This window comes from Cetorhinus maximus, unplaced genomic scaffold, assembly GCF_964194155.1.
Source record: "Cetorhinus maximus unplaced genomic scaffold, sCetMax3.hap1.1 HAP1_SCAFFOLD_2065, whole genome shotgun sequence".
Taxonomy (NCBI): Eukaryota; Metazoa; Chordata; class Chondrichthyes; order Lamniformes; family Cetorhinidae; genus Cetorhinus; species Cetorhinus maximus.
Window position 1 is genome coordinate 1 of NW_027598005.1, and position 57,290 is coordinate 57,290.

General features: G+C 54.4%; 2 protein-coding genes and 1 long non-coding RNA gene across 3 annotated transcripts; 2 read left to right on the forward strand and 1 right to left on the reverse strand.

Moving 5' to 3' along the window:
* Nucleotides 1-1,071: 1,071 nt before the first annotated feature.
* Nucleotides 1,072-12,370, reverse strand: LOC144676905 (ubiquitin-like protein NEDD8). The gene is made up of 4 exons (XM_078537220.1): nucleotides 12,133-12,370; nucleotides 3,820-3,867; nucleotides 3,149-3,231; nucleotides 1,072-1,601 (listed from the first exon to the last, which is right to left on the reverse strand). Exons 1-4 carry the CDS (start codon nucleotides 12,148-12,150, stop codon nucleotides 1,514-1,516), a joined length of 237 nt encoding a protein of 78 aa, XP_078393346.1. The 5' UTR covers nucleotides 12,151-12,370; the 3' UTR covers nucleotides 1,072-1,513.
* Nucleotides 12,371-13,008: 638 nt separating this feature from the next.
* On the forward strand, nucleotides 13,009-40,227 carry LOC144676903 (GMP reductase 2). Its single transcript, XM_078537219.1, has 9 exons — nucleotides 13,009-13,192; nucleotides 15,987-16,106; nucleotides 20,227-20,310; nucleotides 22,891-23,064; nucleotides 24,911-24,992; nucleotides 28,444-28,550; nucleotides 30,058-30,100; nucleotides 33,549-33,708; nucleotides 39,834-40,227. The coding sequence occupies exons 1-9, from the start codon at nucleotides 13,106-13,108 to the stop codon at nucleotides 40,012-40,014; spliced, it is 1,038 nt and encodes a 345-aa protein (XP_078393345.1). The 5' UTR covers nucleotides 13,009-13,105; the 3' UTR covers nucleotides 40,015-40,227.
* A 214-nt stretch (nucleotides 40,228-40,441) lies between these two features.
* LOC144676902 (uncharacterized) lies at nucleotides 40,442-41,701 on the forward strand. Its single transcript, XR_013575447.1, has 2 exons — nucleotides 40,442-40,677; nucleotides 40,745-41,701. It is a non-coding gene; the product is annotated as an uncharacterized LOC144676902 (long non-coding RNA).
* The last annotated feature ends 15,589 nt before the right edge of the window (nucleotides 41,702-57,290 follow it).

The following is a 57,290-nucleotide window of genomic DNA, read 5'->3' on the forward strand; positions in this document are numbered from 1 at the left end:
GACAGAGTGGGAAAGGAGAAAGAGACAGAGTGGGGATGGAGAGATACAGACAGACAGAGTGGGGATGGAGAGAGATACAGACAGACAGAGTGGGGGAAGGAGGAGAGACAGACAGAGTGGGAAAGGCGAAAGAGACAGAGTGGGGAAGGAGAGAGAGAGAGACAGACAGAGTGGGAAAGGCGAAAGAGACAGAGTGGGGATGGAGAGAGATACAGACAGACAGAGTGGGGAAGGAGAGAGAGAGAGACAGACAGAGTGGGAAAGGCGAAAGAGACAGAGTGGGGAAGGAGAGAGAGGAAAGTAGCAGAGTTCAGCTGAGTTTCCGGAGTGCTGTGGGTGAGGCACAGAAGCTACTTGTTTGGCTGATTTAATGTTATCTCATTTAAATTTATGTGGTTAGCCTGTAATATTCAGTTATTTATTGCATTTTGCAAGTTATCCCAGCTAGGAATTCACACCGCTGCACACGTATGGTACAGTATTTCAACTTGTACATTGCTTTTCCAGACAGGAAAGGTCCAAAGAAACTTAACTCGGTCTATAACATTGAGTGAATCATGGAATCCCTTAGGAATCAAAGATGTTTCACTTAAAGTCGCGATTTAAAGGTATAGATCAGCCATAATCTCGTTGAATGGCAGAACAGGCTCGAGGGGCTGACTGTCCTCCTCCTCTTCCTGTGTAACAGGCTCAAAGGGGGCTGAATGGCCTCCTCCTCTTCCTGTGTATCAGGTTCAAGGGGCTGAATGGCCTCCTGTGCAACAGTCCCGAGGGGCTGAATGGCCTGTTCCTGTGCAACAGTCCCGAGGGGGCTGAATGGCCTCCTCCTGTTCCTGTGCAACAGTCCCGAGGGGGCCGAATGGCCTCCTCCTGTTCCTATGGAAACGGCTCGAGGGGGGCCGAATGGCCTCCTCCTGTTCCTAAATTCGTGCCACGACTCCGCGCCCTTTCCCTCCCGAAAAAAATAAACGGAAGGGCGGGTTGTTGGGCGGGGGGGGAGAGAATGGGGGTAAAAAACATTTTTAAAAACCGAATCGCCGAGAGACAAGATGCCACGGATAAGCCAGAATCAGTCGGTTTAACAGAGTTTTATTTCTCAGTCTTCATCCTGCCTCCAAACAGGCCGGATGGTTTAACTCAGCCAAGCCAGAACCGACCGACCGAACACGAAAGACCAGAGGCGCCCCCCCCCATTCTCGGGGGGTTCCAGGGTGGGGTATTTGGGGGGGGGGGGGGGGGGAATGGCAAGTGAATTTAAGCATCGATACACCTGTAACCTAAAAAAAAAACAAACAAGAAACAGATGCAAAAAGCAAACAGCCGAATCCGATGGATGCCAATTGTTGGCGGGGGTGGGCGGTAACGGTGAGGGTTTGGCATCTGCTGGGAAAGAGGGGTAGAAGGATGGGCGAGTGGGGTGTAGAGATTCCGGAGAGTTCCGCGCGCTAGAGGGGGAAAATCCACCCCCCCGCCACCGCCCCTCTCTTCGTCCGACGCGAGGTCCCGTCTTCCATCACCGTGACCCGCCCCTCAGAGCCAATACCAGATGTAACACGGAGCCTCCCTGAATCTTGTAATCCGCTGCCGTTTTCTCATCGTTCCTGTGGTGGGGGGCGGGGGGTTGGGTAAGAGAGTATAGAAGTGACACAACTTGAAAGCTGCCCCATCTCCCACCTTTCCCCACCCCCGCCGCACCTCCCTCCACTGCCCCCCACCACCACCCTCCAAAATGAGGAGTTGGTGGGTCTCGATTGCACCTTCCAGTCCTCCCCCAACTCCAGAGAGCTGCGCCTCCAGGTCGACACTCCCTGGCGCCAGCACTGAGGAAGCGCCGCACCGTCAGAGGTGCCCAGTCTTTCAGATAGAAGCGAGGGGCCCCCCGTCAGCCCTCTCGGATGGGGCGTAGAAGATCCCAGATCCCTGCTGTGGGGCAGAGGAGTGGGGGTAGGAGGGTGGGCAGAGAGCTCTCCCCCGGCGCTGGTGAGGCTTATATTTATCCCTCGACCAAACATCACTTTTAAATAAAAAAACACAGACGATCTGGTCACTAATCACATTGCCGTTCGCGGGATCTTGCTATGCCCAAATTGGCAGCCGCGCCTCCTACATCACAACACGGACCTGTTTGGGAAAATCTAGTTCATGGTTTATACGTTTTAGAATATAACTCTTAGTTTGAGGAATTAAAGTCTTAACTGTAGGTGAATGGGAACATCGGGTTGAGAAACTGATGAACAACTCTGATGTAAAAGCAACTCAAACAAGCCTGGGTTTATTACACTTAAAATCTAATCTACGTTTGTCCTGCAAGGTCAAGAATTGATGGTAGAAATCTTGAATAATGATTGACCAGTTTCTAAGCTTGAAATGGAACCATGGAGTCTGAAGAAAGATCCATATAACTCCGCTGACATTATAAATTATTCATATGGAATCAAAGAATTGTGTTGAAGGTAAAATAATTTGTTTGCATTTCTGTTCAAATCAGTCCAGAGCATGCCATAGAGATAGTGGTTCAGGGTAGATCCTTGGTTAGAAGGTTCTTTTCTTTTAACCTATTGGTGTGCGTTTGCTAACAGAAGGAAGGTGGTCATTTTGGGTTTTGTGAGGGAAAGAGCTGCTGGAAGATTGCACTAGCTTGCAGCGAGTGGAAGGAGTCTACAGTGGTCCTCATAGAGCCTTGTTGCAGAAAGCAGTCAGCTTGAACGGTGAGCTTGGGAAGAGCTGTACAGAAGCTTTGTGAGCAAACTTGTGGGGGGGGGGGGGAGGTGGTGGAATAGTCTACGTATGTCCAAAGCCAGGAGAAGAAGCTGAAGAATCCACAGTCGTGAATTTTTAAAAGAAAATCGGAGGAGGATCGCTCAGCCAAAAGCTAATTTGTAGCTCAGGAATAGCTGGAAGACTAAAAAGAATTAAAGTAAATTCCAGAGGGCAGTGGCATAATGTTTGGGCTGGTTCCAGGCAAAGTGAATGAAGGTTTCATAAGATATGGGAACTTTTTTTTAGGTGAACTCAGTTCGTAGAATAAGTGTCTCTGGGCTACAGTGTTGAGTTAGAGGGGTTCTCAAAGGGTTGCGGTGCGCATTGCGGCCTTCGTGGGCGGCTATGTGTATAAACGCGAGGGACTCTCTCGCTGCCCGGTACTCACATCTGCTTCCCGCTGTAGATGAGGCGCTGCTGCTGCGGGGGAATCCCCTCCTTTTCCTCCACTCGCTCCTTTATTCGCTCCACCTGCAACGCAGAACGACAGCAGACGATGTGTCGGACGGTTCACGGGAGCCACTCAGTGGGACCGGCGCGTTTACCACAACTCCAGCCCCACCGCCAGCTCCTGCCTGACAGACCTGCCGGCTGTTGCTGGGTTAAATCCCACCTTCTTTCCCACCCCCCGCCCCCAACTGCCACTCCCCCAACCCCAAACCCCCCACCCAGCACCAGCCACTGCTAAGCGAGCTTGTGGGATGTGAGTGTCACTGGCTAGGCCGGCATTTTAATTGCCCATCCCTAATTGCTCCTTTAGGTGTGCAATTTAGTGGGTGATGGGAGGGGGGGCGAGGGGGAGGGCAGAGGGGGCATGCCGAGGGGGCGGGCAGAGGGGTCGAGCCGAGGGGACCGGGAGAGGGGGCGGGAGAGGGGGCGGGGAGAGGAGGATGGGACAGGGAGCCGGGAGAGGGGGCCGGGAGAGGGGGCCAGGAGAGGGCGTGTGAAGGGAGACACACACAGAGAAGGGAGACAGGGTAACCATGCAGCGCCCACACGGACAATCGCACAGCGAGACGGGGATCGAGACGGACCCGGCCGGATACACAGGCAGCTCACCTTATCAGTGGGTTCGATATCAATTTCAATCTCCTTCCCGGTGAGTGTCTGAAAGAGAAGGCGGGGAGGCGGGTGGGGGAAAGAGAGAAAACACACGGACGTCAGATCGACAGGTTGCAACCCTTCAGGACCGCTCCCGCTCCCCCCGGAATCCATTCAGGAAAACGGGACGGGAGTCACCTCAGAACAGCCGTTCGTCCCCTCGAGGCTGCTCCAGTGTTGCTTAACGCGGCTGAACTCTGACCTCCACACACTCCCGCCCTGTCCCCGTGTCCCCAAATTCCCCGAAACGCCCAAAAATCTATCGACCTCCCTGTCTTGAACAAACCCAACGACAGATCCACACCACCCCTCACTCCCTCCCTCCCTACCCCGTGTTTCAGATTCCCTGACCAGTGGGAACGATCTCTCTTCAGAATCTTCCAGGTCTCCGCGAGGTCGCCTCTTATTCCAAGCTCCACAGGACATTGAATAAATTGGGTCTCTCTCTCTCTCTTTCACACGGGTCAACCCCCTGGTCCCAGTAATCACGGGCATCCTTCAGGGAAGGGAAATGTGCCGTCCTTACCCGGCCTGGACCCCCCCCACACGTGACTCCAGACCCACGGCGAACGCCGCTTGGCTCTCGGCTGTTCTTTGGAATGGCCACACAAGGCAACCGAGCGGTTGCATCGAATCGCCGGGGGATCAAGGCTCTTGAAGACAAAACCAGCGGAACAACCCAGGCGCCGGGAATGACAATGGCAAACCCAACCCTGCATAGTACTCCTTACGAACACCTAGGGTCTTGCGCCAACATCGCGGTCCCACAGGCTAGTCAGGCAACAGCCCGGCATAGTCATCCTCACGGAATCGTACCTTACAGACAAAGTCCCAGGCTCCACCATCACCATCTCTGGATGTATCCTGTCCCACCGGCAGGACAGGCCCAACAGAGGTGGAGGCACCGCGGTATACTGTCCAGAGGGAGTTGCTCTGGAAGTCCTCAACATCCGGACCCCATGAAGTCTCGTGGCATCAGGTCAAACATGGGCGAGGAAACCTCCTGCTGATCACCACGTACCGCCCTCCCTCAGCTGATGAATCAGTGCTCGTCCATGTTGAACACCACTTGGAGGAAGCACTGAGGGAGGAAAGGGCGCAGCATGTACTCTGGGTGGGGGACTTCAATGTCCAGCACCAAGAGTGGCTCGGTAGCACCACTACTGACCGAGCTGGCTGAGTCCTAAAGGACATAGCTGCTAGACTGGGTCTGTGGCAGGTGGTGAGGGAACCAACAAGAGGGAGAAACATACTTGACCTCGTCCTCACCAACCTGCCTGCCGCAGATGCATCTGTCCATGACAGTATCGGTAGGAGTGACCACCGCACAGTCGTTGTGGAGACGAAGTCTCGTCTTCACATTGAGGATACCCTCCAGCGTGTTGTGTGGCACTACGTTGGATAGATTCAGAACAGATCTATCAGCTCAAGACTGGGCATCCATGAGGCGCTGTGGGCCATCAGCAGCAGCAGCAGAGTTTTACTCAGCCACAATCTGTAACCTCATGGCCCGGCATATCCTCCATTCTACCATTACCATCAAGCCAGGGGAATCAACCCTGGTTCAATGAAGAGTGCAGGATGGCATGCCAGCAGCAGCACCAGGCATACCTAAAAATGAGGTGTCAACCTGGTGAAGCTATAACACAGGACTACTTGCATGCCAAACAGCATAAGCAGCATATGATAGACTGAGCTAAGCGATCCCACAACCAACGGATCAGATCTAAGCTCTGCAGCCCTGCCAATTCCAGTCATGAATGGTGGTGGACAATTAAACAGCTCACTGGAGGAGGAGGCGGCGGCTCCACAGATATACCCATCCTCAACAGACCATAAGACGTCGGAGCAGAAGTAGGCCATTCGGCCCATCGAACCTGCTCCACCATTCAGTGAGATCGTGGCTGATCTGATAATCCTCAACTCCACTTTCCTGCCTTTTCCCCATAACCTTTGATTCCCTCACTGATTAAAAATCTGTCTATCTCAGCTTTGAATATACTTAATGGCCCAGCCTCTACAGCCCTCTGTGGTAAAGAATTCCACAGATTCACTACCCTCTGAGAGAAGAAATTCCTCCTCATCTCTGTTTTAAATGGGTGACCCCTTACTCTGAGATTATGCCCTCTGGTCCTAGACTCTCCCACAAGGGGAAACAGCCTCTCAGCATCTACCCTGTCAAGCCTCCTAAGAATCTTATATGTTTCAATAAGGTCGCCTCTCATTCCCCTGAGCTCCAATGAGTACAGGCCCAACCGACTCAACCTCTCCTCATAAGAAAATCCCTCTAACCCCAGGATCAACCTAGTGAACCTTCTCTGGGCTGCCTCCAATGCCAGTATATCTTTCCTTAGATAAGGGGACCAAAACTATTCACAGTATTCTAGGTGTGGTCTAACTAGTGCCTTGTATAGTTTTAGCAAGACTTCCCTATTTTTATACTCCATTCCCTTTGAAATAAAGGCCAACGTTCCATTTACCTTCCCTATTACCTGCTGAACTTGGTATGTTAGCTTTTTGGGATTCATGCACGAGGACCCCCAAATCCCTCTGTGCTGCAGCTTTCTGCAGCCTTTCTCCATTTCAATAATATTCAGCTCCTCTATCCTTTCTGCCAAAGTGCATAACCTCACACTTTCCCACGTTATATTCCATCTGCCAAGTTTTTCCCCCACTCACTTAACCCGTCTATATCCCTCAGTAGACTGTGTCATCCGCAAACTTGACGATAGTACATTCACTTCCCTCACCCAAGTCATTAATATATCTTGTAAATAATTGTGGCCCCCAGCATTGACCCCTACGGCACTCCACTAGTTACAGCGCAGATGGAGGCCATTCGGCCCATCGTGTCCACGCCAGCTCTCTGCATGAGCAATTTACCCAGTGCCATTCCCTCGCCCTCTCCCCACAACGCTGTTCTCCCCCCCCACTCCCCAAACAACAGTCCAGTTCCCCTCGAATGCCTCAATTGGACCTGCTTTGACTACCTTGCATCGGTCTCTTTATGATGGGGGAAGCCCAGCACCGCAGCGCAGAAGATAAGGCTGAAGCATTCGCAACTATCCCCAGGCAGAAGCGCCGAGTGGGTGATCCCCATCTCGGCCTCCTGCGGGGGTCCCCAGCATCACAGACGTGGATGGAAGGCCTGTTTAATAATTAGCTTGTCGTTTAGTTACTTGTCATTGATCCCAGTAATCAAAGAGTGTCAGTCAGCCTAATGTGATATGCTGCTTAAATGTGGACAACGTCAGATAAAAACAGAAAATGCTGGCAAAAGCCCAGCAGGGGGTCCGGCAGCGTCTCCGGGGAGAGGAACGAGAGTTGGACGAGTTCCGAGTCCGTGTGACCCTTCTTCAGAGCCCTGGAGAGGAGTCATGGACTCGAAACGCTAACGCTGTTTCTCTCGCCGCAGACGCTGCTGGACCCCCTGCTGGGTTTTTTCCAGCATTTTCTGTTTTTATTTCGGATTTCCAGCATCTGCGGCGTTCTGCATTTATTTCAGTCAATGCGAGGTACCAGCGTTGAACCCCGTGACCCGTTGGGGCAAATGCTGCCAACGAGCGGATTAGGAGTGGTCGGCAGTCGCCAGGAAGTCACATGTAGGCGTTCGAACTCTCCAGAAGTGTTGGGCATCGTTGAGATGAGGGGCCCGAAAGCATCAAACATTAGGGAGCGACAAGGGCAAAATGTTAGTAGGCGGGTACAGCAAGTCGTGAGGAAAGCTATCGTGCAAGGGGGAATTGATTACAAAAGTAGGGAGGTTATGCTCCAGTTACTTGCCAAGGCTCCCTCAACAGCACCTTCCAAACCCACGACTGCTACCGTCTAGAAGGACTATGGGCAGCGGACGCACGGGGAACATCACCACCTGGAAGTTCCCCTCCGAGCCGCTCACCGTCCCGACTTGGGAATATATCGGCCGTTCCTTCACTGTCGCCGGGTCAAAATCCTGGGAACTCCCTCCCTAACAGCATGGTGGGTGTGCCTACACCACATGAACTGCAGCGGCTCAAGAAGGCGGCTCACCCGCCACCTTCTCAAGGGGGCAATTAGGGATGGGCAACAAATACTGGCCGGGCCAGCGACACCCACATCCCGTGAATGAATAAAAAGGGCTTTGGAACAGGACGAGGCCATTGGGCCCCTCGAGACTGTCGCGCTGTTTAATGAGATCATGGTGGATCTTTACCCATGCACCTTGGCTCCTGCAACCCATAATAAATTGGCCAGAGGAAAATCTATTGATTGCAGATTTAGAAGTAATTAAAGTCATTAACCATCTACAAGATGCACCGTAAGAATTCACCAAGGCTCCTTCAGCAGCACCTTCCAAACCCACGGCCGCTACCATCTAGAAGGACAAGGGCAGCAGACGCTGGGGGAACACCCCCACCTGGAAGTTCCCCTCCGAGCTGCACTCGCCGTCCCGACTTGGAAATGTATCGGCCGTTCCTTCACTGTCGCCGGGTCAAAATCCTGGGGAACTCCCTCCCTTACAGCGCGGTGGGTGTACCTACGCCACAGGGACCGCAGCGGCTCAAGAAAGCGACTCACCCATCACCTTCTCCAGGGGCAACTAGGGATGGGTAATAGCAGCGCCGCCTTCATCCCATGAATGAATTAAAATAAAATCAGTCTAGAGAATCTTCGTTGCATCCCCCCGAAGGCAAGGAGGCATCCCTCTTTGGGTATGGAGACCAATACCATGCCCCATTTTCAAAATAAGGTCACAACAACTGCAGCAAAACCTTCTTACTCATGTATAGTTATACAGGGCATTGGTGAGACCACATCTGGAGCGCTGTGTACAGCACTGGTCTCCTTATTTAAGGAAGGATGTGAATGCGTTGGAAGCAGTTCAGAGAAGGTTTACCAGACCAACACCAGGGATGGGCAGCCTGTCTTATGAGGGAAGGTTGGACAGGCCGGGCTTGTATCCGCTGGAGTTTAGGAGAGTGAGAGGCCACTCGATTGAAACCTTTAAGATCCCGAGGGGGTCTTGACAGGGTGGATGTGGAGAGGATGTTTCCTCTTGTGGGAGAATCTAGAACTGGGGGTGGGGGTCACTGTTTAAAAATAAGGGGGCCGCCATTTAGGACGGAGACGAGGAGAACATTTTTCTCTCCGAGGGGGTTGAGTCTTTGGAACGCTCTTCCTCGAAAGGCGGTGGGAACAGAGTCTTGGGACATTTTTAAGGTGGAGCGAGATAGGTTCCTGATTAACAAGGGGGTGGTGGTTGGCGGGAATGTGGGGTGGGTTGAGGTTACAATCAGATCAGCCAACCATGGTCTTAGTGAATGGCGGAGCAAGCTGGAGAGGTTGAGTGGCCTATTCCTGCTCCTAGTTTGTATGATCATGTGTATTCCAAATCCATCGTAATGAGGGCCAACACACCATCTGCCTTCCAAATTGTTTGTCATACCAGCATTTTACCTTTGTTCCTCAAACACGGGCACCCAAATCCCTCCGAACACCAACATTTAAGACTTTCCCACTGTTCAAAAAAACTGTCCGGTTTCTCCACTCTCCTCATCAAATGAGCGACCTCCGATTATCCTCGATGCTGTGCCTACCACCAAAGATCCCCAAGATCACAAGAAACAGGAGGAGTGGGCCATTCGGCCCCTCGAGCCTGCTCCACCATCCGACAAGGTCAAGGCTGATCTGACTGTCACCTCAACTTCACTTTCCTGCCCGTCTTCCCCTCCCTCCCCCATAACCCTCGACCCCCTCGTCAATCAAAACTCTGTCTAACTCGGCCTCGGATATATTCAGTGACCCGGCCTCCGCCGCTCTCTGTGGGGGGAGAGAATCCCACAGACTGACCACCCTCTCTGAGAGAAAAAATTCTGTCCAGACACTTAACTTATCTCTATCCCCATTCAGACTCTTTGTATCCTCCTCACAGCTTGCTTTCCTTCCTATCTTCATATCAGCAGCACATTTGGCTACAATACAGTCATTAATATAGATCGTATATTGTTGAGGCCCCAGCACTGATCCCTGCAGCACTCCAGTTACAGCTTGCCAAGCCGTAAATGATCCATTTACCCTGACTTTGTTTCCCGTTCCTTAGCCTGTCCTCTATTCACGCCACCATATCACCCCCAACACCATGTGTTCATTTTTTAAAATTCGTTCATCGGATGTAGGCGTTGGCAGACGAGACCAGCATTTATGGCCCATCCCCAATTGCCCCTTGAGAAGGTGGCGGTGGGTGAGCCGCCTTCTTGAACCGCTGCAGTCATGTGTGGTGTAGGTACACCCACTGTGCTGTTAGGGAGGGAGTTCCCAGGATTTTGACCCGGCGACAGTGAAGGGACGGCCAATATATTCCCAAGTTGGGATGGCGAGTGTGGCTCGGAGGGGAACTTCCAGGTGGTGGTGTTCCCTGTGCGTCTGCTCCCCTTGTCCTTCTAGATGGTAGCGGTCGTGGGTTTGGAAAGTGCTGTCAAAGGAGCCTCGGTGAGTTGCTGCGGTGCATCTTGTAGATGGTACACATACTGCTGCCACTGTGCATCGGTGGTGGAGGGAGTGAATGTTTGTGGATGGGGTGCCGATTGAGTGGGGGCTGCTTTGTCCTGGATGGTGTTGAGCTCGAGTGTTGTGGGAGCTGCACTCATCCAGGCAAGTGGGGAGTATCCCATCACACTTCTGACTTGTGCCTTGTAGGTGGTGGACAGGCTTTGAGTCAGGAAGTGAGTTACTCGTTAGGATTCCTAGTGTCTGACCTGCTGTTGTAGCCACAGTATTTATATGGCTAGTCTATTTTCTGGTCAATTGCCTTGTGCAGTAACCTTTTTATGTGGCACCTTATCAAATGTCTTTTGGAAACCTGGATGCATATCATCTACTGGTTCCCCTTTATCCAGCCAGCTGGTTACATTCGCAAAGAACTCTAATAAATTTGTCAAACACGATTTCCCTTTCGCAAAACCATGAATGCGGGTGGTGGGTAGGGGAGATATGAATGGGGTGGGGGAGGGGCAGGGGGAGAAATGAACGGGTTGGGGAGTGGGGGAGATAAACAGGGTGGGGGAGATAAACAGGGTGGGGGAGAGGGGGCAACAGGGCTGAATGGGCAGGCCAACGGGGCGGTCAATGGCAGGAAAAGGGGGGTGAGAATGGAGGGGGGTAAATGGGGATGAGAATGGAGGGGGGGTAAATGGGGATGTGAATGGAGGGGGGGTAAATGGGGATGTGAATGGAGGGGGGGGGGTAAATGGGGATGTGAATGGAGGGGGGGGGTAAATGGGGATGTGAATGGAGGGGGGGGGTAAATGGGGATGTGAATGGAGGGGGGGGGGTAAATGGGGATGTGAATGGAGGGGGGGGGTAAATGGGGATGTGAATGGAGGGGGGGGTAAATGGGGATGTGAATGGAGGGGGGGGTAAATGGGGATGTGAATGGAGGGGGGGGTAAATGGGGATGTGAATGGAGGGGGGGGTAAATGGGGATGTGAATGGAGGGGGGGGTAAATGGGGATGTGAATGGAGGGGGGGTAAATGGGGATGTGAATGGAGGAGGGGGGGGGGGGAGGATGTGAATGGAGGAAGAGGGGATGTGAATGGGGGAGGGGGGGAGGATGTGAATGGGGGAGGGGGATGATGTGAAGGGAGGAGGGGGGGGAGGATGTGAATGGAGGAGGGGGGGAGGATGTGAATGGAGGAGGGGGGAGGATGTGAATGGGGGAGGATGTGAATGGGGGAGGGGGGGAGGATGTGAATGGGGGAGGATGTGAATGGGGGAGGGGGGGAGGATGTGAATGGGGGAGGGGGGGAGGATGTGAATGGGGGAGGGGGGGAGGATGTGAATGGGGGAGGGGGGGAGGATGTGAATGGAGGAGGGGGGGAGGATGTGAATGGAGGAGGGGGGGATGATGTGAATGGAGGAGGGGGGGAGGATGTGAATGGGGGAGGATGTGAATGGAGGAGTGGGGGGGGATGTGAATGGAGGAGGGGGGGATGTGAATGGAGGAGTGGGGGGGGGATGTGAATGGAGGAGTGGGGGGGGATGTGAGTGGAGGAGGGGGGGAGAATGTGAATGGAGGAGGGGGGGGGATGTGAATGGAGGAGTGGGGGGGGGATGTGAATGGAGGAGTGGGGGGGGATGTGAATGGAGGAGGGGGGGATGATGTGAATGGAGGAGTGGGGGGGGGATGTGAATGGAGGAGTGGGGGGGGATGTGAATGGAGGGGGGGTTAAATGTTGTACATTCCTGTCCCATTTCCTCCCCCCCTCAGCCCAGGCCGCCATCCCCAGCCTCACCTTGACTTTAATCAACATGTTGCTGCTGCTGCTATTTCTGCTGTCTCCTTTCCTCCGCTTTGACCCGCTCGACTCAATCGCATCCGGGGTGGCGCGGTCGGAAAGCCAGCCAATCAGCGCGCACCTCCGCCATTCCCTGGTCCAATCGGCCACCACTTCCGGCGGACCCTCCAGCCAATCGGCGCGCGCCTCCGGCTTGCCCTGGTCCAACCCGCCGCCACCACCTCCGGCGGAGGCCCCAGCCAATCAGCGCGCACCTGCCCCTCGCCCTGGCCCAATCCACCAGCACCGTCACTTCCCGTCGACCCTCCAGCCAATCAGGGGGCGGCGCGCCCGTCACGCTTCTTTCTAGCCCCCCCCCCTCCTCCCAACAAAAAAACAAAACTAAATATCCTCCAGATCCATTCCTCTCACCGCGCCATTAAATGACATGTTGGGGGATTATAAGTTTCAAAACCCGTCGAGAGGAAAGAGAATGTGGTTGGTGGTTTTGGGAGGGGTGGGTGGTGTTGTGTGCGTGTGTTTACGGCAACTGGCGCTGCATTATGGGAGTTGTAGTCCGCCCGTCCGTTGCGGCTCATTGGGAGAGGGGAGCGGGTGTCTCCATTTCCCAGCAGGCACCTCGAAGGAAGGCGGGGCTACAGTGAAGGACACCCCGGGCTGCCGCTGGCCCCGGTCGGCTGCTTCCGGAACGGCGCATGCTCAGTGTTTCCCTTTCCTTCCACCTCCCCCCATCTCATCTGATCGTGCGCGCGTCGGCGCGGAAGCACGAGACCACCGCCACCTGACACGCCTCCCCCACCCCAACCGCCAACGGTCGGAGATTCGAAGGTCACGTGGGGGAGAGCCACGTGCGAGGGTTTCGTGCAAGCCCGAGGGTCAGGTGTCGGCGCCGCCCTTCTCCATTGGCCAATCGGCGGGGGCCAGGGACAAGAAGGAGGCGGCAGGGACCAAGCAAGAGGGGGAGGACAGGATGCCCCGAATCGACAACGACATCAAGCTGGACTTCAAGGACGTCTTGCTCCGGCCCAAGCGCAGCACGCTGAAGAGCCGCAGCGAGGTACGCGGCAGGACGGACACGTGTGAAAAAGCGGGCAGAGAATGCCCCCCCCCCCCCCCTCATCAAATGGTTCCGTCCAGGTTATCCGCCGCGAGCGCCCTATCTCGGTCGGGTCGTCCGACCGGGGCAGGAGGACCTCCAGGCGGGAAGGAGGGATTGAAACCCCAGGCTCGTCGCGTCGCCACCGCCCCCGGACCAGAAGCAGCACCGCCATCGCCGCCCTTTCCCCGCGGCGCTTTCCGTGTTAAGATTCCTCCGCGAGCGCTCTATCTCGGTCGGGTCGTCCGCCCGGAGCAGGAGGACCTCCAGGCGGGAAGGAGGGATTAAAACCCCAGGCTCGTCGCGTCGCCACCGCCCCCGAACCAGAAGCAGCACCGCCGTCGCCGCCCTTTCCCCGCGGCGCTTTCCGTGTTAGATTCCGCCGCGAGCGCCCTATCTCGGTCGGGTCGTCCACCTGGGACAGGAGGACCTCCAGGCGGGAAAGAGGGATTGAAATCCCAGGCTCGTCGTGTCGCCACCCTCCTGGACCAGAAGCAGCACCACCGCCCTTTCCCCGCGGCGCTTTCCGTGTTAGATTCCCCCCGCGAGCACCCTATCTCGGTCGGGTCGTCCGCCCGGGGCAGGAGACCTCCAGGCGGGAAGAAGGGATTGAAACCCCAGGCTCATCGCGTCGCCACCCTCCTGGACCAGAAGCAGCACCGCCGCCCTTTCCCCGCGGCGCTTTCCGTGTTAGATTCCCCCCACGAGCGCCTTATCTCGGCCAGCTGGGCCGTGTTCATTTTTGTTTTAATGTGGGCATTTATCATCCGTCCCAGTAGCCCTCAAGCAGGGGGTGGGTGAGCCGCCTCCTCGAGCCGCTGCCATCCGTGTGGTGTAGGTACACCCGCCGTGCTGTTAGTGGGGGGAGTACCAGGATTTTGACCCAGCGACAGTGAAGGAACGGCCGATGCATTTCCAAGTCAGGATGGCGAGTGTGGCTCGGAGGGGAACCTGCAGGTGTTGGTGTTCCCCGTGTGTCTGCTGCCCTTGCAAGTTGTTATCGCGGCGAAAGGCATTCACTGAACGCAAGTTTGTTCTTGCTGCTGTGGCCGAGTTCCAGAAACTTCTAAGAGGGCAGAAAGTCTCGCGTCCAAACGGGTTGCTCTGTGACCCCCATCCATCGCCTGAGTACCTTTTTTTTGGCCAGGTTATAGTAGGTTCTAAGCAGACACTAAGGCACGCCCCGACTTGAGGCTGGTGTGTGGAAATTTTCGAGGCCAAAGGAGGCTCACGGTCGGGTGGGGGCACAGTCGCGATTCCTCGCCCCACGAGCGCCCTATCTCGGTCTCGCTGCTCCCGCCGGAAACGTGTCCGAATGGGTTCTTCCAGGAGCAAGGACTAGACTCTAGGATTGTCACTCATAAACCTGTCAAGGAATATGGGGCAGAGGCGGGGGGAGGTGGGGGCCATTGGGGGGGGGTGGGGGGAACCTATTCACTCACGGAATGTGGAACCCGCGACCGTATGGAGGAGGGGCTGAGGCAAACAGCGTTCAAGTCGGGGGGGGGAAGCCCGTATGAGCACGGCAGGGAGAAAGGAACAGAAGGATATGTCGACGGCGGGGAAGGTGACACCGGGTGGGAGGGGGCTCGGGTGGAGCACGGACACCAGCACGGACGGCGTTGGGCAGAATGGCCTACTTTCTCGCCACCTGCCCCTCCTTCCCTGACCGTAATCGCCATGGGTCGTCCGATATTGGGCTCTCTAGCCAGCCCTGTCTGACCGCGTCGCTCGAGTGGCTTAAGAGTCAAGCGATTGCCCCCCCGCCCGACCGATCAGGCCCCCCCGACCGATCAGCTCGCACCTCCCGGACATCGTCTTAGCGGTGCGATTGTCAGCGCGTGGGCTCCGAAGGCCCACGCTTCCCCACCCTCCTTTCTTGCTCGCCCGCCCGAGATCAGGCTGTCCCTTCACAAACAGATTCTGCCAGGAGGCTGCTCGTCCCATTGAGCCCATGCCAGCTCTCTGTAGAGCTATCCAGTCAGTCCCATTACCCCCCACCCACCCCCGCCCCTTTGCACTGCAGCAACTCACCGAGGCTCCTTAGGCAGCACCTTCCAAACCCACGACCGCTACCATCTAGAAGGACGACGGCAGCAGACGCACGGGGAACACAGAATCACACACGGTGCAGAAGAGGCCCTTCGGCCCATCGAGTCTGCACCGACACGTCAGAAACGCCTGACCTACCTACCCTAATCCCATTGACCAGCGCTTGGCCCATAGCCTTGAATGTTACGACGGGCCGAGTGCTCATCCAGGTACCACCACCTGGAAGTTCCCCTCCGAGCCGCACTCGCCGTCCCGACTTGGAAATACATCAGCGTGGCGTGACCATTCTGTGACCCCCCCCCACCCCGACCGGGTATCTCCACCAGACGCCCGCAGGTCCCTCTCTCTGAGCCAAGGGGTGCTGAGGTAAAATGGAGTGCCTCCCCTACCAAACCCCCCCCCCCCCCCACTGACCCCCTCGATTCAGACTGGCGGGGGAGGGTGGGGTGCATGTGTGTGTGTGTGGGGTGCACCGCCAGCACCCCTCCCCTCCGACCCACACCCGCGTCGCCGGGGGAAGGTGCGGAGGGACGGACCCCGCGCTGCGTGCGTTCGCAAGAGCGCCGGCTTGCCTGGCCTGAACCCTCCACAACCACCCCCCGTTGCCGGTCAGGAACGAGGTGGAAGAATATTTTTTTTGTTATTTCCTTCAGGTAACCTGAGCTGCGTTCTTTCTTCCTTTTTTTCCAAAACCCCTCCCCAGGTGGAGCTCCTGCGATCGTTCACGTTCCGGAACTCCAAGCAGTCGTACCATGGCATCCCCATCGTCGCGGCGAACATGGACACGGTGGGGACGTTCGAGATGGCGAGGGCGCTCAGCAAGGTGCGTACGTACGCACACGCAGCGCGGAAGGAGGCCGTTCCGCCCATCCCGCTGGCGCCGGCTCTCCCAGAGAGCCGTCCGATTTAGCCCCGCGCCCCCCTCCTTCCCCTAGGGGCCCAGCGGTCATCCAGAACGATCCTGGACTGACCGTCAGGAAATGAGTGTTTGGTGTCCCCGACCAAGGTGACAGCTCATTAAATAAATGGGAGAATTTTAAGGGGAAAAAGGAAATTAGCACCGGTGATGTTTGTTCTAAATTCTGTCAGCCTCGCCGAGCAGGCCCCAGCATTTGTTTGCCCATCCCTAGTTACCTCTTGAACTGGCGGTCTGGCCGAAGGCATGGTCGAGAGTCAACCGCATCACTGTGTGTGTGTGGGGGGGGTCTGGAGTCACTTGTAGGCCAGGCCGGGTAAGGACGGCAGATTTCCCTTCCCTAAATAGGACATGGGTGAACCAGATGGGGTTTTTACGACGATTGATGACAGTCACCATGACCGAAACTGGCTTCATAACTCCAGATTTTACGAATTGAATTTCAATTCCACCGGCTGCCGTTGGTAGGATTTGAACTCATTTTAGGGCATTTTAGCCTGGGGCCTCTGGATTACCTGGGGGAAGACGGTGGCGTAGAGGCCCGGGCTAATACCCTGGGGGGACACAGGTTCAAATCCCACCGACGGCAGCCGGAGGAATTTAAATTCAATTCGTAAAATCTGGAATTGTGAAGCCAGTTTCGGTCATGGGGACCGTCATCGACCGTCGTTAAAAACCCCATCTGGTTCACCCTTTAGGGAAGGGGAAATCTGCCGTCCTTGCCCGGTCTGGCCTGCAGGTGACTCCGAACCGTCCTCTGATGGGTTGCCTTCAAGGCGGCTGCGCACTGCCACCTCCTTGAGGGGGAATTTGGGGTGGGCAACAAATATGGGCCTAGCCAGCGAGGCACGCATCCCGTAAACGTATAAAGAAAACTTATCAATCTGTTCAAAACTCACATCCGAAATTGCCTCAGGCTTCATAGAATGGTTACAGCACAGCAGCAACTCCACCACGAGACGGCGTGGTATTTGGCCGCAGGGTGGACGAGGTGGCAAGGATGTATAGCCTTGGCAGCTGTCGACACTGGAGGGCGATCCGACTTCCCCCCCCCTCGTCCCCAAACCAGCGTGTTTGTTCCAGTAAGTCAGTGTTGAGGTGGGACGGATTTGAAACTAGCCCCGTAGCTGTAAAAATGTTTATTTACAAGAGGTCAAAGTAAAGTCACAGACTCTCCCGGTTCCGCCTGAACGCCCAGAGGGAAACTGGTTTAGGTGCGCTTGCAGTGACTCCCAAACCCTTCCCCAACTGGGGACAGCTGCGCTTAAGTTACCAATCTAGAGCGTGAACTGCAGCACAGACTTAATGTTGACATAGCAGAGCGCGCAAACCAATTGTAGCCCACCCCCAGCACGGGCCCACCCCCACCACTCCAACAAGTAACAGTCTGTACTGTAAACTGTCTTTTTAAACCCCTCTCCCCTGCCTTCTCCACCCCAACAACAAGTACCAGTCTGTACTGTAAACTGTCTTTTTAAACCCCTCTCCCCTGCCTCTCCCACCCCAACAACACGTACCAGTCTGTACTGTAAACTGTCTTTTTAAACCCCTCTCCCCTGCCTCTCCCACCCCAACAACAAGTACCAGTCTGTACTGTAAACTGTCTTTTTAAACCCCTCTCCCCTGCCTTCTCCACCCCAACAACACGTACCAGTCTGTACTGTAAACTGTCTTTTTAAACCCCTCTCCCCTGCCTTCTCCACCCCAACAACACGTACCAGTCTGTACTGTAAACTGTCTTTTTAAACCCCTCTCTCCTGCCTCTCCCACCCCAACAACAAGTACCAGTCTGTACTGTAAACTGTCTTTTTAAACCCCTCTCTCCTGCCTCTCCCACCCCAACAAGTACCAGTCTGTACTGTAAACTGTCTTTTTAAACCCCTCTCCCCTGCCTCTCCCACCCCAACAACACGTACCAGTCTGTACTGTAAACTGTCTTTTTAAACCCCTCTCTCCTGCCTCTCCCACCCCAACAACACGTACCAGTCTGTACTGTAAACTGTCTTTTTAAACCCCTCTCTCCTGCCTTCTCCACCCCAACAAGTACCAGTCTGTACTGTAAACTGTCTTTTTAAACCCCTCTCCCCTGCCTTCTCCACCCCAACAACAAGTAAAGGACCTATTTCCCCGGGCAAAGAGTTCAATACCCAGGAGCTCGTAGATTTTTTTAAAATTTATTCGTTCACGGGGCATGGGCGTCACGGGCGGGGCCCCAGCATTTATAGCCCGTCCCGAATTTCCCCTAGAACCCAAGTGTCTTGCTCGGTCATGTCAGAGGGGTAGTTAAGGGTCAACCACATCGGTGTGAGGGCGTCTGGATTCACGAGTAGGTCAGGCCGTGTAAGGACGGCAGGTTTCATTCGTGAACCAGATGGGGTTTTTACGACGATCGATAACGGATGTCACAGTCACCATGACCGAAACTGGCTTCATAATTCCAGATTTTATGAATTGAATTTAAATCCCACCGGCTGCCGTGGATGGGATTTGAACCCGCGGTCCCCCCAGAGTGTTAGCCCTGGTTTTCCGGATTACTAGTCCAGTGACATCACCGCCACACTATCATCTCCCACCCGTCCCTTAAATGAACAGGCAGAAGGACCGGAAGCAGCTTGAAGAGAAATGTTTTCACCCAGAGGGTAGGGGTGGGGGAGTGATGCCTCGAACTGACTCACTCCAAGTGTGGCTGAGGCAAAAACCCTCATATCATTTAAACAGTATTTGGATATCCACTTGAAGCACCATAACCGATAGACCTGTGGACCGATAGAGCTGAAAAGTGGGATTAGGCTCGTTACTTCAGGGAGGTTATGCTGGAACAGAAACAGAATTACCTGGAAAAACTCAGCAGGTCTGGCAGCATCGGCGGAGAAGAAAAGAGTTGACGTTTCGAGTCCTCATGTCAACTCTTTTCTTCTCCGCCGATGCTGCCAGACCTGCTGAGTTTTTCCAGGTAATTCTGTTTTTGTTTTGGATTTCCAGCATCCGCAGTAGTTTTTTGTTTTTATCTCTAGGTTATGCTGGAACTGTGTAAAACACTGGTTAGGCCACAGCTAGAGTATTGCGCGCAGTCCTGGAATCCGCATTATAGGAAGGATGTGATTGCACTAGAGAGAGAGAGAGCGCAGAGGAGATTTACCAGGTTGTTACCTGGGCTGGAGAGTTTTAGTTATGAGGAGAGATTAGATAGACTGGGGTTATTTTCCCCTGGAGCAGAGGAGATTGAGGGGGGGACATGATTGAGGTGTATAAAATTATGAGGGGCACAGATAGGGTAGAACAGGAAGGAACTTTTCCCCTTGGCGGAGGGATCAATAACCAGGGGGCACAGATTTAAGGTGAGGGGCAGGAGGTTTAGAGGGGATGTGAGGAAGAATTTTTTCACCCAGCGGGTGGTGGGAACCTGGAACTCTCTGCCTGAAAGGGCGGCAGAGGCAGAAACCCTCATAACGTTGCAGAAGTATTTGGGTGTGCACTGGTGATGCCGTGGCATACAAGGCTATGGGCCTCGCTCTGGAAAGCAGGATTAGAATAGTTAGGTACTTGTTTGACCGGCGCAGACTCGATGGGCCGAAGGGCCTTTTTCTGTGCTGTCGATCCCTATGGCTCGATGGCCTTTTTTTTTGGGCCGGCACAAACGCTGAATGACATCTTTCTGTGCCGCAAATTTCTATTGATTCCATCCCCCATTTTAACCGACCCCACCACTGGCGGCCGTGCCTCCCGCTGCCAGGGCCCCGAGCTCTGGGATTCCCTCCCTCAACCTCTGCACCTCTCTCTTACCCCTCTCTCTCTCTCTCTCTCTCTCTCTCTCCTCCTTAAAACCGACCTCTTGGACCCAGCTCTCAGGTCACCTGACCTAACGCCTCCTCCGGCAATCGAATTGCTTTTCACGGTGGCTCCTCGGGGAGGCCTTGCCCACCTCAGCAGCGCCGTCTGAACGTGATCTGTTGTTGGAAGCTCCCTTCGGGTTTAAAGGAGACCCTGACTCACCCTCCCCCGCCCCCATGTTTGTTGCCTCTTACAGTTCTCGCTCTTCACTGCCATCCACAAGCACTATACGTTGGAACAGTGGAAGGAGTTTGCCGTCGATAACCCGGACTGTTTGCAGGTAAGGGGGGGATGCGGTTTGGGAGGGGTGGGGTTGGAAAAGGAGAGAGAGAGAGAGAGTTTTTCAGGGGATGTCGGTTGGGGGTGGGCAGGGATGCGAGGGTGGGTGGGTTTAGTTCAGAGTTCAGAAGCAGATGGGTGATGTGCACACACACGCGCGCGATGAGGAGACACCGGGGAGCATGGGGAGAACTGATGGGGGGTGTGGGGTGGGGGCGGGTGAGGGGTGGAGAGGGGGGCGGAGGAGAGGGGGTGTGAGGGGGGGCGGGCGTGGGGGGTGGAGGAGAGGGGTGTGGGGGGCAGAGGAGAGGGGGAGGTGGGGCGGGGTTTGAGGGGTGGTGGACACGGGGGGTGGAGGAGAGGGGGTGAAGGGGGAGTGGGGGGTGGAGGGGCGGGGGGTGGAGGGGAGGGGGAGTGGAGAGGGTGGTGGAGGAGAGGAGGGGGAGTGGAGAGGGGGGTGGAGGGGGAGTGGAGGAGAGGGGGGTGAGGGGTGGAGGAGAGGGGGCGGGGGTGGAGGAGGGGGAGGCGGGGTTTGGAGAGGGAGGGGCAGGGGGTGGGGGGTTGTAGGAGAGGGGGGTGAGGGGTGGAGGAGGGAGGTACGTAAGGTGGGAAGGCAGGTCAGCGTTGAGAACAGGGTGGGGTTCAGAGAAGAGGGAGAGAGCACGCAGGGGAAATGTCAAAAACAAGTAGTTACGTTTCAGTGGGAAGAACGGGGAGGCTGTTTATTCTTTGGAAGGTGGAGTCCAGGTGGGATAGAGAAACAAAGAGGAACTCGGGAGTACAAACGCGTCAGTCGCCAAGGGCGGAATTTTCCAGCCCTGTTACGGCGGGGGCAAGGGCCGGAGACGGAGACGGCAAATGCGTCAAGCCATTCAAACGCCCATTCCCTTCCCTGGGACCGGAAGATCCCTCCGGTGGGAGGGGGGAGGGGGCTGGCAAATTCCGGCCTAAAAGCTCCGCCGCAGGTTGGCAAGGCCATTAGAGAAAAGGCGAACCAAGGACTCAGCGTTACATGTACAGGGATAGAATTGAAAAGGAGGGAAGGTATGCTAAACCCATGTTCAAGCCTCGGTTAGACAGCGCTTCGAGCGGTGTGGGCCGCTCTGCTCACCCTATTGTTAAAAGGATATCGGGGCACCGGATGTCAATGTCTTATCGCATTGTTAAGGTTAAGGGATACAGGTGATGGGCATTAATTGGCTTTGAGTATGTACAAATAGGGGAAAGCTGGGACACTGGGCTGAGTGGAAGGAGAGCTGTGAGGCTGAGCAAGTCCATAAACTCTCTCAATAAAGAAAAGCTACGGGTGTTTTGGTTTCGGGCTTCACCGACCGGTTAACGCTGGAGAGGGTGCGGAGAAGATTCACGAGGACGGTACCGGGAATGCGTGGGTTTACATACCTTCTCTCTTCGGGGGGGGGGGGGGGGGGAAGAGGGCTGAGGGGTGGCCTAAAAGAGGTCTTGAAAATGATGAAAGGTTTTTGATGGAGTGGATACGGAGAGAGAACGTTTCATCTCGTGTGGAAGAGCGTGACTGGAGACTGTCAATCTCAGGTGGTCACCAAGAAACCCTGAAGGGAATTCAGGGGAAACTTCTTCACCCAGAGAGCGGTGAGAATGTGGAACTCGCTCCCACAGGGGACGGTTGAAGCGAACGGTATCGGTGCATTTAAGGGGAGGCCAGGCGAGCCTATGAGGGAGAAGGGAATAGAGGATCACGATGGTGGGTTCGGATGGGGAGCGGAGCATAAACGCTGGCATGGACTGGTCGGGCCGAATGGCCTGTTTCTGTGCCGTATATCCTAGGTAATCCCGTGTAACATAACTCGCTCTCAGAGGGCCCCGCAGCATCGCGCAGCCTTTACCTCTCAGTCACTGTTTTGCTGCCGGCGGGGGTGGGGGGGTGCGGCAAACTCGTGTTTGCGCTCGGCGAGATCGGAACCACGAAGGGGGGGAGGGGTGTGAGGGTGGGGGTTTCGAGGGGTGACGAGATGGAGATTGAGACTGTCAAGTTGACCCTTGACTGCGGAGTGGGAGCGGACAGGAGCGAGGGTGAGCAGGGGGGGAGCTGAACAGGGTCAATAGGCGCAGACAGACTTCCTCACCGGCTCTCCCTCTCTCCATCTCTCTCTGTCCCTCTCTCCCTCTCTCTCTGTCCCTCTCTCTCTCTCTATCTGTCTCTCTCTATCTGTCTCTCTCTCTCTATCTGTCTGTCTCTCTCTCTATTTCTCTGTCTCTCTCTCTCTGTCTCTCTCTCTCTCTGTCTCTCTCTCTCTATCTGTCTGTCTCTATCTCTCTCTCTCTCTCTCTCTCTCTCTGTGTCCTTCTGTCTCTCTCTGTGCCCCTCTATCTCTGTCTCTCTCTGTCTGTCTCTCCCTCCCTCTCTCTCTCTCTGTCTCTCCCTTTCTCTGTCTCTCTCTCTCCCTCTCCCTCTCTCTCCCTCTCTCTTTCTCTGTCTCTCTCTGTGTCCCTCTATCTCTCTATCTCTCTCTCTTTGTCTCTCTCTCTCTCTCTCTATCTATCTCTCTCTCTCTCTATCTTTTTCTCTGTCTCTCTCTCTCTCTCTCTCTCTGTCCCACAGAACATAGCAGCAAGCGCTGGCACTGGGCCCAGCGACTTGGAGAGGCTGACGGCGATCCTGGAGCTCTTGCCAGACATCCGTTACATCTGCCTGGACGTCGCCAACGGATACTCGGAACACTTTGTGGAGCTTGTGAAAGCTGTGAGGAAAAGATTTCCGGATCACACCATCATGGTAAGCGTGTGGGGATGGGGGTGGGGGTGGGGGGAGAGGAAGGGAGTGGAGGGGGTTGGTGTTAGTGGGGGCAGTGAGGAGCACTGTAACCACTTCTTGCAGCGCCTCTTTCACCGCTTCAGAACATTCCGGAACGCTTGGCAGCCAACCAGGTGGCAGTCAATTTCAGCACAGCAAGATCCCACGGAGAGCAACCTGATAATGATCAGAGCGTCCAGTTTTTTTTTAGTGACAACTCCCCCATCCTACCAACGCACCCCCCTCACCGCCCAACCACCACCGCCCCCCGCCCCCACCCCCCGAAGATACCCCTCTCCCCCAGCTCTTCTCCCAATACCCCGGCCCAAGACAGCAGACCTCTGTTTGACGCCATGTCCGAGATACGGCGTCTCCGACAGCGCGGTGTTCCGTGGGTACTGGCACCGAGAGTGTCGGTCCTGGATTTGCATTGGTGGGGCAGGGGGGGGAGGAATCTAGAATGAGGGGGGGGGCACAGTTTAAAAATAAGAGAGGGTCTCCCATCGGAGACGAGGAGGAATTTCTTCTCTCAGAGCGGGGGTCAGTCTGTGGGATTCTCTCCACCCCCCCCCTCCCCCCCCCCCCTCAGAGAGCGGCGGAGGCTGGGTCACTGAATATATCCGAGGCCGAGTTAGACAGAGTTTTGAGCGACGAGGGGAGTCGAGGGTTATGGGGGAGGGAGGGACGGGCAGGAAAACGGAGTCGAAGTTACAGTCAGATCAGCCGCGATCTTATCGAATGGGCAGAGCAGGCTAGAGGGGCCGAATGTCCCACTCCTGCTCCTAAATCCTGTGCTCCTGAGGGTCCCAGTACGATTATAACTGAAGAGCCGCACCCCGCACCCCCACCCCCCCCACCCCAACCCATAGCCAGCAGCCCCTCCCATCGTCGTTTGTAATGCAGCACGTGCTGGGTAACCCCATCACCCGCCCAGCACAGCTCTTGGCTGCTCGACAGAGAGAACAATGAGCGGCTCTTTCAAGGAGACGGCAAATGCGCGATGCGCTGAACAGGCCGCGCGCTGCATCACTCTTAAGCACCGGGAAGGCGACGCACAGGAAGCCGGGGACGGGACAGCGGGGCGGGCCCTGCCTGCGAAAGCTGCCCCGAAGCGAGGACGAAAGGCTCCCCCTCTGGTGGAGTGTCCTTTGCGACTGCGCGGTCTCAATTGGAGATTTACTCTGTACTTCACACCGTGCTGTACCTACCCTGGGAGTGTTTGATGGGGACGGTGTAGCGGGAGCTTTACTCTGTATCTAACCCCGTGCTGTACCTGTCCTGGGAGTGTTTGATGGGGACAGTGTAGCGGGAGCTTTACTCTGTATCTAACCGCGTGCTGTACCTGTCCTGGGAGTGTTTGATGGGGACAGTGTAGAGGGAGCTTTACTCTGTATCTAACCCCGTGCTGTACCTGTCCTGGGATTGTTTGATGGGGACAGTGCAGAGGGAGCTTTACTCTGTATCTAATCCCGTGCTGTACCTGCCCTGGGAGTGTTTGATGGGAACAGTGTAGAGTGGGCTTTACTCTGTATCTAACCCCGTGCTGTACCTGTCCTGGGAGTGTTTAATGGGGACCAGAAAACCCTGCCGATGTGATGTAAAGGGGTCCAGAGTGAAGACCTGTGAAACCGGAGCAAGGCCATTGACCAGTAACTGAAGCTGTGGTGCCTTGGCTGACACCATTTTGTTTCCACTCTCACTGACCTGAATATAAGCAAGAAAGAGAAAATATTTCGCATGAGCCGTCCCAGTTTACTGCCGTTTTCCGGGAGTGACTCTAAACTCGCTGACGTGTAACAAATGCCCTGTGGAATTCATCTTTCCCCAGGCCGGGAACGTGGTGACAGGTGAGATGGTGGAGGAGCTCATCCTGGCTGGAGCCGACATCATCAAAGTTGGGATTGGACCAGGTAGCTATCATAGAAAATGCACAGGGGCTCCGGTGCATCGGGATCTTGGGACTGTGGTGGGGGTGGGGGCAAGGCGGGAGTGGGGGGAAGGCAGGAGTGGGGGTGGGGGGAAGGCGGGGCTAGGGGCAGGGGGATGGCGGGAGTGGGGTTGGGGGGGAAGGTGGGGGTGGGCGGAAGGCGGGTATGGGGTTGGGGGGAAGGTGGGGGTGGGGGGAAGGTGGGGTTGGGGGCAAGATGGGGGTGGGTGGAAGGTGGGGATGGCGGGAGTGGGGTTGGGGGGGAAGGTGGGGGTGGGCGGAAGGCGGGTGTGGGGTTGGGGGGGAAGGTGGGGGTGGGGGCAAGGTGGGGGTGAGGGCAAGGTGGGGGTGGGGGCAAGGCGGGAGTGGGGTTGGTGGGGAAGACGGGGGTGGGGGTAAGGTGGGGGTGGGGGCAAGGCGGGAGTGGGGTTGGGGGGAAGACGGGGATGGGGGTAAGGTGGGGGTGGGGGCAAGGCGGGAGTGGGGTTGGGGGGGAAGGCGGGGCTGGGGGGTAAGGTGGGGGTGGGGGCAAGGCGGGAGTGGGGTTGGGGGGGAAGGCGGGGCTGGGGGGTAAGGTGGGGGTGGGGGTAAGGTGGGGGTGGGGGCAAGGCGGGAGTGGGGTTGGGGGGAAGGCGGGGGTGGGGGGAAAGGTGGGTGGCGTACCGTTATTGTCACTGGACTAGTACCCCAGAGATCCCAGGGTAATGCTCTGGGGACCCGGGTTCAAATCCCACCCATGGGCAGATGGTGGAATTTGAATTCAGTGAAAAAAAAATCTGGAATTAAAAGACTGATGATGACCACGAAATCATTGCCGATTTGTTGTAAAAACCCCAATTGGTTCACCAATGTCCTTTAGGGAAGGAAATCTGCCGTCATTACATGGTCTGGCCTACTTGTGTCTCTAGACCCCCACGGCAATATGGTTGACTCTCAAATGGCCTTCAAATTAAATAGAAAAACACCGTGGGACTGTATGGGAACTTTTTTTTTATTCGTTCATGGGTGCGGGCGTCACTGGCTAGTCCAGCGATTTTTATTTATTTTTTTTACTATTGTCCATCCCAAATTGCCCCTTGAGAAGGTTGGGGGGGGTGAGCCGCCTTCTTGAACCGCTGCAGTCCCTGTGGTGTTGGCACACGCACCGTGCTGTTAGAGAGGAATGGCGCACCAGGATGGTGGGACTGTGCGAGAGCGGTGCACCAGGATGGTGGGACTGCACATGAGCGGTGTACCGGGAATGTACGGGACTGTGCGGGAGCGGTGTACCGGGAATGTACGGGACTGTGCGGGAGCGGTGTACCAGGAATGTATGGGACTGTGCAGGAGCGTAGTACTGGGAATGTACGGGACTGTGCGGGAGCGGTGTACCGGGAATGTACGGGACTGTGCGGGAGCGGCGTACCGGGAATGTATGGGGCTGTGTGGGAGCCGTGTACCATGAATGAACGGGACTGTGCGGGAGTGGTGTACCAGGAATGTACGGGACTGTGCGGGAGCAGTGTACCAGGAATGTATGGGGCTGTGTGGGAGCCGTGTACCAGGAATGTATGGGACTGTGCGGGAGCGGTGTACTGGGAATGTACGGGACTGTGCGGGAGCGGTGTACTGGGAATGTATGGGACTGTGTGGGAGTGGTGTACCGGGAATGTACGGGACTGTGTGGGAGTGGTGTACCAGGAATGTACGGGACTGTGTGGGAGTGGTGTACCAGGATGGTGGGGCTCTGCAGGAGCGGTGTACCAGGAATGTACGGGACTGTGCGGGAGCAGTGTACCAGGAATGTATGGGGCTGTGTGGGAGCCGTGTACCAGGAATGTATGGGACTGTGCGGGAGCAGTGTACCGGGAATGTATGGGGCTGTGCGGGAGCGGTGTACCAGGAATGTATGGGACTGTGCGGGAGCAGTGTACCGAGAATGTACGGGACTGTGTGGGAGTGGTGTACCAGGATGGTGGGGCTCTGCAGGAGCGGTGTACAAGACTGTATGGGGCTGTACGGGAGCAATGTATCGGGAATGTATGGGACTGTGCGGGAGCGGTGTACCGGGAATGTATGGGGCTGTATGGATGAATGGTGAATGGTCATTTGGTAGTTACAGATGGGACTTGTGTTTCTCCCACTGTCGAGCAGCTTGTACAGGCACAGTCATCTGACTTTCAGAGTTCTGGACCCGGCTGATCTGACCTAACAACCAGTCACCTCACAACTTGGCCCGTTCTCAAAAACGTCAGCAGAGCAAAGGAAATATTTTGTTGACAAATTTCTCAATGGCACGGCTTGTGTGTGTTTGTGTTTTATTTAAATTCGTTCATGGGATCTGGGCATCGCTGGCTAGGCCAGCATTTATTCTCATCCCTTATTGCCCTTGCTCAGAAGGCATTTAAGAGTCAACCACATTGCTGGTATGGATGGCAGATTTCCTTCCCTAAACATCATACCAGTCGCTGAAGGTAAGCGATGCAGGTGCAGCAGGTGGTAAAGAAGGCAAATGGTATGTTGGCCTTCATAGCCAGAGGATTCGAGTACAGGAACAGGGATGTCTTGCTGCAATTGTACAGGGTCTTGGTGAGACCACACCTGGAATATCGTGTGCAGTTTTGGTCTCCTTACCTGAGGAAGGATGTTCTTGCTATAGAGGGAGTGTAGCAAAGGTTTACCCGACTGATTCCTGGGATGGCGGGACTGACATACGAGGAGAGATTGAGTCGATTCGGATTATATTCGCTGGAGTTCAGAAGAATGAGGGGGGATCTCATAGAAACCTATAAAATTCTAACAGGACTAGACAGGGTAGATGCAGGAAGGATGTTCCCGATGGTGGGGGGGAGTCCAGAACCAGGGGGGGGGTCACAGTCTGAGGATACGGGGTGGACCATTTAGGACTGAGATGAGGAGAAATTTCTTCACCCAGAGAGTGGTGAGCCTGTGGAATTCGCTACCACAGAAAGTAGTTGAGACCAAAACATTGTATGTTTTCAAGAAGGAGTTAGATGTAGCTCTCGGGGGTGAAAGGGATCAAAGGGATATGGGGAGAAAGCGGGAGCAGGGCTATTGAGTTCGGTGATCAGCCACGATCGTGATGAATGGCGGAGAAGGTTCGAAGGGCCGAATGGCCTTACTCTTGGCTCCTAGTTTCTATGAGTGAAGCAGTTGGGTTTTTACAATAATCGGCATTTGCTTCATGGTCATCAGGTCTTTAATTCCAGATCTTTATTGGATTCAAATTTCACCATCTGCCCGTGGGTGGGGATTCGAACCCGGGTCCTCCCCCAGAGCCTTGCCCTGGGTGGGAGGGGGGGCCGCTGGGATACCGCTCCAGTGACAGTGCCACCGTCTGCATGTGCTGCGGAGCCTGGCGGTGTTACAGTGAGGTGGGGGGGGGCTTGGCAGCTGGCCCCTCCTGACGGCGGTGTGCTTTTCCCCCTGCGCAGGTTCCGTGTGCACGACCCGGATTAAGACAGGGGTGGGATACCCGCAGCTGAGCGCGGTTATCGAGTGTGCAGACGCAGCCCACGGTCTCAAAGGCCACATAATGTCGGTGAGTGGGCAGCGCGATGCAGCGTCACGTTCAGCACCTCCTCGCGGAATGCTTCGGCCCGAGGTCGGCTTGCACCACCCTCAGCACCAACCCCCACGTCCCCGATGGTGCAACCCGTTCCCATTCGTTTCCAGCCTGCTCTGGTTCCAGTTCCAGACGACTGCTCACGTTACCTCTTCGTTAGATTCCAGTCTGTAACTCACTCCCGGGTGTCTGTTATTCTATACATGATCCACCCGAACCCCTCGATTAAATTCCAGGCTGTAACTCACTCTGGGTATGTGTTATTCTATATATAAACCACCCGAACCCCTCGATTAGATTCCAGTCTGTAACTCACTCCCGGGTATCTGTTATTCTATATATAAACCACCCGAACCCCTCGATTAGATTCCAATCTGTAACCCACTCCCGGATATCTGTTATTCTATATATAAACCACCCGAACCCCTCGATTAGATTCCAGTCTGTAACTCACTCCCGGGTATCTGTTATTCTATATATAAACCACCCAAACCCCTCGATTAGATTCCAGTCTGTAACTCATTCCCGGGTATCTGTTATTCTATATATAAACCACCCGAACCCCTCGATTAGATTCCAGGCTGTAACTCACTCTGGGTATGTGTTATTCTATATATAAACCACCCGAACCCCTCGATTAGATTCCAGCCTGTAACTCACTCCCGGGCATCTGTTATTCTATATATAAACCACCCGAACCCCTCGATTAGATTCCAGCCTGTAACTCACTCCCGGGTATCTGTTATTCTATATATAAACCACCCGAACCCCTCGATTAGATTCCAGTCTGTAACTCACTCTGGGTATGTGTTATTCTATATATAAACCACCCGAACCCCTCGATTACATTCCAGTCTGTAACTCACTCCCGGGTATCTGTTATTCTATATATAAACCACCCGAACCCCTCGATTAGATTCCAGCCTGTAACTCACTCCCGGGTATCTGTTATTCTATATATAAACCACCCGAACCCCTCGATTAGATTCCAGCCTGTAACTCACTCCCGGGTATCTGTTATTCTATATATAAACCACCCGAACCCCTCGATTAGATTCCAGCCTGTAACTCACTCCCGGGTATCTGTTATTCTATATATAAACCACCCGAACCCCTTGATTAGATTCCAGCCTGTAACTCACTCCCGGGTATCTGTTATTCTATATATAAACCACCCGAACCCCTCGATTAGAGTCCAGGCTGTAACTCACTCCCGTGTTTCTGTTATTCTTTATATAAACCACCCGAACCCCTCGATTAGATTCCAGCCTGTAACTCACTCCCATGTATCTGTTATTCTATATATAAACCACCCGAACCCCTCGATTAGATTCCAGTCTGTAACTCCATTTTCTAACGAGTGTCGGTCACCTTAATGTCTGAGTGTTGGGAGTGACGTGTTTACTGTTGGAGGCAGGCGTTGGGGAATCACTTGCTGCTGAGTTCTAACTATGGGGCTTGACTGTGGAATTTCTCTCGACAGGACGGAGGCTGCACCTGCCCTGGGGACGTGGCCAAAGCCTTTGGTGAGTCCCTATCTCCCTGTGTAAGCTGCTCGCGCGCCATCTGGTCTCTCCACCCCGCACCAGCACCAGCCTTTCATCAGGCTTTCTGACGGCTCTGGCTGTCTTAGGTTTCCAGTGTACCCTCTGCCCGTGGGGAGGGACGCGGCGCCCCCCCACCTCTCACTGACCTGTGCCTCACCCATTCAGCTCCGTGTCCCCAGAAATTTCGATCGGGAAACGCCCCCTGGGGGCAGGCCGCGCAAGGCCAGGGCCCAGGCTGCAAAGCACGGCCTGGGCTGAGCTACCCGCCGACCCCAGCTTGGATGGGGTGGGGTGGGGTGGGGGTGGGACGGGATGGGGGCAGGTAGGTGATAACTGGGTCCTCACGTAAGCCCGCCCCCCTTTGCATTTGGGTAGCAGCGGGAGGAGGTTTAAGGAATCTTGCGGAGGTGACGAGGTGGGTGGGGGTGGGTGGTGGGGTGAGGTGGGGTCTTCTCGCTTGATGGAAGACCCACCGAACCACGAACCGACCGGGCCTCGGGGAGGTCGTTTCCCCGGGGATCAGGACTGGGCGGGCGGAGTGGGTGGGTGGGTGGGTGGCGGAGGTGGAGAGACCTCCCACCGTTCAGCCGTGCCAACCAGGAGGCAGTGGCTGCTGCAGGAACGACACCCACCAGGGCATCCAGATGACCCCCCCACCACCCTCAAGGCCAGAGGTAAATCACGGTGGAGGGGTTTCACCGGATGGGGGAATGTCGGGTGGTCGGCAGCGAGGGCCTAGCGGGCGACTCTCAGGGGGCACGCCCGCCCAACGCCTCATCCCTCCAACGCGGAGGAGGGATCTACCCACCCGTCCCCGTCCCCGCCCCCAGCCCTGGCCCCGGGAAACGACAAGCAGCCCTCCCAGGCCCGCCTGCAGCTGGGTTGACAGCAGCAGCGGCGGTGGGGCGGGTTATTCACTGTCCGCTCGATCGCCTCGACGGGCAGCGGGGCGAGCCGCCTGGTCTACAGGCCTTCCCCGCCCCAGACTGAATCGGTTGCCCGTTTGTACGCCCCCCACCCCCCCCATCCATCCCTGCCCCCCCCACCGGTTTTCAAACAGGCCACCAGGGAGGGCGGAAGCCTCTGCCCCAGGCAGGGGGTTGGGGGCGGGGTTAGTGGATGGGCTTCCCTTCCTCGACCAGTACGTCAGGGCAAGGGTAGGATCGGGCTCGGTCCGCCGGCTCCTCCCACAGTTGAATAGCCTCCACCCCCACCCCCACCTGGACAGCGAATCCTCTCCCCCCCACCACCCTCCCTAAACCGGCCTCACATGTGAAGGAGGAGCTGAGCTGCTCGAGGGGGTAACTTAGCAGCCCCACCCCTCCGTAGAGGGGTTCAGAGCCTTCAGGGGAGGAGGAGGAGAAGGTATCAGCCTCGCCATGCCGATTAGCATCGACCTGATTCCCCTCTAGCACACAACCCCCAACTCTGCAAACCAACAGCCCCTCCCGCCCTCTCCACCCTGCGATCAAGGCCACCTCACCGACCCCCCCCACACATAGAAGCTAGCAGAGGGCGGCTCATGTCGATCGCCCTGTCTTTTCCTGTGAACCCCACTCCCCCACCCTGTCCACCACCTCCCCACTCAGCCCGACTAACATGTAGTGTTGGTTTAACCAAATGGGGGCGCATCTAACGTCCCCCCCCCCCCACCTCCCCCAACCAGACCCGCCGGCATATTTGAACGTTGGGGTAGGGGGGGTTGTTGGCGGTGGCAGGATTGGCAGCTCAACATTCCTGGTCATAGGGGTATTCAGACAGGATAGAGAGAGGGGGGATAGAGGAGGAGGGGGCATCACAGTATTGATCGAGGAGTCAATTATAATTAAAATCTACCTTTTCAGGTGGGGACAAAGAGAATCTTTCTTCCCTCAGAGGTGGGGTCAGTCTGTGGAAATCTCCCCCCCAGAGAGCGGCGGAGGCCGGGTCACTGGATATATCCGAGGCCGAGTTAGACAGAGTTTTGATCGACGAGGGAGTCGGACAAGGATGTGATTGCGCTGGAGAGGGCGCAGAGGAGATTTACCAGGATGCTGCCCGGGCTGGAGGGTCTGAGCTATGAGGAAAGGTTCACCAAGGAATTCACCAGGGATCCTTCGACAGCACCTTTCAAACCCGCAACCTCTACCACCTAGAGGAACGAGGGCAGCAGACACACAGGGGGATCACCACCACCGGGAAGTTCCCCTCCGAGCCACTCATCATCCCGACTTGGGAATATATCGGTCGTTCCTTCACTGTCGCCTGGTCAAAATCCTGGGAACTCCCTCCCTAACAGCACGGTGGGTGTACCTACACCACACTGGCTGCAGCGGTTTAAGAAGGCGGCTCACCCGCCACCACCTTCTCAAGGGGGCAATTAGGGGATGGGGCAATAAATGCTGGGCCCGGCCCAGCGACGCCCATATCCCGTGAACACATAAAAAAAAGATTGGATGGGCTGGGGTTGTTTTCCTTGGAGCAGCGAAGGTTGAGAGGGGACCTGATCGAGGTGTATAAGGTTACGAGGGGCATAGATAGGGTGGATAGGAGGCACTTTTTCCATTAGTAGAGGGGTCAATAACCAGGGGGCATATAGTTAAGGTAAGAGGTAGAAGGCTAAGAGGGGAGTTGAGGAGAAATATTTTCACCCAGAGGGTGGTGGGAGTCTGGAACTCACTGCCTGAAAGGGTGGTTGAGTCAGAAACTCTCATAACGTTTAAGAAGTATTTAGATATTCACTTGTGTTGCCATAAACTCCAGGGCTATGGGACAAGCACTGGAAAATGGGATGAGTGTAGTCGGATCTTTGTTGACCGGCGGGGACACGATGGGCCGAATGGCCTCCTTCTGTGCTGTAAACGTCCATGAGTTGCCAGGGGTGCAGGAGAGGGGGTGGGGGGAATGGAAGGGGGAGTGAGAAGTGCAGGAAAGTGGAGCCGAGGCCACGATCAGATCAGCCGCGATCTTACCGAATGGCGGAGCAGGCTCGAGGGGCCGAATGGCCTACGCCTGCTCCTACTCCTTGTGTTCCTGAGGATTGCCGCATGATCCGAACAGAAGAATCCCGGCGGTCGCTTCCGGCGCCGGCCCCCTGCCGGCAGACCTTGGCGTACCGCATAATTTCTCTCCTCGGGCTGTTCAGGCCACGGTCAGATCAGCCATGAATGGCGGAGCAGGCTCGAGGGGCCGAATGGCCTGCTCCTGCTCCTGAGTCCTACGTCCTGCTTAAAGTCAGCAAGTTACCGACAAGACTTCAGGACCAAGGGGGTTGACTGGCGGGGGGGTGGGGGTGGTGGCGGTGCAGGCTGCGATGTCAGGAAATAAGCCCCCCCTTGTAAAATTCACCCCGTGGTCTCGCCTTTTGGCCCTCACCTCTGCCGATCTCTAATTTCTCCCTTCTCCCTCCTCCCCTGTTCCTCGCCCCCCCCCCCCGAACCTATCCAAGGTGCCGGTGCGGACTTTGTGATGCTGGGCGGGATGTTCTCCGGACACTCCCAGTGCGGAGGTGCCACCATCGAGAAGGACGGCAAGAAATACAAGCTGTTCTACGGGATGAGCTCGGAGACCGCGATGAAGAAACACGCCGGGGGCGTCGCCGATTATAGGTAACCGTCCAGGCCGCAAAGACGCGGGAGTTCAGCCAGGCTGAGCGGAATATATTTTTAACGCAAGGAGCCCGAGGGGGTAAGACGAGACGAGCTGAGGGCCCAGATAGGCACGTGGGAGTATGAGATGGCAGCTGTGGCCGAGACTTGGCTAAAAGAAGGGCAGGATTGGCAGCTCAACATTCCTGGCCACAGGGGTATTCAGACGGGATTTAGAGAGAGGAGGGGATAGACGAGGAGGGGGCGTCGCAGTATTGATCAAGGAGTCGGTTATAGCAGTGAGGAGGGATCATCAAATGAGGCCATGTGGGTAGAAGTCTTAAAAAGCACAAAAGGGGCGAGCACGCTGTTGGGCGTGGACTATAGGCCCCCCCCAAACAGTCGGGGAGCGATAGAGGATCAAATATGTAATCAAATTTCAGAGAAGTGTAAGAATAATAAGGCAGTAATAGCGGGGGATTTTAACTACCCAAATATTAACCGCGATAGTTTTAGTGTGCAAGGTAGGGAGGGAGCAAAATTCTCAAGTTGCATCCAGGAGAACCTTTTTTAGCCAGTACGTAGAAAGCCCAACAAGGGAGAGGGGGGTGGGGACAGTTCTGGACCTAATATTTGGAAATGAGGTCCGGGCAGGTGAAAGGCGTGTCAGTAGGGGAGCATTTTGGAGATAGCGATCATAACTGAGTTAGATTTAGCACAGTTATGGAGAAGAATAAGGTTGGGCCGGGAATAAAAGTTCTAAACTGGGGAAAGGCGAATTTTACTTCGATGAGATACAATTTGGCCCAAGTGGACTGGGAGCAGCTCCTTGCATATGAAACTGTCTCAGAGCAGTGGGAGGCATTCAAGGAGGAAATAGACCAGAAACTGCACCGGACCATCCATACAAATACTGTCGCTCCAAGAGCAGGTCAGAGACTGGGAATCCTGCGGAGAGTTACTCAACTCCCGACTCCCCAAATCCTGTCCACCAGCTACAAGGCACAAGTCGGGAGTGCGATGGGACACTCCCCCCACTTGCCTGGATGAATGCGGCTCCCACAACACTCGAGAGGCTCGACACCGTCCAGGACAAAGCAGCCCCCGCTCGGTCGGCACCCCATCCACAAACATTCACTCCCTCCACCACCGACGCGCAGTGGCAGCAGTGTGTGTACCATCTACAAGATGCACTGCAGCAACTCACCGAGGCTCCTTCGACAGCACCTTCCAAACCCACGACCGCTACCATCTAGAAGGACGAGGGCAGCAGACGCACGGGGAACACCACCACCCGGAAGTCCCCCTCCGAGCCACACTCGCCATCCCGACTTGGGAATATATCGGCCGTTCCTTCACTGTCGCCGGGTCAAAATCCTGGGAACTCCCTAACAGCACGGTGGGTGTACCTACACCACAGGGACTGCAGCGGCTCAAGAAGGCGGCTCACCCACCACCTTCTCAAGGGGGCAATTAGGGCTGGGTAACAAATGCTGGGCCCGGCCGCATCCTGTAAATGAAATAAAACAAAACATAAGACACTGTTGGAGATGGTGACGCCGAGGGGAGGGAGAGGTTGGACTGGAAGCTGAATGGGAAACTAGGAATAGCAGAGCCGTCGAGGTGCTCTTTTTGCCTCACGGGTACAGGATGCCACACCCTACCCCCTCCCCCTTGGGCTCACCCTCCACCCGCGATCACCGGAGCCCCAAGCTCGACCCCGGACAATGTGGCTTCAGTGTGTCAGCGCCTGTTTCCCCCAGACCCCTTCAGTGCCAACCTGCTGCCACCGCCCCCACCCACCCCCCTGCTTCTGCCACCCTTTCCTCCTCCTCCTCCTCCTCACCCTGTTCCGGACAGGGGTCGGCCTTTGAAGGCAGGAGAAGAGGGGCCTGGCTCACAACTGGCCGGCTCTCGACCCCTCCCTCGCGCTGCAGCGGCCATGCCGGCTCACCCTGCAACTCCCCCCCGCACACTCCCCCCCACCCACCCACCCATCCTTCTGTACTAGCACCGCCCCCCCCCCCCCCATCCCCACCAACACCACTCACCACCCACCCTCCACCATGTTACAATCGGGGTGTCCATCTCCACGCAGAGAGGAGACGAGGATTGCCGAACTCGGGAACAGCAAGGGAGGGGCCGTGACTACGGTAGGGATGGCTCGAATGGAGAGAGAGAGGGGGAGTGTGAGAGAGACCAAAGGTCAAGGCGGAGTCGAAGGGGCCGGAGGTGAGAGGACAGCAGTGAGGTGGCGTGTTCCCCTGGCGCCGAGATGAATCTCACGGGGAGCTCCGACGTCACCGCGCGTCTGCCTCCCGATTAAATCGCCATTCGGCTCTGATCCCAGAAGGCGCAGGACGGCCCCCCAACACCCTCCACCCACCCCCCCCTCCCCTAAACTCCCATCGCTTCTGAAGTGTTCGTCCGACAGGTAAAAATAGCGGACAAAACCGCACACAGCACCGAGGGGGAATGAGCTGTTCCCCGAAGGCTTTGAGCAGACGTCCAGCGGAGACTCGGCAAATCTGTGCCCAAGTTTGGTGCCTCTGCCGGGGGTCAGGGTGGCAGTCAGGGTAGGTGCCCGACCCCCCCAGCCCCCACACCCCGGGGGTTGACGCTGCAAAAAAATTCCCTCTCCTCAGGTCCTGTCCCCGCCCCCGCCCACCCTTTTCCAACCTGCTATCATCCAATCACCACCCTCGCTTAGACGTGTCTCTTTTATTTCAGCAACGCTCAAGTTCTGCGCTACCGAACGACTATCTAGAGAGCTCTTTTAAAGAGCCAGTGTAGGCACAATAGGACACATGACCCACCGTCACGTTGCGTGACCTGATCAGGATGTTTTTCGTTGTGTCACTCGCAGTGAAGTCAAAGGTTATAGCGATTGATGCCAGTGGGGAGTTGGGGGGGCGTGGAAGTCGGAAAACGCGCGCGCTACCCCCCCCGTCCCTCCGTCCTCGCAAGCTACCCGTCCCTTCTCCAACCTCCCGCCCTTCTCCGAAGCCCCTCGAACGCGCAGTCGCCTCCCCCAAACCCATCGCCGCCTTTCCCGGGACTCCCAGCCATCCGCATCCAAGCGGCCAAGCGCCCGAGTACCAAAGCGTGTCCGAGATTATGAGTTGGGTGTGGACAGGGTGGATAGGGAAGCAGCTGTTCCCCTTAGTTGAAGGGTCAGTCATGAGGGGGACACAAGTTCAAGGTGAGGGGCAGGAGGTTTAGGGGGGATGTGAGGAAAAACTTTTTTTACCCAGAGGGTGGTGAGGGTCTGGAATGCGCTGCCTGGGAGGGTGGTGGAGGCGGGTTGCCTCACATCCTTTAAAAAGTACCTGGATGAGCACTCGGCACGTCCTAACATTCAAGGCTATGGGGCCGAGCGCTGGTCAATGGGGTTAGGGTAGGTAGGTCAGGTGTTTCTCACGTGTCGGTGCAGACTCGATGGGCTGAAGGGCCTCCTCTGCACCCTGTGATTCTGTGATTCATCAAAGTCACAGAGGCGACCGTGACATAGGTAAACTTTCCCTCCTCGGTCTCTCCGCAGCCTTCGGCCGCGGGACTGCCCTGAGTGACCGTGTTCCACCTCACCCACTTCAGCGAACGAGCCAGAGCCGGAACGCCCGGAGCAATGGTTCCCCATTCCCAACCCCGCCTCCTTGTCTCTCTCTGGAGGTTTCCACCGATCGATCCTCGGCTGCCAGCATCTTCCTCGTGCGCATGGTGCCCTTGTGGGGGGGGGGGGGGGGGGGGGCGGGGGGGGGGGGGGGGGGGGTGCAGGGGGAGGGGAAACGCTATCTGAAGAGGGTGGAGGAGTCAGGTTCCACACGGTCACAAACAGACAAAGACACCCAGCTCCGCCTTGCCGCCGCTTCTCTCCCAACCCCTCGAACACGTCTGTCCTTCTGACCTCTCCGCCTCAAACAGTCCGCACTCTCCTCCAGCTAATCTTCGGGAAGACTGATCGTCCTCGCTCCCCATCGAAACCTCCGATTCCGCGTCTCTGTTATCGTCCAGCTCAGCTCAGCTCATCTGCCGCTGTGAAACCCCCCACCCAACCCTCGCCTCCGTCACCCTCTAGGCTCGACTACATTCCAATGCACTCCCAGCCCAGCCTCTCACATTCTGCACCACCCCTCCCCGCAACACCCCCCCCCACCCCCGCTCCGTAAACTCGAGCTCATCGGAAACTCTTGCCGCCCGTGCCCTCTCTCACGCCGCTTGACCGCCCGCCCGTCGCTCCCTGTGCTCGCTGACCTACCTAGGTTGGCCACGGTGAAGCGACACTTTCAATTTTAAAATGATCACCCTCGTTTTCAGATCACTCCGTGGCCTCGCCTCCTCCTCCCCCCCAATCTCTGTAACCTCCCTCAGCCCCACAACCCTCCGAGACTTTGACCTCCCTCTGACTTTAACCTCCCAAGCACTTCATTTGCTGCACCACCGGCGGGCACATCTTGACATGTCTTGGCCGTGTGCTGTGGAATTCCCTCCCTCAACCTCGCTGCCTCGCCATCTTTGAGATACTCCTTAAAACCAATCTTTTCGACAAAAGTAGGGGAGTCTTGCTACAACTGGTATTGGTGAGTCTGCAGCCGAAGTACTGCGAACAGTTCTGGTCTCTTTACTTAAGGAGGGACGTACTTGCACTGGAAGCCGTTCAGAGAAGGTTCACTCGGCTGATTCCCGGGATGAAGGGGGGTTTGTCTCATGGGGAAAGGTTGAGCAGGTTGGGCCGGTACCCATTGGAGTTTAGAAGAACAAGAGGTGATCTTATTGAGACAAATAAGATCCTGAAGTGGCGGGGGGGCTTGACAGGGTGGATGCTGAGAGGATGTTTCCCCCTCGTGGAAGCGGGAATCTAGAACAAGATGGGGGCGCAGTTTAAAAATAAAGGGTGGGGGTCTCCCATTGAAGATGGAGACGAGGAGGAATTTCTTCTCTCAGAGGGGGGTCAGTCTGTGGGATTCTCTCCCCCCCCAAAGAGAGCGGCGGAGGCCGGGTCGCTGAATATATCCGAGGCCGAGTTAGACAGAGTTTTGAGCGACGAGGGGAGTCGAGGGTTGTGGGGGAGGGAGACGGGAGGGGGGACAGGCAGGAAAGTGGAGGCAAGGCCACAATCATCAGCCACGGTCTTACCGAATGGCGGGGGGAGCAGGCTCGAGGGGCCGAATAGCCCACACCCGCTCCTCATTCTCATGTTCCTCTTGCCGCCCTTCCCAACAGCTCCCTCTGCGTTTTGGCGTCCGGTGATGTCTGACAGCGTTCCCCTGAAGGGGGGATGTTCCACGTTAAGGGGCGCCGGATGAACCCTGAGTCAGTGCTTAACGAGTTCTGCGTACCTGTGTGACGGTGTCCCCGGCCAAACCGGCCGCTATGAGAGGGGCCGCAGCAGCTCCCTCCGCCTCCGCGGTTCAAATGACTCTCTTGGCCTTTGCCGTCTCCACCCTGTTTAACTTGTCTGATGTTTTCTCTCTCCCTTCCCCCCGCCTCGCTCACCCCACCCCACCACTGTTACCCCCTCTACCCCACCACCCTTACCCCTCTACCCCACCACCGTTACCCCCTCTACCCCACCACCGTTACCCCTCTACCCACCACCCTTACCCCCTCTACCCCACCACCCTTACCCCCTCTACCCCACCACCCTTACCCCCTCTACCCCACCACCCTTACCCCCTCTACCCCACCACTGTTACCCCCTCTACCCCACCACTGTTACCCCCTCTACCCCACCACCCTTACCCCTCTACCCCACCACCGTTACCCCCTCTACCCCACCACCGTTACCCCCTCTACCCCACCACCGTTACCCTCTCTACCCCACCACCGTTACCCTCTCTACCCCACCACCGTTACCCCCTCTACCCCACCACTGTTACCCCCTCTACCCCACCACTGTTACCCCCTCTACCCCACCACCCTTACCCCCTCTACCCCACCACCCTTACCCCCTCTACCCCACCACCCTTACCCCCTCTACCCCACCACCCTTACCCCTCTGCCCCACCACCGTTGCCCCCACTACCCCACCACCGTTACCCCCTCTACCCCACCACCGTTACCCTCTCTACCCCACCACTGTTACTTCCTCTACCCCACCACCGTTACCCCCTCTAACCCCCCCTGAATCGTTCACTGGCTCGCCGCAGGGCGTCGGAAGGAAAGTCGGTGGAGGTGGAGTTCAAAGGAGACGTGGAGAGCACGATCCGAGACATCCTGGGCGGCGTGCGCTCCACCTGCACCTACGTGGGAGCGGCCAAGCTGAAGGAGCTCAGCCGGAGGACCACCTTCATCCGTGTCACGCAGCAGCTCAACACCCTGTTCAACTAGAGCCCGCCAGCCACTCCCGGCTCACGCCCCGGCTTTAAGCAGCGTCGTTGGCGCGGGTGGGCTGGGGTGGGATGGTGCAATGGGCTGCACTTCAATCCAACTTTGTCTTATCCCTTCCTAAACCCACACAGTCGTCGTCCTCCCCACTCCCCCCCGGCTCCCAACCCGACCTAAATTACATTCCACCCACCGTTCTGACCACTGAGGACCACCCACCCCCACCCCACTGCCCCTGCCCCCCCCCCCCCCCCCCACCTCACCGCCCCCCCCACCCTTTTCCACTCCACTCCATTCAGTGTCTCCTCCTTTCACGTCACCGTACTGGCAATGTAGGGCTTCCTGTTTGACTGGGGCAGGGTCGTGGAGGAAGGTAACCACAAGAGACCCTAACCCAGCTGAGGGCAGTGTATCAGACACGGTCCTCTCACTGCCCAGGGAGTGTGTGATGGGGATGGTGTAGAGGGAGCTTTACTCTGTATCTAACCCCGTGCTGTACCTGCCCTGGGAGTGTTTGATGGGGAAGGTGTAGAGGGAGCTTTACTCTGTATCTAACCCCGTGCTGTACCTGTCCTGGGAGTGTGTGATGGGGAAAATGTAGAGGGAGCTTTACTCTGTATCTGACCCCGTGCTGTCCCTGTCCTGGGAGTGTTTGATGGGGACGGTGTAGAGGGAGCTTTACTCTGTATCTAACCCCGCGCTGTACCTGTCCTGGGAGTGTTGATGGGGACAGTGTGGAGGGAGCTTTACTCTGTATCTAACCCACTGCTGTACCTGCCCTGGGAGTGTTAAGGGGGCCAGTGTAGAGGGAACTTTATTCTGCATCTATCTTGACCCCTCCCCATCCTCCCAAACTACCGCTCCCCCCCCGCCCCCCCAACCATCTCCAGCCTCCCTTTCCTCTCCGATGTCCTTGAACATGTTGCCGCCTCCCGACATTCATTCCCGGAACTCCGTGTTTGACTCCCTCCAACCGGGTTTCCGCCCTCTACCGCTCCCCCCCACCACAGTACGGAAAGGGCCCTCATCGGAGTCGCGGGACCCGTGACAGGGGGTAAACCCTCCTCGACCCCCGTCTGCGACCTTTGACACGGGGTCGGCCCCACCGTCCTCCTCCAACGCTCTCTCCCCTGCCTAATCCCCCGTCACCTTGCACACTCTTCCTCTTCAGGGTAGCAATCCAATTACCCTTTCGAACACCTCGATCGAACCTGTTTCCACCACCCCTCCCTCAGGAAGTTCGTTCCAGACCCCCAACCACCCACTGGGTGAAAAAAAAAATAATGCCTTGCATCATTTTCTCCAAGGAAAAGAGTCCCAACCTCTCTAACCTGTCCTCATTGCTACAGTTCTTTATCCCTGGAATCATTCTTGATGGACCTCCCCCGCTGACAGATTCCATGAAAGTGGCCAAGCCAGCCACTCAGCAGCATCGAAGCCAGTTGCAGTGAACATTAGGAGCTATGTTATGTTATATGTTATGAGACATGTTATGACGTGGCAGATGATGTGCGGGCAGGTGGATCAAATCCACCAGGGTCACTCGATGCCACTATCACAACGCTTTTGCAATTGGTATTTATTACGAGATGCGTGCATTGAATTCAAAATAAGTCCACCAAGACCTTGAGAGGTTTTTTTTTGAAAACTAAATTAAAATATTTGTTAACAAAAGAAAAAAGACGACAAACACGTACGTAAGATTCCAGTTACTTATTACTATAGTAAATACTAAAATTCCTACCTAACCTGACTCCCAAATGCACCCCCTTGTAAGGCAACAGTCCCAAATAGATTTTAAAGTTTAAAAAAAAACGAGCCAGCACAATCGTCACCTTTAAGGGCTGGATGCAGCAAACCCGTGCAGATGTGGCTGGAGGAGTTTCTGAGGATGTTTTGCCAGCCCCTGCTAGATGTATGCAGGGCCTCTCTCGACATTCCCTTTCATTCTCCCCTTTATACGTATCCTCTCTTTTTAATCTGTAAATTCCATTGTCCCGTGTGTCTTTGAAAATGTACTTTCCCCACAGTGTAAAACTTTTCCTGGTGCTAATATCGTCAGTAACCTTTGGGAAAAATAAACACACTGATTGGCCTTATCCTTCTACCTCTTTGAAATTCAAACTGTGCCGATTTATCTAAAAATGCAAATTCTCCTCACACCTTACATCCTAAGACTTCAGCCGTATTTACTTATTTAGCATTTCAAATCCCTCCCCACCTAACTTTTGATATTTCCAGACCAGCTGTCTCCAATTCAATTAAACCCCCCCCGCCCCCACACACACACGCACACAGAAACCATCCAAACCCCATTATTAACCTAGTTTTACAATAAATCGCAATAATATTATGAAAATTCTTATACTTTTGCAACACCCCACCTCCTTACGAGAAAACGAACCATCAGAATTTAAAAAGACGGCTTCATTTTCTTAACCCATCTTACACTGCCTACCATACTTATCTATGTACCCATGCCATTACATTACCAGATGCATGCATTAAAATAATATATATACAAACCCTTGGTGTCAACAGAAATCATTTCAGTCCAGGTTTTAAATGTCTGATTTTCCTTTGAGCTTTAAACTCTCGACAGTGCATCTGCGATTAGATTTTGCTGTCCAGCAACATGTATAATCTGTAGATGAAACGGTTGCAAAAATAAACTCCCATCTGAACAGCCTTGCGCGCTTTGGTCTTGAAATCTGTCCAGAATTTTTTTAAAGGATTGTGGTCTGCATAAACGATTCTTTCTGACAAATTGTTCGCAACATAAACCTCAAAATGCTGCAACGCCAACACCAGACCCAGAGTCTCCTTTTCAATCGTTGAGTATTTTCTGCATCGTACATTCAAATTCCGCCAAAGATACCCGATCGGTTTCTCAAGTTCAGCTTCATTTTCTCGCAGCAGTACAGCCCCAATGCCCATATCAATCGCATCAATGGCCAACTTAAACTGCTTGGCGTAATTGGGTACTGCCAAAATTGGTGCCATCGTCAATACAGTTTTCAAACTGTCGAATGCCTTCTGACTCTCCTCTGTCCATTCAAACCTCTTGTCCTTTTTTAATAGCTCAGTCAATGGAGCAACCACACCGCTAAAATTTGGTACAAATTTCTGGTAAAACCCCACTCATGCCCAGAAATCTCGAAACTTATCATTTTGTTGAAGGCACGAGGACACCCACGATAGCTTTGACTTTCACATCTCTCGGAGCCACCTTACCATGCCCAATGGTATGGCCCAGATATGTGACTTGCGCTTTTGCAAATTCGCTTTTAGCCAAGTTCATCGCCAAATGAACTTCTTGTAGTCAATTGGATAATTCTTCCAGGTGTCGTAAATGCTCCTCCAACATTTGACTGAAAACTATCAAGTCGTCAATATAAACAGCACTTCTGCAATTATTTTGTCAGTCTTCGAAATGTTGCACGTGCATTTTTCATACCAAACAGCATGACTTTAAACTGATATAGTCCATCTGGCATCACAAAAGCTGATATCTCCTTTGCTCTCTCCGACAATGGTACTTGCCAATATCCTTTCAGCAAGTCAATTTTTGTGATGAACTTTGATTGTCCCTCTTTCTCAATGCAACCTTCAAACCATGGTATAGGATATGAATCCGCTTTTGTCACTGCATTCACCTTTCGATAGTCTACTCAATCTTGGTGTTCCATCCGGTTTTGGTACCATCGCAATAGGCGAACTCCAGCTCCTGCAACTAGACTCGATGTCGTTTTGAAGCATAAATTCAATTTCTTTCTGTGCTTGTGATAACTTGCTGGACTTAATCTATAAGGATGTTGCCTTATTGAAGATGAATCTTCTACATTTACATAATGTGTAGCTAAATTTGTCCTTCCAGCTTATCGCCACAAATAGCTTTGTGTGACTGCAATAGCTTCTCCAAATCGCTTGACACTTGTCTGGAAGGTAACTCAATATTACATTTAAATTTTTAAGTACCTCCTCATTATCCAATTTGATTAGAAGAAAATCAATTTTCAAATCCTGCATTTCTTCCTCTTTCTCCTTATCTACCACCACAAACATTTCCTTTTGGTCCTCTTCCTTGTCAAAGTACATTTTAAGCATATTTACATGCCATACCCTCTGCTTCTTTCTTCTATCTAGAGTATTTATTAAATAATTTACTTCACTCAGTTTCTTTTCAATCCTGTAAGGCCCACTAAACCTTGCCTTTAACGGTTCACCCAGTACTGGTAACAGAACGAACACTTTTCCCCCAACAACAAAACTATGGGGAGGCAGTGGCATAGTGGTATTGTCGCTGGACTGGTAATCCTGAGACTCAAGGTAATACTCTGGGGACAAAAAAAAATTTCTGCAAAAACTCAGCAAGTCTGACAGCATCTGTGGAGAGGAAGACAGAGTTAACGTTTTGAGTCCGTATGACTCTTCATCAGAACTAAAGAGAAATAGAAATGTGGTGAAATATAAGCTGTTTAAGGGGGAGTGGGACAAGTGGAGCTGGATAGAGGGCCAGTGATAGGCAGAGGCGAAGGATAGATTGCCAATGATGTCATAAACAAAAGGTCAAAGGGGTGTTGACGGTGGTGATATTAGCTAAAGGATGTGCTAATGGTGACATTAAGGGTAGAAAGCAGGATGAGCAAGTGACAGATGGCCCTAGTGGGGGTGGGGTGGGGTGGGGTGCTTTTATAATACTCTGGGGAACTGAGTTCAAATCCCACCATGGCAAATGGTGGAATTTGAATTCAATAAATATCAGGAATTAAAAGTCTAATGACCATGAAACTATTGTCGATTATCATTTTTAAAAAACCCATCTGGTTCACTAATGTCCTTTAGGGAAGGAAATCTGCTGTCCTTACCTGGTCTGGCCTACGTGTGACTCCAGACCCACAGCAATGTGGTCGGCTCTTAAAAAAAATGCCCTCTGAACAAGGGCAATTAGGGATGAGTAATAAATGCTGGCCTAGCCAGCGACGCCCACATCCCATGAATGAATTTTAAAAAACAATGAGCTGTAGCTCTCCTATCTGCCTTCACTTTCATCACTTGCTGTGATATCTTTAAATGTTCCCTAGCTAACTCACATGCTCTGTTCAATCTTTCCCTGAAGTTTGATACATACTCCAGGAGAGTAGTTCCCAAATTTTTGCCCACCAATTTCTCATGAATCAATTTCAGTGGTCCCCTTACCTCATGACCATAGACTAATTCAAAAGGACTAAATCCAGTCAATGCATTAGGAGCAGCATCCCTAAAAGCAAATAACAAGAATGGAATTCCCCTATCCCAATCCTGTGGATAGTCCTGACTATACGCCCTCATCATAGTTTTTAAAGTTTGATGCCATCTTTCCAAAGCTCCTTGTGACTCAGGTTGGTAAGCTGTTGACTTAAACTGTTGTATCCCCGAACTGTTCATCATGTCCTTAAACAGCTGTGACATGAAATTTGACCCCTGATCTGATTGTATTTCTTTCAGTAAACCATATCTTGTAAAAAAAAATTAGTCAACTCTTCCACAATTCTCTTTGTTGCAATACTTCTCAAAGGTATGGCTTCAGGAAACCTTATAGACGCATCCATTGTTGTCAGCAAGTATTTATTTCTACTTTTAGTCTTAAGGAGGGGTCCTACACAATCAATCATGACCCTAGAAAAAGGTTCCTCAAATGCTTGAATTGGAATTAAAGGTGCCGGCTTAATCACTGCTTGCGGTTTCCCTGTCACCTGACATGTGTGACATGTTCGGCAGTATTTGACTCCATATCTATCCAATCCAGGCCAATAAAAATGTTTTTCTATTTTTGCCCGTGTCCTTCTAATTACTGAATGTCCCCCATTGGAATTTCATGATCTATTCTCAGTATATCCAGATGTTATTACAATCTGATGCACTTCCATCCATTTTTCATCTTCTGGAACTTGATACAGTTGCCACTTTCTCATTAAAACATCACCCTTAAGGTAATAACATTCTGGAATACATTCTGCCTCTGTTTCTGAGTAAGAACTGCTTTATTTGTGAATCATTTTGCTGTAACTCTTAGCAACTCCCTTGAGCTAAATACCTCAGCTCCATTCTCTCTTCCTGAACAATCGTATCAAAGAACAAAAACAAAAGCACCTGGAAAAACTCAGCAGGTCTGAAAGCATCTGCGGAGAGGGATACAGTTGACGTTTCGAGTCCGTATGACCCATCATCAGAACTAAGACATATAGAAATGAGATTTAGTATAAACTGGTAGAAGGGGGTGGGACAGGAGAGCTCGATAGGGGGCCAGTGATAGGTGGAGGCCAAGAAGAGACTGCCAAAGATGTCATAGACAAAAGGACAAAGGGGTGTTGACGGTGGTGATATTATCTAAAGGATGTGCTAATGGGGACATTAAGGGAAGCAAGCTAGTGCAGGTGGGGTGGGGGGGGAAGGGATCGAAATGGGCTAAAAGGTGGAGATGAAACAATAGATCGAAATAAATTTAAAAATAGGAGGGAAAAGAAAAAAATATAGTTGTAAAAAAATTAGAAATTATTGGAAAAAGGGGGATTGGAAAGGAGGTGGGGATGGAGGAGAGAGTTCATGATTTGAAGTTGTTGAACTCAATATTCAGCCCGGAAGGCTGTAAAGTGCCTAGTTGGAAGATGAGGTGCTGTTCCTCCAGTTTGCGTTGAGCTTCACTGGAACATTGCAGCAAGCCAAGGACAGACATGTGGGCATGAGAGCAGGGTGGGGTGTTGAAATGGCAAGCGACAGGGAGGTCTGGGTAATGCTTGTGGACAGACCGAAGGTGTTCCGCAAAGCGGTCACCCAGTCTGCGTATGTTCTCTCCAATGTAGAGGAAACCGCATTGGGAGCAGCGAATGCAGTAGACTAAATTGAGGGAAGTGCAAGTGAAATGCTGCTTCACTTGAAAGGAGTATTTGGGCCCTTGGACAGTGAAGGGGGGGGAAGTAAAGGGGCAGGTGTTGCACCTTCTGCGGTTGCATGGGAAGGTGCGGTGGGAGGGAGGTGAGGTGTAGGGGGTGATGCAGGAGTTGACCAGGATGTCCCGGAGGGAACGATCCCTGTGAAAAGCCGTCGGTGGTGGGGGGTGAAGGGGTGAAGGGAAGATGTGTTTGGTGGTGGTATCATGCAGGAGTTGGCAGAAATGGTGGAGGAAGATCCTTTGAATGCGGAGGCTGGTGGGGTGATAAGTGAGGACAAGGGGGACCCTATCATGGTTCTGTGAGGGAGAGGAAGGTGTGAGGGTGGATGCACGGGAGATGGGCCGGACATGGTTGAGGGCCCTGTCAACCAACATGGGTGGAAAACCTCAGTTAAGGAAGATTGAAGACATGTCAGAGGAACTGTTTTGGAAAGTGGCATCATCAGAACAGATGCGATGGAGGCGAAGGAACTGAGAGAATGGGATGGAGCCCTTACAGGAAGCGGGGCGTGAGGAGCTGTAGTCGAGGTAGCTGTGGGAGTCGGTAGGCTTGTAATGGATATTGGTGGACAGTCTATCACCAGAAATTGAGACTGAGAGGTCAAGGAAGGGAAGGGAAGTGTCAGAGATGGACCATGTGAAAATGATGGAGGGGTGGAAATTGGAAGCAAAATTAATAAATTTTTCCAGGTCCAGATGAGAGCATGAAGCAGCGATGTAATCATCGATGTACCGGAGAAAGAGTTGTGGGAGGGGGCCGGAGTAGGACTGGAACAAGGAATGTTCCACATACCCCATAAAGAGAGGCATAACTGGGGCCCATGCGGGTACCCATAGCCACACCTTTTATTTGGAGGAAGTGAGAGGAGTTTAAGGAGTAATTGTTCAGTGTGAGAACAAGTTCAGCCAGACGGAGGAGAGTAGTGGTGGATGGGGATTGTTCGGGCCTCTGTTCAAGGAAGAAGCTAAGGGCCCTCAGACCATCCCGGTGGGGGATGGAGGTGTAGAGGGATTGGACGTCCATGGTGAAGAGGAGGCGGTTGGGGCCAGGGAACTGGAAATTGTTGTTATGATGTAGGGTATCAGAGGAATCACGGATGTAGGTGGGAAGAGACTGGACAAGGAGAGAGAGAATAGCAAGAAATGAGTTCCGTGGGGCAGGAACAGGCTGACATGATCGGTCTGCCGGGACAGTCCTGTTATTTTCCAATAATTTATAATTTTTTTACAACTATATTTTTTTCTTTTCCCTCCTATTTTTAAATTTATTTCGATCTATTGTTTCATCTCCACCTTTTAGCCCATTTCAATCCCTTCCCCCCACCCCACCCCCACTAGGGCCATCTGCCACTAGCTAGCTTCCCTTAATGTCCCCATTCACACATCTTTTATATAACATCACCACCGTCAACACCCCTTTGTCCTTTTGTCTAGACATCTTTGGCAGTCTCTCCTTTGCCTCCACCTATCACTGACCCTCTATCCAGCTCTACCTGTCCCACTCACATCTACCAGCTTATATTTCACCTCATTTCTCTATTTCCTTAGTTCTGTTGAAGAGTCACACGGGCTTGAAACGTCAGCTGTGTTCCTCTCCGCAGATGCTGTCAAGACCTGCTGAGTTTTTCCAGGTATTTTTGTTTTTGTTCTAGATTTCCACCGTTCACAGTATTTTGCTTTTAATCTTATCAAAGATAGTGTCAGCTCATTGAACTTCAACACCATTTCCTGGTCTTCTAGGCTCCTCCTCCTCCTGTCTCAATTCCGATGTCTACAGCACAGAAGGGGGCCATTTGGCCCATCTTGTCCACGCCAGTCAACAAAGATCTGACTACGCTAATCCCTTTTTGCAGCACTTGGCCCGTAGCCCTGGAGGTTATGGCAACGCAAGTGAATATCTAAATACTTCTTAAATTTTACGAGTGTTTCTGACTCAACCACCCTTTCAGGCAGTGAGTTCCAGACTCCCACCACCCTCTGGGTGAAAACATTTCTCCTCAACTCCCCTCTTAGCCTTCTACCTCTTACCTTAAATCTATGCCCCCTGGTTATTGACCCCTCTGCTCATGGAAAAAGTGCCTTCCTGTCCACCCTATCTATGCCCCTCATAATCTTATACACCTCTATCAGGTCCCCTCTCAACCTTCGCTGCTCCAAGGAAAACAACCCCAGCCCATCCAATCTTTCCTCATAGCTCAGACCCTCCAGCCCAGGCAGCATCCTGGTAAATCTCCTCTGTACCCTCTCCAGTGCAATCACATCTTTCCTATAGTGTGGTGATCAGAGCTGCGCACAGTACTCCAGTTGTGGCCTAACCGGCGTTTTATACAATTCCAGCGTAACCTCCCTGCTCTTGTATTCTACGGTTCGGCTAATAAAGGTAAGCATCCTATATGCCTTCTTAACCACCTTATCTACCTGCCCTGCTACCTTCACTTCTGGACTCACCCACATGAGGAAACATCCTTTCCACGTCCACCTTGTCAAGGCCATACAGGATCTTGTATACTTCAGTCAAATTGCCCTTCACTCTTCTAAACTCCAGTGGAAACAAGCCCAGTCTGTCCAACCTCTCCCCATAAGACAACCCGCTCATTCCAGGTGTCAATCCGGTAAACCTCCTCTGAACCACCTCCAACGCATTTACATCCTTCCTTAAATAAGGAGACCAAAGCTGCCCATGGTATTCGAGGTGCGGTCTCACCAACGCCCTGCACAACTGAAGCATAACATCCTTACTTTTATGTTCAATCCCTTTCACAATAAAGGATAGCGTTCCATTAGCCTTCTTAATGACTTGCTGTACCTGCAGACTAACTTTTTGTGACTCATGTACTAGAACGCCCAGATCCCTCTGCACCTCAGAATTATGCAGCCGTTCTCCGTTTAAGTAATACTCTGCTTTTTTATTCTTCCTGCCAAAGTGAACAACTTCACATTTTCCCACATTAAACTCCATTTGCCAGATCTTTGCCCACTCACTCAACCTATCTATATCTGTCTGCAACCTCCTTATGTCCTCTTCACAACACACTTTCCTACCTATCTTTGTGGCATCTGCAAATTTAGCTGCCATGTCTTCACTCCCCTCATCTAAGTCATTGATGCAAATCGTAAAAAGTTGAGGTCCCAACACAGACACAAAAAGACCCATTTATGCACACTCTGTTTTCTACCAGCCAGCCAATCTTCTACCAACGCTGATATGTTACCCACTACACCATGCTCTTCTATTTTCTGTAATAATCTTTGATGTGGCACTTTATCAAATGCCTTCTGGAAATCCAAGTAGAGCACGTCTACAGGCTCCCCTTTAACTACTGAGCATGTTACTCCTTCAAAACACTCCAATAAGCTGGTTAAACATGATTTTCCTTTCACAAAACCATGCTGACTCTTCCCAATTGCCTTGAGCTCTTCTAAGTGCCAAGCTATAACCTCCTTAATGATTGTCATGAAGCTATTAACGTGTATAACATTTTGGAAAATATTTCTCTTTTAAAATAGAGGTTTAGTCTGTGGGTGTGTCTTAGTTGGGTTAAAGCCAGCTAGTCTGGGTGCTTTGATGGGTCCTAGTTTTGATATGGAAGTGGGATAGCGTGCATTTGCATTTTTTGAATAGGAGCATTCAAGAGGCGGGGTGAAAACTTGACAACTTTCTAGCAGCTACCAAGCCATATGTTTATATTACTAATAAAATTGGTACAATAAATGGGGTTTCATTGTTAAAAGGTAAAGTTCAAAGAGACTGGCGAGACAATGAGAATTTGAATTCAATCAGGGGCGGTAGGTATAACTTCATTAGTTTTCGGGTGTGCAGGCAGAGGCAATGTAAGGTCAAAAGGCAACTGCAAGCCCCCAACTGGCTCCACAGTGGAAAGAACCTCATTTTGAATTCATAAGGTGAAAATGCTTTGCCTGGTGTCTGTTTAAGTCTATGGGTTGCTGTTGAGTTCGTGTGATCTTACAGAAGCAGCGCCAGTGATATTCCTCCAGGGATTTAAGGTGACTGCTGCATTCTTTTTATACATATCTCGGGGTGCGGGCGTCACTGGACCGGGCCCAGCATTTATTGCCCCACCCCCTAATTGCCCCCTTGAGAAGGTGGTGGTGGGTGAGCCGCCATCTTGAACTGCTGCAGTCCCTGTGTAGGTACACCCACCGTGCTGTTAGGGAGGGAGTTCCCAGGATTTTGACCCGGCGACAGTGAAGGAACGGCCGATGTATTTCCAAGTCGGGATGGCGAGTGTGGCTCGGAGGGGGAACTTCCAGGTGGTGGTGTTCCCCGTGCGTCTGCTGCCTCGTCCTTCTAGACGGTAGCGGTCGTGGGTTTGGAAGGTGCTGTCGAAGGAGCCTCGGTGAGTTGCTGCAGTGCATCTTGTAGATGGTACACACACTGCTGCCGCTGTGCGTCGGTGGTGGAGGGAGTGAATGTTTTGTGGATGGGGTGCCGATCGAGCGGGGGCTGCTTTGTCCTGGACGGTGTCGAGCTTCTCGAGTGTTGTGGGAGCTGCACTCACCCAGGCAAGTGGGGGGAGTGTCCCATCGCACTCCTGACTTGTGCCTTGCAGATGGTGGACAGGCTTTGGGGGGAGTCAGGAGGTGAGTTACTCACCACAGGATTCCTGCACTACCAAGCGACTGTTTCCACAGATCCAAACCCTGAAGTGAGGGCAGAAGGTTCTTAAAAAGTATTTATTCTTCTGCGGGACGTGGGCGTCGCTGGCGAGGCCCCAGCATTTCTTGCCCCCTTCCATCCCTAATTGCCCCTTGAATTGAGTGGGCTTGCTCGGCCATATCTGAGGGGCAGTTCAGCCACATGGCTGTGGGGAGCCTGGAGTCACGTGTAGGCCAGACCGGGGTAAGGCCGGCAGATTTCCCCCTTCCCTTAAAGGGGGACACGAGCGAACCAGATGGGGTTTTTACGACAATCGATGACGGTGGTCCCCATGACTGAAACTGGCTTCATAATTCCAGGTTTTATGAAGTGAATTTAAATACCTCCGGCGGCCGTGGGTGGGGTTTGAATCTGTGCCCCCCACAACACCCCCCCACCCCCCTGCCCCTCGCCGCCCCCATTGGCCAGTGACATTACCACTGGGCCACCGTCTCTTTCTTCCCTCCCCCCACCCCACTCCGGCCCGATGGGTAAAATAGACCCTGCCCTACTTGTCAGGCTCGTTCAGGCCAGTAGCAGCAGAGGCAGTGTCCGGGACGTGGTCGCGCTTATCAATCGAGGGCGGGGGCGCAGAGACGATGCCTCGCGAGAGAAAGGATGGAAAATATGACGCTCCCCCATCCACCCCCCCCCACCCCAACTTTACTGATAACAAAGAGCCTCCGACCCCATTGCGCTCCCCAGTAATTAGGCCAATGCAACTCCTTTTCATTCGTTTATTGAGAATAACTCAAATTCATTGCCATGGTGGAATTTCCTGCTTTAAAAAATGGAAGGCTAAAACGTAGAAGCAGATGCTGGGAAACGGATTTCCACTGGACTCCGGAACATGACATCCCACCCCGCCCTTGCCTCATCCCGCACCCACCACCCTCTGCCCCCAGCCACCCACCCCTCTGCCCACCGCCAGCCCCTCAGCCGGTCTCTCAGACCCTGACTGGATCCCGTCTCCAGAACGCCCGGTCCCTAACTCACCCCCCGCCACCCGACCCCACCTCACCTCACCTCACCTCACCCAAAGGTGAACGTCAAGACGTGAAGTGTTTGGCCTTCGCACCTCCCCACTTGCCGGCCCCAATTGCTTTGCGGCTGACTGATCGCTTTTGGGTCCAAGAGACGGCGCGCCTCCGACCCTGCAGCACTCCCTCGGCCGAGGTTGTGGGGCTCGAGTCTCTAAGGGCGGGTGGAGGTGGAAGGGGGGGGGGGGGGGGGGGGGGAGGACGGGAATGCAAACCACGCCCTTTGGACCCCAAGGAGAGAGCGCCGGCCCACAGAGCCTCGGCGACCCGCGCTCCCGGGTGAGCGACATGTCTTGTTGCCACCACTTCGCCACCCGTATCCCCAGCAGCCCCACCCCCGCCGCCACTCCAGCACTCCCCCCTCCTACGCAACCTGTGGAAAAACCCATCCTCCTCTTGCCATCAGAGAGCTGGGAGGGAGCTCACCGAGGCTCCATCACTCAAAACCTCCTCCGTCGTAAACCCGTTCCTGCCCCCTACCCGGCTTCCTCGCGGCGGGCGACGACCCGCTTCCCGTGAGCCACTCGCCCACCCACCTACCACACACCCCCACCCCCCCCGGCCGGCCACAGCGCGTCGACGGCCACGCTCGCCAGGCCTCACCCCCGGGCGTCCCTGAGCTGCGCGCAGCAGGCAGTACGTGGGAGAAGCGAAAAGGAAAATCGCAGTTCATGGAGTATACAGGAGGGGGGAGCCAACCGACGCGCAAGGGGCGGGTGATGTTCCAGCACGGTGGGGAGGGGCGGCGGGGGGGTCCCTGCGGAGGGGAAAAAAACGGGGTGTTCCCCCGAATCGTCCCGAGCGTCGGAGGTCACGTGAGGAACGAGCCGACGCGGTGGTCGATGGCGCTGCTCAGGGTCCGTCAGTCGGCTAGCTCACGGTCGGCCTCTGAAAAAGAACAGAGGGGGAAGATGTTCAGTGGTGGGAGGATCGGGGTGGGGGAGGGGGGGGGGGCGGAGAAGAGAAAGGACTTATCCTCGCTTCCAAACCCTCTCCCACCCGGGCCCCCCCCCACTCTCCCCCCGGACCCCACATAACCCATCGCTCGGCCCCCGCCAGCGACAGCTCGCCAAGGTTTCAGCGCCTCTCCAAACTGGGGTCTCTCGCACGACGGGCATCCCTCAGGTGCTTTGGTCAGGAGCTCTGGAATCTGCTCCCTGCGCCTCCCCCACACCTCTTCAGCTGAAAGACACCCAAACAAACAACCCCTTCCACCTGGCGTGTGGTCTGTGGCTCACTGTCAACTTCCGTTGCTTAAAATGCTCCGATGGAGGTCACGGGGACGTCGCCCTACCACCATCCAAGGCTCAACATAAATACAAGGGGTTGCAGCGTAGACAGTAGCTTCAGTGGCTGTGGGCTGGGGTCATACCAGACAGGAGAAGATTTGCAGAATCACACAGGGTGCAGGAGAGGCCCTTCGGCCCATCGAGTCTGCACCGACACGTGAGAAACACTTGACCTACCTACCTAACCCCATTGACCAGCACTCGGCCCCATAGCCTTGAATGTTAGGACGGGCCGAGTGCTCATCCAGGTACTTTTTAAAGGATGTGAGGCAACCCGCCTCCACCACCCTCCCAGGCAGTGCATTCCAGACCGTCACCACCCTCTGGGTAAAAAGATTTTTCCTCACATCCCCCCTCCCCCTAAACCTCCTGCCCCTCACCTTGAACTTGTGTCCCCCTCGTGACTGACCTTTCAACTAAGGGGAACAGCTGCTCCCTATCCACCCTGTCCATGCCCCTCATAATCTTGTACACCTCGATCAGGTCACCCCTCAGTCTTCTCTGCTCCAACGAAAACAACCCAAGTCTATCCAACCCTCTCTTCATAACTTAAATGTTTCATCCCAGGCAACGTCCTGGTGAATCTCCTCTGCAACCCCTCCAGTGCAATCACATCCTTCCTGGATTGGTTTATATCAGACAGGAGGAGATTGGTGTCAGTGACTGTGGGGTTGGTTTATATCAGACAGGAGGAGATTGGTGTGAGTGACTGTGGGGTTGGTTTATATCAGACAGGAGGAGATTGGTGTCAGTGACTGTGGGGTTGGTTTATATCAGACAGGAGGAGATTGATGTCCGTGAATGTGGGGTTGGTTTGTATCAGACAGGAGGAGATTGGTGTCAGTGACTGTGAGGTTGGTTTATATCAGACAGGAGGAGATTGGTGTCAGTGACTGTGAGGTTGGTTTATATCAGACAGGAGGAGATTGGTGTCAGTGACTGTGGGATCGGTTTATATCAGACAGGAGGAGATTGGTGTCAGTGACTGTGGGGTCGGTTTATATCAGACAGGAGGAGATTGGTGTCAGTGACTGTGGGGTCGGTTTATATCAGACAGGAGGAGATTGGTGTCAGTGACTGTGGGGTTGGTTTATATCAGACAGGAGGAGATTGGTAACAGTGACTGTGGGATTGGTTTATATCAGACAGGAGGAGATTGGTGTCAGTGACTGTGTGAGGTCGGTTTATATCAGACAGGAGGAGATTGGTGTCAGTGACTGTGGGATTGGTTTATATCAGACAGGAGGAGATTGGTGTCAGTGACTGTGGGGTTGGTTTATATCAGACAGGAGGAGATTGGTGTCAGTGACTGTGGGGTTGGTTTATATCAGACAGGAGGAGATTGGTGTCAGTGAGTGTGGGGTCGGTTTATATCAGACAGGAGGAGATTGGTGTCAGTGACTGTGGGGTGGGTTTATATCAGACAGGAGGAGATTGGCGTCAGTGAGTGTGGGGTTGGTTTATATCAGAGGGGAGGAGATTGGTGTCAGTGACTGTGGGGTTGATGTAAACCAGATATTATCACTTCCAGTAACTGAAGAGGGACCTGGACAGTGTGGAAAGGATGGGAGAGATTGTTAGTGACACAATGCTTGTGTTGCTAAACTGACCGCCGACCTCGAACTGAAATCACACTCCCCCAGGGATCATTTCCCTGCTGAGAGGGAGGCCATTCGGCCCCTCAAAGAATACATCTAAATCCCTTTTTTTTTTTGCCAGACTGGTCATGAATGCTGATCGACTCTCACTGCAAAGAATTGAGAAGCACAATGATATGTCACAACAGTGAGACTCACAGACACACACACACACGGGGTTCACTATTAAGTCAATTTAGAAGCACTATCAATATCATAAACGTATCGACTCAAAATATTATGCAACACGTCCGCAATAATCTTGCTCAGAAATGCCGTCTGCCGCCTGAAATTTAGCAGCAGTTGCAATTGCTCTCTGACTGACCCGGGTCGCTTTCTGCTTCGCTAGGCTCACGCGCATCGGCAGGTTTATTAGCCAGGAGGTCAGCGCAAAGCATTTCGCGCACCTCGAGCCACTCCACGCGGCGGGGGGACCCGCCGGTGTGGCACGCACCCCGCGGCGAGACACGGCCGGGGAGGCCGTAACAACCCGTGGCTATACTTCAGCGGCGGAATACTACCCTGTGTGTTACACCGGGCACTTGCATTTCTGTAGAGCCTTTTCACCACCTCAGGACACTGCCCCCACCCCAACCCCTCCACCCCGCGCGCCCCCCAACGATCCCCCTCCACCCCGACCATGTGCTTCACAGCCAATAGCATCCGAGGAAAGGCAATTGCCAATTTGCGCGCAGCGAGCTCCCCCAAATTGCAACGCGACGGCGAACCCGATCATCTGCGTGCTTCCTTTTAAATTGACCCATATCTCGCCACCCCCCCTCCCCTCCCCTCCTGCCCCCCCTCGCCTCTCCCTCCCCTCCTCCCCTCCCCCCAATCTTCGGGGATAACTCCCCAGCCGCCTTCTTCCAATGGCGGTCGTGAGGTGTTACATGTGCACGGGTTGCCGCGAAGGTTGGTGGGGGGTGGTGGAGGGAGGGAGGACCCCTCTGCTCAACATCTCGTCCAAGAGATGGCGCCTCCGACAAAGCGGCACACCCTCGCCGCCGGCACCGGCGCAGAGTGACAGTCCGCGGCTCTCTGGAGCGAGGGAGGGGGCTCCAACCCCACCAGCCTCCTGACTCGACCTCCCTCTCTCTCCCCCTCCCCGCCGCCCCCCTCTCCCCCCACCCCCCCCCACCCCGGCGACCCACCCCCGATGCAGATCACTGAATTGACTGTCGCCCGGCTCGTCCCTCGCATCCCCCCCGAGCGACGCCCAGGAGAACTCACCGCCAACCTCTCCAGGGCCACGTGGCAGGGGTGTACGGCGAGCGGGCGCAGGTGCTGGACCAGGGTCGGGATGTAGGTGTCATACTTGGTCCTCTGGTACAGCCGCAGAGGCCCCTGGGGGGGGGAAGAGGGGACAGGGTCAGGGGTCAGTCAGCAGCGTTGGAGAGGGAGGGGGGGCGGTGGGTGGGGAGGGGGCTGGTCAGCCCTTACTCGTCCTTTCCCCCACCCCTCGCACCACCCCCCCCCCACCCCCCCCAAAAACCCACAGGCTGGGGACGCACCCCGAGCCTCGCGTCGGCTTCCCCGACAGCCAGCGCCACGTCCACCTCACCAAGGCAGCCCGGTGAGACGCTCCGCCGGCTGGGCGCGCTTTCGCCAGGCGGAGCGCGGCAGCTCGACGATCCTGCCTTCAGCCCGGGCGGGCGGCCCTGCCCTGCCAACGACGCCCTCGTCTCCAGAATGAATTGGAGGAGGTGGGGGTGGGTGGAGAGATGA

What these genes read in the sequence shown, in the direction of transcription:
- LOC144676905 (XM_078537220.1), bottom strand. An exon ending in ATATCGAACCCACTGATAAG is followed by an intron (nt 3,232 to 3,819) that starts GTGAGCTGCCTG and finishes TCTGCGTTGCAG; the next exon opens with GTGGAGCGAATAAAGGAGCG. An exon ending in ATCTACAGCGGGAAGCAGAT is followed by an intron (nt 1,602 to 3,148) that starts GTGAGTACCGGG and finishes CCCCCACCACAG; the next exon opens with GAACGATGAGAAAACGGCAG.
- LOC144676903 (XM_078537219.1), top strand. Translation starts at nt 13,106, where the DNA reads ATGCCCCGAATCGACAACGACATCAAGCTGGACTTCAAGGACGTCTTG. An exon ending in CGCTGAAGAGCCGCAGCGAG is followed by an intron (nt 13,193 to 15,986) that starts GTACGCGGCAGG and finishes ACCCCTCCCCAG; the next exon opens with GTGGAGCTCCTGCGATCGTT. An exon ending in GGACGTGGCCAAAGCCTTTG is followed by an intron (nt 30,101 to 33,548) that starts GTGAGTCCCTAT and finishes AACCTATCCAAG; the next exon opens with GTGCCGGTGCGGACTTTGTG.